This window comes from Diadema antillarum, unplaced genomic scaffold, assembly GCF_040938485.1.
Source record: "Diadema antillarum isolate AM-2024a unplaced genomic scaffold, OU_Dant_1.0 scf00000181, whole genome shotgun sequence".
Lineage (NCBI taxonomy): Eukaryota > Metazoa > Echinodermata > Echinoidea > Diadematoida > Diadematidae > Diadema > Diadema antillarum.
The window spans coordinates 2,579,242-2,651,330 of record NW_027271070.1 but is presented as its reverse complement, the minus strand read 5'-3'; the positions used below and the strand labels follow the sequence as shown (position 1 = coordinate 2,651,330).

General features: G+C 38.6%; 1 long non-coding RNA gene across 1 annotated transcript; it reads left to right on the top strand.

The window, feature by feature from the left end:
• The first annotated feature begins 12,409 nt into the window (after positions 1–12,409).
• Positions 12,410–51,452, top strand: LOC139723122 (uncharacterized). The gene is made up of 3 exons (XR_011710328.1): positions 12,410–12,454; positions 50,304–50,456; positions 51,241–51,452. It is a non-coding gene; the product is annotated as an uncharacterized lncRNA (long non-coding RNA).
• The last annotated feature ends 20,637 nt before the right edge of the window (positions 51,453–72,089 follow it).

Below are 72,089 nucleotides of genomic sequence, written 5' to 3'. Positions count from 1 at the left end.
AGTGGTATGTTGAAGAGAATATCATTTTAGAAACTTCCATAAAGTATTGAAAGTGGAAGGTAACATTTAGTACATTTTTTTTTTGACGGTTAGATTTTGAATTGAATTGTTTTCGGGGCTCACCGTAAATTCCAGTACATTACTAGGCTACCTTTGGAGACCCATGTACTGCATGTGTGTCCATCATGTATATTTTGTGAAGAAAGTTCATCAACACTTACAAACATTTCTATATACATTCTTACCACACACTCTATATGCTATTACATCAGCTCTTGTACTTTTAGATTTGTGTTTATAGGTCACAAATACAGAAGAATGCAACAAAAAGGCTTAAGTGTGGCTGACACACAGAACTACTGAGTAGTTGAGTTTTGTGCATTATTCAAATTTTAGATAACTGTTGACTCCAAATTTCTAAGCAGTGGCCTAAGCAAGTCCCCTGAGGTTCATATTCAATGTTTTGCTGCATTTTGGGAGGTCTGTAAAAGGTATCCCCTACCTTTAAAGTGTAACTCGGTCTTAAAGTGTAACTCGATGCCTAGGCTTCTGAAATGTGTCTCGCGCGTATGGAGCCTCACCTGTGGTTTTGGATACGTTTATGGGCCAGTTTTTTTTTTATATTTGCCATGGTTTTAAACTAGAACAATTAACATTCATTCTGTATGCTTATATTTCAAAATGTCATAAATGAATATCATTATTTTCTTCCTTAAACCTTTGTCATTATGTATGAAATGTGCTTATTTTTTAAGAGGCATTATAGATGAAGAGGTGAACGACAGATGGGGAGATGAGGGAGTAAATGACACTGAAATGGGGATGGAATGACACGTATGTGTTAAAAACATCAAAACTCCATCATATTGAAACCTACATTTAAGAAGTGAAAATTGCCATCCTTTCATAATTTGGTTTTGTACCAAATCTATATGTATACCTTGATGTATGTGAGTATTAGTGTGTTGTTGATGTGTGATTTGCGAGTGTCTTGTATGACTTTATGCAGCATTATGATACTAGTACATGTACAAACCTCTAAAATAGTTTTTAGTAAACCAAATTTTCCTTCTCACAGTGAGTTGTAAAATGTTTTCACACTTAATCATCACAATAAGCATGAACATTTCTGTATGCAGGATATTTTATGGGTTGCATGGTTTCGAGAACAATCATTCGCAATAAACAAGACATTACGTGGAGTAGAAAAATTACCTTCAGTAATTATGCACGTCACGAGCGCAAAGCTGCAGATGCTTTCAGGGTCCGATATGAGCTATTCATTTCATTCATTTATTGCTGTTTCTGTATGGTACAATATAAATCACTTTCGAAAACATACTTATTGATTCATCATTAATTATATGGCTAACTTTGCACATGAGGGATAAGGAAATTATCATGAAAGAAAACAGAGATAAAATAAAAAGAAAAGTGGAAACATGAGGAATGAAGTTTGGATTTCCTGATGAAATTGTGAATTTTATCATATATACACCGATCAGAAAAAATAAAACAAAAAACAGGAAATCACTTTCCTACGCTGCATCATTGGTCACCATATAGGATTTCGAAGTGAAAACCATTGAGGACCTTTCTGATCTTGGATTGTAAACCAACCAGGAAATGTGTTATAGGCAAAAATTGTGAAAATTAAAGCCCATAAGGGCGTCATTGATTGTTTACACACCAGCAAAACCGTTACAGTGTTTTTTCAACAATATGTTAGATGTTGAAATACTCTGGGGATGCTACCTGTCTTGTAAAGTAAACAGTTAAGAATTTTTTCTAGAAGATGTTAAAAATATGAACAATACGCCTCCTCTCCCCCCCCCCCCCCCATCTTCGGCTCCCCTCACCAGTCATATCAAATTTAAAAAATACATTCATACATTCACTTTCTGATATAGCATTGCATAAGCTCTGTTACTTATGGTTCTGAAGAAGATTTGCATGTATTTTGTTCAAACAGTACCTTATGTTGAGGCCTTTCGAACTGGTTCCCCTTCAAACAAAGTGGGATTCTATTACCCAAGGGATGCTTCACATTTGGTGAAAATGTACATGTTATTGTCATAATCAAATTTTTCAAGAAGATGCTGAAAATTTGAAAATTCCACCTCCCCCTACCAGGACATGGATGCTGCCATGATCTAACATGAAACTTCCAACTTAACCTTGTCTTCATGACATGTATTTTGTTCAAATAGTCCCTTATGTTGAGGCCTTTCGAATTGGTTCCCCTTCAAACAAAGTGGGATTCTATTACCCAAGGGATGCTACACATTATTTGTGAAAGTGTACATGTTATTGTAATAATCAAGTATTTCAAGATGATGCTGAAAATTTGAAAATTCCGCCTCCCCCTACCAAGACATGGATGCCGCCATGATCTAACATGAAACTTCCAACTTAACCTTGTCTTCATATTTGCCTAGCTCTATTATTTTTGGTTCTTATACATTATGTCCCAAAAGAAATTACAATCAGATTTTCGCATTGATATCACTGAATGCGATTAAATCGTCTAAATGCTACTTCAGGGTCTTAAAATATAACATCTGAGCTCTATCCTGCAGAAAACCCCATTCAATTTGGTTAAGTGGTCACAGAGAAATGTGGATTGTTGTACAGCATGCCATGAGTCTGATTCATCAAAGTTTAGCATTTTGATGCTCTTGTGTGTGAACACAATAGACAAAACTTGGAGGGAAGAGATTCCTGACATGCTCTACAAAATTCCTCATTTCTCTTTGACCACTGAAGCAAATCGAATGGGGTTTTCTGTAAGATGTGGGGAGTGAGTTATAATTTCGTATCCTGAAATTGTATTTTGATCGATACGCCATCTTTCAAGCTATCATTGCGGAGGGTCCCGTTGTATTTTTTTTTTGACATATACGGTATAATGAAGAACGTATAGAAAAAAAAAAACAAATCCATGATTTCGAAGATAATTATCCGCACATTTGATAATGCAATATATTTTGGTACGAAAATTAATGTACACATTTATTTTTCCCTTGACGTTATGTACATTGTAATATGATATATTCATAGATTTTGCTGAAAATCATATTGATTCATATTGATGTATATATGATAATGTTGAAGGAAATAAATCTTACACACAAAGTAAAAAATACCATATGAAAAATCGTAATTTTTCTTTTCATTGTTGATTTTTTCTCTTGCTCTTGATCTTGTTTTTAATGTATTGAACCTATAACTCATGTATGTCTGCATCCCCTTCTCCTGAAGTAGGCATCTTGTCGTAGTATTGTCCGTGCTCGTGTGTCTATGCGGTGTGCTGCGTTGTGTAGTAATTGTTTTCAATCCTTAGTTCTTTGTGCAAAATAACAATCTTGAATTTTGTTTTCTCTCTCTTCCTTTCTCCAGTTGCCCTTCCTATCTGAAGTAGGCATCTTGTCGTAGTGTCTTGTTTATTTTCTTTTTGAATGTTACACTCTGAGGAGTACACATCAAGCTATTGCATTCTAGTGAACCCTTACGTTCTTCAATACATTGCATACATGCATGTAATTAATAACATGAATAATTAAGTTCCTTTTCCTTTATGTAGTTTATATTCGTTAAAGATTTCATTTATATCACGTTGAAGAACAAATGTATTTGTTTGCGGGCACAAACTCTTGTTGGTCGTAGAGGAGTCTGCGCTAAGACTACTACAAGCACCACTGGCACTGAGCCTCTCTCCCATGGGAGATGGGCACAACCTTGAGTGCGCGACCGCATCCGCAACGCTCTGACCAGGGAGCCTCTCGGTCTCATCTCCCTGCTCTGACACATTTTCAGAAGCCTAGGCATCGAGTTACAATTTAAGACCAGGTTACACTTTAAGACCGTAACAAACGAGGCTACGAGACCAACACAAAGAAGGCCAACGAGACCGACAGGGTGAACAGCGCCACCAATAGACCAATTGTGACTGTGCACCTCAAAACGAACATAAAGTCGCACACACTGATTTTGCGTGAAGAGTGAAAATAAGTGAAATGGGTCAACCTAGCCGAACTTGACTTTTTCATATTTTCTGAAAGAGCGGGACTTCTTGTACATTATGCTAAAATTTGGTATCATAAAACGGGCAGGAAAGTGTGTTTTTTTAGCAGTTTATCTCGAACATTTTTGGTAGAATAGTGTGATTACGTGTGTCTTTAGAATCCCTTTTTCATTTCTGAAAAACCTTGTCCACACTCTTCTCTTTCAACTCTAATAACTTTTGAAAGGATGGTGCTACTGCTTTGAAAGTCGGCATTAATTATAGACAGAATGTGTTAATGAGGCATGCTTAATATCAGTTTAATCTGATAATCTCTTCATTGTTGTTACTCTGGTGGTGTACTTCCTGTTTTTTGTCCCATTCATCGCACAGCCAGCACGGTTTGGTAAAGATTAAGCGCTTGAATAGACACTGTACTTTAGAGCCTCTTTTCTCAGTTCACATTTTTCCTGAGTTTGTGCTTTCTTTCCAATATTTAGATAGGTTAGGAGAGTCCAATTGATTTGAGTTATATATCATTTTAAAGCTTAAAGTCTGTTCTTTCAGAACATGGTCTTAACTAAAAATTCATGTCTGGCGACTTTTTGTTTGTTTTGAGGTGCAGAGTCACAATTAATTGTATAGCGTGTCCATATAATGGCGTAAGGAAGTTATGATATGGAAAAGGAAAGTTGCTATGGTGTTACCCCCTGCAGTTGCCTTCCCTCACCCCGTTGAACTGTTCAAGATCTTTAATTGTGTTTGCTTGCAATGTATGAGTTTTCTTGAAAAAATAAACACGATTTAGTAAAATGTGCATAAGATATTTCCGCATAAACTTCGAAAATGTCCAAACACCCTCATTCCCCATTCAGCAAAACATAAATCGGTTTTCATTTCATTTCATTCATTTATTTATGCACGGCACATACTTCAGCCCGAAGGCTGTTCTTCCGCAGGTCCGTGCGGATAGAAAATACAACATAGATATACATTTTATACAGAAATGAACAAAGAAACCAAACAAACAAAAACAAAACTCATACATAAAAAAACATATAGAAAAAACACAATAACATGTTGATGAAACTGCGGCACACATTTCGACAGAAACAAACATGATCAATCAAAGATAACCATGTACAATTATACAAATACATCGCCGTAGTTTAAAATGAAAGAGACGAAAAAAAAAATGAGAGTTCAGGAGGGAGAGAGAATGAGGGAGACAGACAGAAAGAGAAACAGAGAGAGAGAGAGAGAGAGAGAGAGAGGAAAGATAGGGAGAGAGAAGCCCATACAAAGGGGGGGGGGGAAACTGAAAAAGTTGTCAATTAACAGTTTCGGTCAAGTGCGTTTTTAAAGCTTACAAACGTTGGTTTTTGTTTCAATTCCAATGGTAACTTATTCCAATGCATTGATCCAGAATATGTCAAACTTTTATGTTTGAAACAAGTCTTAATCAACGGTAACACAAAATTTAACGATGAATTCCTTACGTTATAGCTGAAAACTTTAAATTGAAACATATCAAGCAAATATTTCGGACAAAACTTGTGTGCAATTCTATACATAATTTGTAGAGTATGTTAATGTCGCCTCTTATCCAGTTTATTGATGGGTAATGCTGTGTATAATAAGTCAGTTGGGAACCTAGCTTGTACGTTCAGTACTGCACGAAGTGATCTATTTTGAAGAATTTGGAGTCTTTGAATATGAGATTTCTTTATGTTCCTCCACACAACATCACAATAATCTAATTTACTTTGAATAATTGATTTATAAAACAAAAGGGCAATATCATCAGAAATGAAAGACCGAATTCGTTTCAACAAGTACAAATTTTTCACTGTACTTTTACACAAATAATCAATATGTTCATTCCAGTCAAGTAATTGGTCAACATAAACACCAAGATATTTACAACAAGAAACCTGTTTAATGGTTGTGTTGTTAATTACTATATTGATATGTTGCTTTTTAACTCGCTTATGTGAACCAATTATCATAGCTTCACATTTATTGGAATCTAGAACTAAGTGATTACACTTCAGCCATTTAGATACATATTCTAAATCGGTATTAAGTTTGGCTTCAATCTGACTGATTCTCTCTCCAGAAAAATAAATACATGTGTCATCCGCGTACAACGCAACAGATGAATGCTGCAAACAATTGGGTAGGTCGTTATTGTAGATCATAAACAAAAGAGGACCGAGATTGGACCCCTGTGGTACGCCACACCTTACATTCAAAGGCTGGGATCTAACTGCATTTACTTCATTGTACTGAAAGCGACCACTCAAATAATCCCCAAACCATTCACAGGCGAGAGGACCCATACCAATCAAGCGCAGTTTGTCAAGAAGTACAGAGTGATCGACTGTATCAAACGCTTTTCGCAGGTCAATAGTAACCATGCCAACGAGTTTCCCTGTGTCCATAGAACTTAACCAGTCCTCCGTTACTTTTAGGAGGGTGGTCTGAGTGGAGTGTAGAGAACGAAAACCAGACTGGTTTACATTGATAATATCAGCAGCTTTCAAATAAACATGAACTTGATTGTACACAATTTTCTCTAATATCTTAGCGCAAAGAGGTAATATAGATATCGGTCTATAGTTATTCATATCAGTCTCTTTACCACTCTTCAAAACGGGTGTAATTCTGGAACATTTCAGTTTCATTGGCACCTTCCCTGTTCGAACGGACGGATTGAACATTTGGGTCAAAGGAATCGCAATATATTTAGAAATAGGTTTCAACAAGAACAATGGTAAATTATCACTTCCACAAGACTTTTTTATCTGGTAATACGTCTATTACGTCGATTACATCTCTTTCCGAGATCGAGTGAAATTCAAACGTATTGTCACGTGCTCTTATGAACTGTTTTTTGTATGGACTCACCAATTTCAGTAAAGAATGAATTAAAGCAGTCTGCTATTTCTCGTTTGTCACTTATAATTCCATTCTCTTTTTCTATAGACATATTTTCTTTCCGACTTTTGGATGGCATGAGACGTTTCAACGATTTCCAAATTGCACTGGAATTACTAATATTCGATTTTACGGTATTACTAACAAATTCAGTTTTGGCCTTTCTCACTTCCTTTGTGACGAGATTCCTTAGTTTCCGATATTCAAACCAATCACATTCTTGCTTAGATTTTATTGCTTTTTTCTTTTGTACATGTCTTGTGTGAATTAATTCCAGTATATTGACAGTCATCCATGGCGAGTTTTTCTTTTTAACTCTTTGTTTCTTTAATGGTGCATCTTTATCAATGTCTTTCATTAAACTGTCCTCAAACGAGCGAAATGCATCATCAACATTTGTCATAGTTGTGATATCACTCCAAATTATTTAACTCACATCATCGACAAATTCTGTCATATTTACTTTATTAACATTACGCATTTCTCTGTACCTGTGACAATTTCCTTGTAATCCAGGCGATTTATTTCCCCATGTACAGTATATCAAAAAATGATCTCTCAGAGAAATGGGCAAAACACCAGACTGAACAATTTTTTCAGACTTATTGGTGATAACCAAATCTACAATCGAAGAAGTTGTTTGTGTGACTCTGGTCGGACTATCAATAACTTGTGTTAACCCGTTCCATACTGAATTCTGAAACCCCAATAGACTTAATGCACAGGCCACCAGGTTCCCGTATGGAACGGGTTAAGTTATAACTTTCAAACAATTGTAAGAGTCGCTTAGTCTGCCATAAATTCACACCAGACGGCTTCATCATATTACAATTGATGTCACCGAGAATAACAAAATCAGTGTTTAAGTCATCGATATTTTGCAAAAACGATTGAAAATGTTCAAATACTTCATGATTGGCGCTAGGTGGCCTATACCACACAACTACCATCAAGTTCTTTCTATTTGTGAACTTCAATTCAATAGGCAACAACTCCAGACTGTCTTCGACTAAATCTGTACGTATTTCATACATCATATTTGATTTGACATAGGCGGCGACACCACCTCCATAGCGGTCCTTATCCCTGCGTATGATATCATATCCATCAATACTTAATTCGGAATCAGAAATTAAATCATTTATATGTGTTTCAGTCAAAAAAAAAACATCAGCTGAAAGTTTATGTTGAAGTGATCCTTTACACTTAGAAATTCTCTGAACATTTACTTCAAAATCTTCAACGTTGGGTTCACATCTGTCTGTACTTATACACTCATCGGATGGCCCACTTAACTCGGGGTTGAGTGAATATGGATAGAATGGCAATTCTTTGGATAAACAAACATCACATATCCAATCATTTTCTGATTCGAATGTTTTTCTGTCAACTGACGTGCATTTGAGATGGCACCATAATGAACATTTAACACACATCATAGCATTTTGATTATTTTTTACTGCTTTACAGCATATGATACATGGGTATAGTGTTGGCATATTGCTAAATCATCGTTACGTTACTCTATTACCATCATAGCTGAGACGTTCGATGTCGGCCTTTGTCCGGATGACGATTTTCCTCCTGTCAGCACCAGTTCCAGTTGTCAAGGCGTAGATCTTTCCATCTTGCGACCATGTCCAGACGATGGCATCACTGGTCCTCGCAGCGTACATCAAGCTCTGGCGATGGCTGGTAAGATCCTCGTTGATGAAGACAGAATGTCCCTTTCAACTTCGACCTTGCAGCGTAGACCTTTTGTCGCACATTGTAGCTGGCGAACTTGACTATGATGCTTTTCCCCCTCTCTGGCCCTGTCCTGGTGCTGCTTCTCGGGGTGATTCTATGGCTGAGATCAATGTCGGATGCTGCCAGGTGAATGTTCATGTGGTCTCTCACAATGTCGGTGATGAGTGTATCGGTACTTTCGCCCGGCTTTTCCTTGACACCGTAGAATCACAGACAGTTGCGGCGACTATACTGCCCTTGTTCCTCGAGCGCTGAGTTCATGGCGGAGAGTTTTCCTTCCAGCTCCTTCACTTTCTTTTCCAAGCTGTTCACATGAACTTGGTGTTGGTCGGCGTCCATTTTGAGAGCCTCATACACCTGCTGTGTAACTTGTTCAAGAACAGCTTCTTTCACGGCGCACACGAGAGCTTTCAACACATCATCAGAACAAAGAGCTTCCTTTATTTTCACTTCAATGGCGAGATCGAGAGTGGTATTACCCTCGATTGTCCCTGCCTCGGTTTGATGACCAGCGGTCAGTTCCTCGGTCATCGGTGCTTGAATCAGCCCCCTGGTCCGGGCGCGGGTTTTCGGAGCTTCGTGTTCAGCAGATCGCCCGTTGCTCGACATTTTGACCGTCAAATTACACCAAAATCAAGCGACGAAACAGTATCTTTTTGACGTTCAAGTTGTCATATCCTCACGTCTATGTCACAGTAACAAAGCATAACACCAGTATGTGCAAAGGAATGTGTAGATATCGAAAAATATCCACAACTCCAGGAGCAGTTATGATAGACTTCTCCTCTCCTACTAATAACAAAATATATTGTCACGGATGATATACACCTACTTAAAAGAAATAAAATGTGAACGTTCAGATCAACAACCTACAAAAACACCAATCTGTGAAATTAAGTTTGCAAGAAAATAATTCAGAAAATGGTCAATGTCCCAGTGCACGCCTGCTTTACATGATATGGAGGGGGATTGCTATCTGCAAAGGTGTTGAAATAGTATAAATTCAGAGAAAATAATGAAATCGTCTGTAACAAGATAGGATTCGGAAAAAGAAGATGCATCAGTGAAAACAGGTATTTTTTAATGAAAAATGTACCGTTTTGAGGAGAATAATCTTACCAACACAAGCTACAAGGTGAACTGCTGCGATATAAAACGTTTTCATCCGTTGAATCTCACACATTATAGTTACAGAGAAAATTACAAATTGAACAGTAGGCGGGCGGGTATAAGCAGACGGATAAGATATCTAATAAGGCGTACTTTGGCCTAACTAGTTAGATGTATCGATGGTTTTCATTTATCTTCTGCTACGCTCTTTTTTTATCCTATTTGGCGAAGACTCCAATCTTTCTTTTCTTTTTTCCAGGAGACCCCAACATTCTTTTACAAACGATAAAAGGAGAGTTGACAAAAGGATACTGGCAAATTATCCCTCAATTTGAAGGAAAAAAAATAAGTTTATGCCTTCAAGTTAGTCATTTGAAACGCTTCCAGGCAATGTTATGTTAGATGGCACCCCCTGGGAGAGGTTTAGTCCACTGAATTCTTTGGTGTGTATGTTGACAGTATATTTCTCTTGAAAATATCATGTTAATCATTGTTGTATGATCGTATCCTCGAATATGAGTATAATCTATAAGTTGAGGGTTTTCTTTCCCATTCATACTTTACTTAATTTATATCGCAGTCTTAAATTTCCTCATCTGAACGAAATTCTTTTACGAACTATCAAAGGAAAGTTGACAAACGGAAACGAGCAAATTATTTCTGAATTTGCAAAAGATTAAGTTTATGCCTTTTAGTAATTCACTGGAAACCCTTCCAGGCAATGTTATGTTAGATGGCACCCCTTAGGAGTGGTTTTATCCATTGAATACTTTGTTGTTTATGTTGACAGTAAATTATCTTGAAAATATCATGTTAATTATTGTTGTAGGATCATATCCTGCAATATTGGTATATCAATATAAAAGTTGAAGTATTTTTTCTCCACTCACACTTTACTTAATCTTTATCACACTCTTAAGTTTCCTTATCTTGCTTGGGCAAATACTCATCAGCATTTGATTGAAAAATCGCATTTGTTACAAAAATTAGGTTTTGAGAATTAACATACCACTTACAACCATGTGGACACATTAGCGAATAGTTTTCGAATGGTTATGTTTTAAAAGTTAAAAATTTAAATTTGTATCAATTACGACAATTTATGTTTCATTTTAGAAAAAAAAACGAAGCTTAAATAACATATGATGATGTGTTTTTCTTGAAAATGCCAATTATCATAATGTTTCCAACAATTAAGGAAATTTGATTAATTTAATTTACCTTTTATTATTCTGGTAAGTTGGCACAGTCGGTAGTGCGTCTGCCCTACGATCCTAAGTACCCTGGACTTAGCAATGCTGTGTGATAATACGTCTACTCTAGCAAGAGACAAACACTCTGTCCCTCGGATAGGACATAGAATGGAGGTCCTGTGTATGAGAGAGTCACAACTCATACACGTAAAAGATCCCGCTTCATTCATTCATCGCAAAGAGCAGGGTGTTTAACCCGGTGAAGTGGTCCCACCTCACATTCAACTGGACCCCGCAGAAGACCAGCTTAGCGTTGATGAATATTGGCTATCCAGCCATCTTCTCAGTTTTGATTTACACAGGACAAAGCTTTTGTGCCCAACTTGGTGATTTAAAAACCGTAAAAAGTCTTGCTGTATTCAAGAGAAAATTAAGGACAGTTTTGTTTGGTTCTTAAATAACACTTGAAGAAGGCCTACACATTGTTCATCTCATTTGCATAATTATTTTGATGTTTATTACATAGTGTCTGGCAATAGCCCTACTTGCATTGAGGACCCCTGCTACCCATAAAGTAGTCCTTCTTTTCTTCCTTCCTTCATCGTTTTCCCGTCCTTTATTACTCTAACCTCCCTTCCCATTTCTCTTGTTTTTTTTGTCCTTTCTCCTTGTTAACAGTGAGCGCTTTGAGCCTGTATAGTGTTTTTGCCCTTTTGTCTGCATTACAAGTTCTATCTTTGAGTGACCTATACTTTTACAAACTTGTCTTTCACGTGGGCCTCTCTTTTCTAACGACACAATCATTTGGAACATTAGGTCCATATATTGTTGTGATACATTGAACTTTTTTTTCCTTCAACTTATATCAACAAAAATGTGCCTTTGGAAGTACAATCTAATTTGAATCGAGTTGAATTGAATAGATAAAATCTGCCCCAACACAACACAAATAGATACGCAAAATTTTGCAAATAGGCGTGACTGCTATGTATCAAGTGCAGCATCATTGAAAAAAAAATATAAATATTTTTCGTGTCATGATGACAATATTTCAAACACTTTCAAAATGACGTTCATTCGTTTTATTCTGCATACCGTTCGCAAGTTAATGAAGCTGTTTCTAATATTAAGTAGCAAGTCTTGTGAAGTGTGAATATCGAAATTTATTCAGTGTGTTACGTCTTCCATTTAACTATTCATTGTTTCAACTCCAAAGCAGCTGTATGTCATCTTTTGCAAAAATGTTTGCATCATAACCAATTTTTATTTTGCAACAATTTCTATTCATTCCCATCAGCGATCACTGTCCATTCAAGACATGACCTGTGGAAGAACTACATCGCATGAATTGGCGGAGAGTATCTGTTCAAGCCGTGTGTTGAAGAAACTCACGATAAACCACTCACAATTTCACATGGATTTCTTCAAAATCCTCGGCGCAAGTGATTCAAATTGCAATGTAAGACCTTTATGCAATATCTTCATTTGTAAAGGTATTCTATGCAGCTGAAGTTCAAGTGTTATAATTATGATATTTGTAAATAATAATTCTAGGGTCTTGTTTTTGAACATAATTCCATAGTGAATAAAATAACTCAAACTTGTTGCTATATGAGCCCCTGCATTACAAAAGCAAAAAAAAAACAAACAAACAAACAAACAAACAAAAACAATTGTCCAATATAGATTTTTAGTTAAGGGCAGCTGCTAAATATGCTGAAAGAGCAGGCTGTAAGCTTTAAAATGATATATAACTAAATTCAGATTGACTCAACTAACACATCTGAATGTTTTGAAGAAAGCACACACTCTGTAAAGTGTGAACCGAGAAACAGGCTTTGAAGGACAGGGTATATTCAAGCGCTTAATCTTTTAATACCGAACAGTGGTGGCCGTGCGATGAAGGGGTGACAAGAAAAAAAAAAACAGATCGTAAACCACCGGAGCAACAACAATGGGGAGATTATCGGATTAAGCTGAAGTTGAGCATGATCTATTAACACATTCTACCCATGATGCCTACTTTCAGTACCAACTCAATACCATCATCCTTCAAAAGTCATTAGAGGTGAAAATGAAGAGTGTGCAAAGGATTTTAAATCATACCTGATTTCAGGGTATACTCTACAAAAAAAAATAATGTAGAAAAACCGCTGGAAATCACCTTTCCCGTTCATTCTGTGAGAAGGGCAGGGGCGTCGATCCGTTTCACGATTGGGGAGGAAGACTTGAGTTGGAATAACTGTGCGAAGGAGTGTGGGGGTGGGGGTCTGGAAGAGGAGGATCCCCCTCTCACACAAGGAAGATTTTGCAAATTTGAGACCTGAATGGCGCACCTCTTTGGCGAATTGTTTTTTTTTTATCAAAAAGAGTCACAAAAGAGATAATCACAGACAACTGAAAGACGAAACTGTGGTTCGTGTCCAGCGTGAGCGACATCCAATGTGTAGTCCTACTTAGGAAGTTGTCAGGTTGAAATGGAGGGTGTGGGAGGGGGTAGCCACCTTCTCCACAAATACTATTTTGCATTTTTGGGATTAACATAAAACAATCAGATGTACACTGTTGTGAATGTTCGGAAAAATAATCTCCAGAGTGTGAAGAGTCAAAATCAAAGGATAAGAACCCAATGGGGGAAAGTAAATTGAAAGAGGATGGGGAAATTTAGAATTTATTAGAGTTAAAGTCACAGATATGGTGCACAGTTTTTGATGGATTACGTCGGTATGTGTGGATAGTATAGAAGAGGAGATGCAAGAAAACAAGGAACAAGACAATAAGGTAATGGCTATTATTTAGATCATCATCATAAATGATGAATATGATTTCCGAGTGCTGAAGAATAACAAGCAAAGGTGGATGATGTAAGCTCAAACGGAGCCGCTGTATGTTGAAGATCCCGACAACAGTAAATCATTCCATTCCAGACAATTCAAAGCAAAGAATGGTTTGCATGGGAAACGTTAGAGATTCAATACGCAGGTACGTGCATGCGTCACGATCACCAATGAACTCGCTGAAATGACGAAAAAGATTAGGAATTCTTTTATAATGAAATTGCAACTTTACTCGATTTTCTGATGTGGGAGCCTTAGGGAAGTTGATTGGTTTGGAGGGAGACTGGAAGAGTTCATTTGCTGTAGGGTAGTTTTCCCGCTACCACGTAAAATGGGTGCACATCACGAGACCGATACCCAAGAGTCAAACAGCCCACAAGTCATACAGCCCACTAGTTGTACAGCCCACGAGTTGGGCACTAAGCAAAAATGCCCACGATTTCGACATCAAGTGAAAAAAAAAATACCCACGATTTGCACAGCCCATGTAGTGGGGTAGCTTAGTGAAATTATCGTGACACGGCGGACAAAAGCGTGATTTTTTCACCAAAGGTACTTCATGATGTACCTTCTCAAAAAATAGGGTGCTCCAAAAAAATTGATGCTGGGAAGGAGGTCAGAGGTCAAAGGTCAATGACCTTTATTTTTGTGGCGCTCCGACAAAATGAGTCATAAGTCGCACGGGGAGTTTTCCCGTAATGAGCCGAAAATGAAGGAGAAGCACTGCTCGGGTCGAAATTTTTTATGACGGATTTTGATTCCTTGATGTTTTATCTGTTTGTACAGAAAATTTCAGCGTGTAAAAATGGGTACAAGTGTCCCAAATCACAGTTTTTCTTTTTTTCGGTTACATTTTTTTCGCACGCTCGCCTTTGCGTTGCGTTTCGCACCTTTTGTTCTTGCCCGATCGAGACTCCGCCTCCGTTGCTAGGGTGTATGCTAATGAGGCATTGCTCTTGACCCCATTAAAGACAAAACAAAGCATGGTGCGCGCTGCGGCGTCGGCGGCCAAGCGGCGAGGGCTTTAGAATTACGCAATAATAGTGAGGTGACCAAGGCTATCGATTGCATGACCAGCGAGTTTCGTTTGATACATGCACTCCATTTCATGAAGTGGTGACTGATGTGAAGCGCTGAAAAAAAAAAATAATTCCAACGAACGATCACGCAAAATGTATGATACTTTATCTATGAGCTAATACAATGATCACATATCGAACTTGAAACCTCTTTATGCGTGTGTGTACTTTTACAACGGTCATTAATTGGCCTCATTAATTAATTCATTCAAATAATCATAACTTTCTTTCCCTGGTATGTGACTTGCTGTTTAAAGTTCACCTCTGGAGATGTAGTAAGGCCTAAGTTGTCAATCATTCTCGTTTTTATAAAGTCGACAATGCGTGTGATAATTCGCCAAATGTATGTAATGCGTACTATTATTTCCCTGGTTAATAAAACTTATTGCCCTATTTCTTATGATGGTTTGGGCCGTGACGGCATGGAGAGAAATCGGAAGACAAACATTATTAATGCCCAAATAGCTCGTGTTCCCTTAGGGCGGACGTCCACTTGGGCGTGGACAAGCCCCGGAAGGGTTGCGGAAGCAAATTTTGTTATTTCGGCATCCTGTCCGCGACAGACGCGGAATAACTTTGTGAATCAGCTTGTCCTGGGACATTCCTAGGACTGTCCGCGGACTGACTGCGGACATTCCTAGGAATCACTCCGGAAGAGCGCGAAATACCTCGGAATATGTTAATCGTAGCCGGGCAGCGCGGAAACATCTAGGATTACACCAGGAATGAACGCGGACAGTCAGGATGCCTTCCGGACAACACAAGTTAGGCATGCGGACAAACTGCGGACAATACCAGGAAAATGGAAAGGTATAGATTTGGCGCTGACTTTGACTTTTCCTCATTTGACTGCTAGCCGTCATTGATGCTCCTTGTTGTGCTTCGATCCGCAGTAGCGGCTGATATTATATTAATATGATTGGTCAATATTATTTGATGAATGTGACCACCAAAAGTCGAAGAATAGGATTGTCTGCATGTCGGCTGACGACTCATTTTTTTTTTTTTTTGATTTGTCTCATCTGGGAGAACAATTTTTTCTCTGCCTACAGTCACATTGATGATATTCGCAAACTTTTTGAACCATATATATATATATATATATATATATATATAATATACATAAAAATGTAAATGTATATATATATATATATATATATATATATATATATGTATAATCATGTTAATAAGGTAGTCCACGTGTGGGCAAGATAAAAAGATAAGTAACAAAACTGCAACAAAGTTCATGCTGTATTCACCAACGGTTTATTTCTTCACAAGAAGCATGAACTTTGTTGCAGTTTTGTTTCTTATAAATATGTATTTTTTTTTAGACCTGTGCTTTATCCATCGTGTAGTATATACATGTTTTGTCTGATACTTCTGTAGAGCATGCCAAAATGATCCCAATCATTAAATTTGTTTTTCTTTCTCTGATTTTTACCCTTGTGCATCTCTAACCCTCTCTTATTTTGATCACTTTTGAACATTTTCAAGTCCGAGAATTTTTTTTTTCATGCTTAGAGCTTACTCGCCTATTGTCAATGAAGTGTAAAAATGGGGAAATATTTGTAACCTACTTTAATTTACTTTTTTTTTGGGGGGGGGGGTTCAGCTGGGCTGTCAAATTGGACAATCGAGTTTATTTGCAACTAAAACAAAAAGAGAAGAAGAAAAATATTAGGTAATAACAACTTCGAAAATCATTCAGGTAAAGAATATTTCTGAAATGATTTGTGATGCTTATAATGTGTACTTAAAGATATACACTCAGCAAAAAACAAAACAAAAGAAAGACAGAAATTCAACACTTTTTCGAGTTCATGATTTATTGCTTTTTCTCTCATTTCACTTGAATTTTGAAGTGACAGAAAATTCTTCATTTTCCTCTATCATCTTTAGCTTTCATTGTTATTTTGGGCTTTAAAGATATTACATTGTAATGAGACCACAGGTATATCTTTGCAATTGAATTCATGCTTTTTAGTGTGATGAATTTGTCTTTTGTTCTAATATGTTGTACCATTAGAAATCATTTACGTATGAATGACAACTTTTTCATGTTTATATAATACATTAACATTTAGCCAAAAATTCTATGTTTTTTTTTCTGAGTGTCCTTCCACCTACTTTTGTGATTTTTCAGCTATGCTGTCACATGGGACAACCTAGTTTGTTTGCAAATAAAATACGAAAACAACATAAAGGAAAATGTACTATAGTAAGTGATAGGAACCAGGAAAGTCACTCAGATGAAAAATAATTTCTGAAAAGATCAAATCAAAACAAACTTACTAGGAAGTTAGGGGGCTGATTTCACTTCTTTCTGGTTGCTTTTGGCACAGTCTCTACTACCTTCTTCTTTGCCTTCTGGGACCTGAAATTCCTTAGATTTACCTGTTCTTCATCACTAGACGAAAGGTGTGCCTGTGATGGGGATATTTGCATGGGGGCCTCGCCTCCCTTCTTGCTCATTTTGGGTTTTATTGGCATGACGCTCGCGGAAAGTGACGAAATTTTCGTGTCTGGATCACAAAATTTCCGCATCGGTTCCGGACACTTGCATATATAGATCCGCATCGGCTCCGCGCTGTCCTAAAACATTCCTGGTGTCTTCCGCTTTCATTCGGGAAGCTTCCCCACACCGCGGGATTCTTTCCGGAGCGTGTGCGGAAGAAGCGGAAGGGTTCCGGACAAGCGGGATATCCTCAGGACATCGTCAGGACAAGTCGCCGAAGGTGTCAGGAAGTGCATTTCCGCGTCCAAATTTTGGTCTCGATCAAAATTTGGACGCGGAAATTTTTCTCTCTGCCGAAGGTGCGGAAACGCCCGGACATGTTTAGGACAGTGAGCGGACACGTTCAGGAACGTGCGGACAGGTTCCCGAAGGAGTGCGGAATACCAAATTTCGGGGCTTGTCCGCGTCTTGTCCGCGCCCTAGTGGACGCCTGGTCTTAGGAGGATATTTTGACTCTTGTCATATGTGTATTTTTTAGAAGTATACATAGGACCTATTTGAGAAAGGGACAGCAAGCTGTGTCGCTACTCAAAAGTGTGCTTCTTCATTTTGTTTTGCTTTTTATCAGAATTTTTGTAATGATAGCTGTTTGTCGTGTATTGCGTGTAGCTGACATGTGAGAGGTCAAGTCTGCAAAGAATTTGGCTAACAGCTTTGCGAAGTAGCAGCGCTAATTGCCCATTGAATTTCGTATTCTGAGGAATTTCGAATGAAAGAACTTGGACGACACTGTTCACGCTTTGTATCCGAGTAAACCCCGCATCAACGAAGCCTTAAACAATGAAAGGTAAACTTCCTGCTATCAAGGGGTGGATAATCACGCAACCAGTATTCTTTCTTCGCCATTGATAGCAGAATCAGTGACGGAATGGAGCAACAATGTTAGAGGATCGGCATTATGTCTGCTAATTTGTTAAAGAATTTTTCAGTCCCCTTTTGTGTTCAGAACCACGGTCAGGGACGCTAACTTACTCTATCTCCTACAAGCTATCGTTACTATCTTAAAACGTGAATTTTATGAAAGGTTAAAAGTGATCATGGAATCAGTTCTTCTGCGTGACACATGCAGGCTTTTATAAAAGGTTACCAAGCTTGCCTGTATAGAAAGGGCGGGGATACACACTTATCGTAATCATCCGGATTTGAGAGTGATACACTCTACTACTTTTCTTCATTTTTCCCCCGACAAAGACCATGGTAATTCAAAACAAACAAACAAACAAACAAACAAACAGTTGCATTATATCAGAACGTACAGAATTTTTGTTTCATGTATGTATAGGTCATCTCTTGATGTATAGTAGGCATTTGTTGTCGTTTTTACAGCGTTTCCTAATAAATGCCTATAGCGAAAACCCAATACAACTTTTATCAAGGAGGGAAGGGAACTTAAATCTAAATATAACATAATTTACAGAAATCAGACATGTAAATAAGGCAATCATATACATCCGAACGGCCGATTGTAATCTCTTACTTTGATTATCAAACATGATCTTCTGCATTTACGTGCTTTTTTCTAATTTCTTGAACTTTGCCTCATTTACTCTTTTTTTAAAAAAACAATTGCTCGAACATTTAAAAATCGTAACACAGTCTGCTATCCCACAACATAATATTCCATTTGATTTGTCACTTATTGTTGGTCAGGTGACGCCAAATGTTGGAATCTCGAGCGATGATACACGGCATTTTGTTTGTTGGTTTTCGTCTCATTGCTCAAAAGAATTTTGACTACGATTACAGAGGTATCATCTGCAAGACATAACTGATGGTTTACAGAAGAGATCATCAATTCAGTAAGGATTAGTCAAGTCATGAATTCACTTTACTCATCATGTCTAATCGTACTACGACATTGTTTGGGTAACCGCGCCTTTTTATTCTCATAGTTCAAACTGAGTCTTGACATAATCAAAAACAAATAATTCTTTATGTAATTTCTCAAAATACTCAAATGATGGCCTAAGTCAAAACTTTCTACAAAGATTGCATACGGCAATCTTTACTAGCCTAAACAAGTTTTATAGAGCTATCAGTTCCCCATATGACGATGACTTCGATTGCGTTTTGAACTTGTATCGAACTACTTTCAAAACAGCTATATACCTTTATAGTTCGATTGATAAACCAGTCTTTTGAATTCATGACCAACATTCGTAATCGTAACCATACAGTAACATAATAATGCATGTCAATAAAAGTTGGAAAATGTAAATGCTATAATAGTAGCGCAAAATAAATGAGTAACGATTACCTTCATACATTCTAATTCCTAAGTGATGTCGCTACGAAAATGACACATGGTTTGACGACTGCTTCAAGCAAATAAAAGTAAAAAAAGAATGGGATATGCTTCTAATGATAGTACCAAGCCGTACGATGCATTTCACTGTATTTGGTAACGTTTGGTTACGTTTCTGTGCGCTTTACGTACGGAAAATGAAAGGCAGGTTGATGCTATTAACATGTAACACACAACGCATTCAAAATCTTTTTTGAAATACACCGTGTACAATATAATGTTTTAGTATACACTTTTTGAAACTTTGAATTTGCGAGTCCTTTATAAAGTTATAAGCAGGGTTATCATATTATCAAGCAAAAATTAAAGTATCTAGGGATTCGGATTTGCGCAGAAGACTAACAGTGCTATATATGGCGATCGTTCGCAACAGAGACAATCCTCTTGTATGCAATGTAATCTGTTTTCATGAATTGAAAGAGAAACGGAAGGAAGTCAACTTTTTAACTTCATTTAGCTTTCTCACCAATTGAACTTGATTTGACCTGCCATGCATGATATCGCTGTGTGTTCTATTACTTCTATCAAATTATATCGGCGCGCTTGTTGTTTAATGCAGAATATCACAAGTAAGTTTAATTCATTGAAGTTCATAATGTTCGTACATATGGCGTGTTCGTTGTTTTGTATTTTCATTTTTGTAATATATCATGACTGTGTCCATTATCTGATTCTGACCACGAAAATATGGCGACTGTTTAAATGCGGAGCATGTACTGGAAAAATGTAATGTCTCCTGCCAGTATAGACAAACTAATTTCTAGTCTCTCTCCGCTTGAAATGGAAATGAAAAAAACAAACAAAAAACAAAAACGAAGTTCGACTTTCAGTAGATTTCAACCGTTTTGTATAGTGCCTGATTCGTGTAATGGACACAATTCTTTTGCACATAAGCAATCACACAACTTTCGGGAATATGTCTTAATGATTATATCTCGTGGAAGAAAACTCGTCTCCTTGCCTGAAATTTAGCTTCTTCTTGTTCAAGCTTGCGTGAAAGAAATAGTTAAACATCAATCGCAATCATTAAGAGAGGCACATCCTTAAAAATAAGCACAGGAGTACTGAGATCGGGCCTTTTATCACTATTGACAACGCATGACATTGAAATGCTTTTTTTTTCCTTGGGGGAGGGGGGGGGGGGGGGGTAATACAATTGATTATTCTGAAGGATTCGTTAATCACACAATGTAATATGGTTCGCTATTAGCTTAGGTTCGTTAACAAGAAAATTAAGTGCGGTTCCTTTCCGGTTGTTCCTTTACCCGAAAGTAATCAAGCAATCATTTTTTTCTAATAAGGTTTGTGAATACAAAACGAAGTGAAGAAGGCCTAAGTATTAATTCTGAATATTTGTCGGTATTATCATCTATACTCCACTTCTCAAATGCAGAAAGATTGTAACTGCAAATGTGATGTAAAAAACAAATCTGCTTAAACTACAAGTTAATGTTTTTTTTATATGCTATGGTATTACAAAAGTGACAGAGAATAAGAAGTATATTTATGATACAATCACTGTAAACCCAACGTGAAGCTGTCAAGCCTACATCAACCTTTGCTTCAGATACGTATAATATGTCCAGCATTGGCAAGCGTGATAAGCGATAATTACTGGGCACGCAACGCCTATAAAGGAAATGTGCCTAATATGGCGGGAATTCAGAATGTTACGGCTGTATACAGATGCAGCAGAACAGATGCGAAAGCAGTCTTTGATGCTCTGCAACATTACAACCATGTGCGTAATTTGAGGGTTTTTAGTACACGCAAAGAACACGATCTCAAAAAGACGACTATCGTTAATTCATTGACTTTTTCTACCGATGCTGTCTTTTGAACCCCCGCCTACAATAGGTTCTTAGGTTCGATTTAGGTATTGGTACTTGCTAAACGCATCCTCTTTAGTTTCCATTGACAACAACATTGGAGGAGAATGGAAGCGATAACGCCCTCGCTAAAAGACGCTTCTCGTAAGACGCATTGCGTGCCCGCCTATGACAATAGGTTCTCAGGTTCTATTTAGATATTGGTACTTGCTAAACGCATCCTCTTTAGGTTCCATTGACAACAACATGGGAGGAGAATGGAAGCGATGAACGCCCTCGCTAAAAAACGCTTCTCGTAAGACGCATTGCGTGCCTTTTTTTTTCTATTGTTTCCTATTGTTTGTGAATTAAAAACTTGCTGCAAACCACAACGCAGCCGACACACAACGCGTACCGACTCATTCATGCGACGGCAGCGGCACGGACACAAACGCGCCGAAGTTTACATTCGGGCTGCCGTATTGGTCAGAATCGTTAAAGACAGACCTGTCCTGCGATTGGTTAATTATCTCACATACCGAAGCTATCGCCTTATACGGTAGTGCGTGCGATGGAGCGTAAACGCCGTCGCTAAGCAGGACTGTTGTATTGTTTCGTCCCGTGAAAGAAACAGGTTGTGAGCTTGAACATAGCCTGAACTTTGAGAGCGATTTTCTCGGTTATTTAGAAAATGGACTGACATCATAAACGTGGTTAATATTCGTTTTTATGATCTATAGGGATGTCGAAATGAGTTGTATTGCATATCAGTGTAAAGCTTAGAGTCTGTAGAATTCAGATATAGGCATAACTACGATTTCATTTTTTTTGCGACTTTTGACTCATTCCGACGGAGCGCATCACATTTGTGAAATAGGTTTTTTTTTTTGGCTATTTCTCACGTCAGGAATATCCAATCTGGATAAAACTTGGCAGGAAGAATATTGAGAACAAGTGAAATATTTTGATTGAATTTGAAGTGAATTTTCCAAAGGTCAAAGGTCAAAGGTCAATGAACTTTTTTCTAAAAATCATGTTTTTGTTTATTTCTCCAGGTAGGAAGATTCAGTTTTCACAAAATTTGATATGAACGTTATATAGAAGGTACCAAGAGTATAAAGCAGGGGTCAAATATAATTGTTGATTTGTACGTTGCCATGGCAACCCAAAACTAGGATTTTTAGTTGAAGTTAGTTACAGGAGGCTATTTTTCAGTTTGGAAGAGATTCCATTTGAATAGGTACAACTGATCGACGGGATGTATAGAGGTTTGAAATACTTTTGATTAGCGTTAAGTGGTACGTTGCCATGGCAACTACATATATAGATTTTGGTTAAACTTAAAGGAGACTTTAGAACGTCCATGAATTTGAAGAGATTTCCATCAGGGTTGGTATAATTGATCAACAAAAAGTCGCCAGACAAAGATTTTTCACCTTCATAGCATGTGGGTTGAGTGAATGCAGCAACAATAGTCTAACACATCAGTGAGAGTTTTGAGGAAAATTGGACAATCCGTTCTAAAGTTATGAATATTTGAAGTTTCTGCTCAGTCGAGGCTGGATGAGAAGACTACTGTACCTTGTAACGTCACATGTGCACGACGATATAAAGGATGAATAAAGAAAATTCAACATGTTTTCACTTACAAAAGGATACTCGACTTCTCTTTCAGAAGGCAGGGGGAATAATTATTACCCTTAACATACGTCAGTAGCAAGTCAAAGAAATGTGAACTTTACTCAAAAAGTGTGGTTTTGTGAAATTCTCTTTTTATTTTCCTTACAATGTGCGCATGTGACATCATACACTGTGGTAGTCTTTTCATCCAGCCGCGACTGTGCAGACATTTTAAAAAATCATAACTTTTGAACGTACTGTATGATTTTTTTTCCAAGCTTTCTGTGATGTGTCCTACTAATATTGTTGTATGTATTCACTCAATCCACGTGCGCATGAAGGTGGACTTATCCTTGAAGGACAGCTTCTGAAAGAGCAGACTCTAAGTTATAAAATGATGTATCACTCAATTCAAATGGATTCCCCTAACCTATCTGAATAATAATACCGGTACTGGAAAGAAAGTACACACTCTGGATAAGTATGAACTGAGAAAAGAGGCTGCACTGTCTATTTTTGCGTTTAATCTTTATCAAGCTGTCTCATGTCATTATGTTCGTCTTTTCTTCCCCCCTCAAATTTTCATTTGAGTTTGTCAGCATCAATTTTTGATGATAAGAACGATGCCACAAGACATTGTTTCGTAAAAATGCTTCAACTGCTCCTTCAGGTCCAAAATCTACATCAATATGTATAATTTTCCTGATCTCCTCAACATTTGTCCAAAAATAAGGCATACACCTTTTATGCATTGAGTCCTCCTTTTTGTGGACAATTAAAGGCAAAAAAAAAACAGAATTAGTGCTTGAAAATGATATTATTCTTAAGTGTGAGTTACGGATCTAGAAAGAACCTCTGTTTAAAAAAAAATGAATCTGTATTTATACATCAATGTTCAGTATTGTTAATAACACAAAATGTGAACAATATTTTCATAATAAAATGTTTCCAGACTAAACCGTCCGAAATTTATACATTAATGAGAAAAATATTGATATCTCCTTATGTGTTTGCTTTGATTGCAAAAACTGGGAGGATGTCTTGTGATAAAACAGGGGGGGGGGGCATTTCATGAAGCAGTTTGGTCAAATATTTTTCTGACAAACTGTTACAAGCTACAGAAATCCTTGCATCTGATTGACAGAGAGCAAATTTGTCTGGCAACTTGTCGGACAAAATGCTTCATGAAATGCCCCCAGACCTACACATATTATGCATGAAATGTGATATCCTGAATTTTTTTTTTCAAGTCACTCTCCCAAAAGTATACATAGGACCTTTAAGTTTTTCTTGTGTTTGTTCCTGGCAGAGTACTAGTACACAAACTCTCCAATCCATGGTGACCTAACGGGAATTAAGGAAATTAAAATGAATATACTGAAAACCAAAACTACGGATACCGATAACTTACTTCATTCTTCTCTCCCCATCCCATCCCACCCCTTCTTTTTGGTTTCTTGATATACTAGTAGATCTAGCTGACTTTGATAATTGTCATTATGTAACATCATCTTCAATTGACAAGGCGATAAAACTTAACAATCATATGCTGCTGGACTATTAGGGGTTAGTTGAACTATTGATGTTTTTAATGTACCATACTTTTTCCTCCTATCAATCACATGTATTTTGGGTGGAATGTACTTTGACATAAAGCATCATAGAATCAACCACCTTTGGGGTCGGGAATTTTGTCATATTATACATGTATTGTGATTCAGATTCTGCTCTATGCCGATTTTGTTTTATTTTTATCAACTTTGTAAACTTCCTCATAGACTTTGTTCACAAGTCAACTACATCCCACCCCCTTTGGATAATGTGAACCAATAAAACATTGCTTTTACTTTTGAATAACATGTCTATACATAGCTATCAGACCAAAAACATTCAAACCGCTTTAAGTCTTTATGAGTGAAATTACAAATATAAATATATATTTAAAAATATTCAAATTGTCTAAATTCATCTTCATCTGTGAAAACAAACTTTTACCCTTTTTGAACATTTGAATAACCCCCATAAGAAATAAGAAACATATAGAGAGGGGAAGTGCGGACTATAAAAATTGCTTGCGGGAACCGGGTAATCCCTGCGCTAATATGGAATTCACACAATCTTGGAGGAAACGGGTTAAATTTGTTTGGAATTATGTAGGGCAATACCCAAAACCTTCAGTTCTCAATGGAATATGCAGCTCTTCTACTGGTAAACTAGTGGTACTAGGAGAAAAAATGAGCTGTGACATACGTCCTACACCTGATTCAGTCATTGCCCAAGATTTAAAGTATCTGAGCCAGAGTCACACTTCACTCTTCGCCATTTCTCTACAGGAGGTAAACAGTACTAAACAAATCCTTTACCAGAAATAATATAAAATCATTTAATGAAAAGGTGCTTAAGAAAACTGGACTGTTCCAACACACCTCCCTCAGGTCTGCAACACAGACTAAACCACCTGTTACTATAGGAAAACCAGTAAAAACGGTGTATTATTGTAAACATGCACATAATATGTCGTATTGAGGGTGTGAATTTTAAGACTAGCAACCATGTACATTGCATTGCATTGTACAGAAACCTGGCGAATGCCCTGTGTATAGTCTTTGAATTCAGACATTATTGTTATGTACAAATTAAGGGTATTTTCTCATTTTTTCTGTTGGCGGATTTCTTGGAGCACCCCCTAACTTTAATCCTCATATATATACAAGTGTCTGAGGAAAAAATGACACTTTTGTCCGGCGTGTCACGATTATCAGTATATTTGTCACTAAGCCACCCCACTAATGAGTTCGACACTACGCACAAAAATGTCACGATCCGACACTACGCAAACAAATTCAACAATCCCGGCACTACTCTTAAAAGGCTCACGAGACCGACACTAGGCAAAGAAGGCCCAAGTCCACCTTTAGACCAATTAATTGTGTTGGTTGTCCATATAATGGACAAGGAAAGACATGAGAGATGGAAAAGGAGAGTTGCTAGGATATTACCCCGTCAGTTGCCCTCCCTCACCCCTGAACTATTCAGGATCTTTAATTGCATTTGCATGTGTATTTGTGAAAAATAAACAAATTTCAGATAAAGTGTGCATGATATCCTTCTTCATTAATCTCAAAAATGTCAAATCAGCCTTGTTTTCATTTACACAAAACATTAAACGGTATACACCTATACTAAGAAAACGAAATAACAAAGGAGTGGACATTTAGATCAACCAACTAGAAAAAAATATCCAGCTGTAAAATACATTGACAGGAAAATATTCCACAAAATGGTAAATGTTGCAGCACAAACCGCTTTACATCGCATTTTGTTTGAATTGATTGTGAATTTTTGGGAGGGGGCTGCAAAAAAAAAATACACTTGTTTCGCACCAAACGTTTGCACCAGATCGCTGATTTTCAAGTCTTAAAATAAAAAAAAAAATCATCTTCGTTTGGGAAGAGAAATGCCCCTTATGTACACCCTCGTGTGCACGTTTTTTTTTTCTTTTTGATTGCTCAACAGACAGCGTTCATAATATTCAGCCATTTACATCATCAAAATGCAAAAGTTTTCACTGTGAGAAGGAAACGGCCCCCTCCCACACCCTAAACCCTCGTTCGCTCCGCTTGCTTGGCTCGGTCGCGTTCATGACAACACTGTAAGAACTAATACAAGAAGTTTAAATCTAAATGATACCATTCTATAGGCAAATTGTTCATTAACAATCTACATCAAAAATACTGCTACCATAAACAAGGGGGACTGTCTCAAGTCGATAAAACAGGCAAAAACTTGCATCATATTGCACCATGCCCTGCTCGGTCGCGTTCATGACATCTCAGTGTAAGAATTGATATAGGAATTTTATTTAAATGATACCATTCTATAGGCAAATTGTTTATTAACAATTTACATCCAAATGTACTGCTACCTTAAACAAGTGAGACTGCTACAAGCCGATAAAACACGCAAAAACCTGCATCAAATTGCAACATTTACAACATTAAAATGAAAAAAAAAACACGTTCTCATCGTGGGAACCCACTCCCATCTCTCCCTCGCTCACTCCGCTCGCTCTTGCTTGGTTGCGTTCATGATTTTCAGTGTAAATATCAAAACATGAAGTTTATTTTGATAATACTATTTTATAGGTAAATTGTTCAATGATAATCGACATCAAAATATACTGCTATAAAGCCCTGGTCACAACTAGCCGTGCGTGCTTTTCGTCCGTACGTTTTTGGCGGAGGCCACGGCATTCACGTTTTTTTTTTTTTTTTTTTTTTTTTTTCTGAAAACGTGGGGAGGGAGTGACTAGAGCTAGTCCATGGGTCAGGCCAGATATTGGTACCATCTGAGGTCGCAATACCTTTTTGGTGTCATTTTGTTTGTCGGGCATAGATATGCTTATCAAACTATGATAGCATTTCCAAATGAGTAGCTTAGTCATAGTAAATGAATTTTAAACCAATTTGGCCTCGTTGTTATATCCTTGTACCTCTGAATCGAGACCAACCGCTATACAAATAAGAGCACTGTCTTCTGTATGTTCACAGGTGTTCTGTTGTAAACGCGGTGCGCTTAGTCTTTATTCAAGGCAGCTAAGGGAAATCCAAGGGTTATGACGTCCACAGCGCTTAGTCTAATATTCAAGACGGCGAAGGAGATATCCAAAGCTTATAATACAGTGTATATCCCTTTATCTAAAAACAACAACAACAACAAAGCAATTTCTCGTGAATTTTAGCGTATTTTTCAATTATTTATCATTTTCCGGTGAAAACGCTACGTTGAAAACGCTAATACCACGCCAATGTCGCTTTATTCCCATCCAACAATAAAAGATTATGCAAAAACAATGTATCGGTACACTACAATACATTATAAATAATAATGTTGTAAATGAACAGAGTGATTCTTTTTTTTTTTTTTTAACTGATGTATTTGTTGAGAGGGTGGTATAAAAACAGTATAGATAATTCCTTTTATTAGGAACTTTAGATATGATAACGGTACATTGTTATAGATAAAGACTAGGCGCACCGCGTGACAGCTGTGGACATCATAGCCCTTTGGATATTCCCTTCGCTGCCTTGAATAAAGACTATTAAGCGCACCGCGTTTACAACAGAACACCTGTGGGACAAACAGAAGGCAGTGCTCGTATTTGTATAGCGGTTAGTTTCGATTCAGAAGTATAGGGACATAAAAACGAGACCAAATTGATTAAAAATTCATTTATTACGACTAAGCTACTCATTTGGAAATGCTTTCATAGCTTGATAAGCGTATCTATGTATGACAAACAAAATGACACCAAAAAGGTTTTGCCACCTCGGGTGATACTAACAACCCATTTTCGGCTCTTGGCCAATGGACTAAGCAGGGAGGAAGTACGTCTACGCACGACACTCGCACGGTTGCGCAGGGTGTAAGTACGTGGCCCGCACGCCACGCCTGGCCGTGAGGGGTTACGTGCATCGTACATTGTGCACGTGGTAAGTGAGTTGTACGTGCTTACAACGTACAGGGCTCTCTGGAAGAGCAGGACCTGCTGGTCTTGATGAGACTACCCTGTGGAAATAAAACTGAAATAAATAAATACAATCTCCGTGCGATTGCCACGTTATCTTGCGGAGACTGTAATTACACGTGCTACTCACGAACAGTATCACTACTCTCTCGCATGTTGTAAGTGCGTGCAAGTGCGATGTTTTTTTTTTTCCGTCAGATGTTGGGGGTAGGCTTATATGACCATACGTCTTCTCCGTACGTGTACATGGCATTTTAACCTTCTGTGTACCATATTTATTTCATGTCCAGTGGTTTATATGTGAAATGTGTGAATATATGACTCACTGACAGAGAAAGGGTTAATACATTTGGGCCCTATGTTCATAAAAAGTCGATATGATAGCAACTCTTGCTGGAATTGCAATTGTCATAGTAACGACAAGAATCCAGCTTCCTGATTGGCTGTTGCCATATTGGAAGTTGTCATTCCAGCAAGAGTAGCCATCCAAACTTATCTTATGAAATGGGGCCCAGGTACACGTATAAACCTATTATCGTGTACACAATGATATTGTAAAACATTATTTTGGTTTAAATAGCCTAACACATTGGCACTGGAGATGAGCTGAGAATATACGTTTGTTATTTCAGATGCATTATGATTGTTATGAAGTCCGCCATCTTTACACGCAGTTTCAGAGTTAGGCAGTGGTTCATTTCAGCCATCCAGCATAATCATTTTGAGCAAGATTAATAGCATATTGCTGGAACGATGAATGTAGGCCTATGTTGTTGTTGTTTTTTTCATTTTCTCTGAGTCTGAAGGCGTCACGTTTGCAATTTATTCAAGGTAATACTGCCATCATAGTAATTTCTTCCTTGCTTAATTTCAAAATGTACACATTCTATTTTAGCTTAACTGAAATTGTACTGAATTTATCCCTGCTCTACAAAAACAATGATGACCAATGCCTTTTAACCAAGCTTGTGCAACTCTTGAATGTAACAATTTTTCAGAACTCCAAAAAGCTGGTCACTTCATGCATTGACCACTCAAAATTCAGGATTTCTCTTCTTCAAGCAGTTTTTGACTGTCTCTTATGTTCTGCAAAATATAATATAAGGTTTATTATAACATATTTTTAATAACCATAATCGTTACTCATCGCCTGCCGGGCAGAAAGGTGGATTTTGGTTCGTGATGACAATTCGACAGAGTTTTGAAAGCTTTTTCATGTAATATAACAATCATCTTTCTGTGTATGCGATTTTTTTTTTTCAAGGCAACAATCCTTTTAGGTAATTTCTGCCCCCTAGGTGAAGGAGAACAGTACGAATACCTAATTGCCAACATTTTGGAGAGGAAAATTAATGACACTCGTCCGTCGGCTGGGCTTGCGTGCCTTGCAGAAATCAGTGCGCACAACTTGCGTTGTAAGCGCGGAGCAGGTGCTTATTCAGTACGATCTGCGTGCCCTGTTGAAGAGTTGAACTCACGAAGTGCCGAATAAGCACGGACTACGCACTTATCACGTGCTCAACACGCAAATGCTACGTGCGCTGTCCGTCGAGCAAGTGACGGCAGGAAGACGCATGGAGTCAGTGCGTTGTACGCACGTTTACTGTAGAGGGCACGTACGCTGCCCGTACTTAGGGTAAATCCGTAGCCCGAACGCAGTGAAAGTTCCTCGTGACATAAACGTGCTACGGCGTGTCTGCGTGCTTCAAAATCCGTACTGAGGCGGTACTTACTACGTACGGATCCCAAAGTTTTGTTCACGTTTTTGCAAGTAGACAGCATGCACTTGCAAGTACGGCGAGTTGTGACCACGGCTCTTCCGTCTTTCGTAAGATGGCCGTAAGTCTGACGAAAGAATAAAGCTACGGTCACAAAGCTTTGTGCGAACGATGCGAATGTTAAGGCCGTGTCACACCGTCCAGCCTTGCGTGCGACTTCCGAAGAACATTTTTGCTATCCGGAGGTCCCCGCAGATGACCCACACATGACAGTACCTAGCATGTATCTCAAAAGTAGTTACCCGGTGGTGCGCACGCTGGCTCTATTTACCTGCTGCCAAAAAAGGTTCTGTCACACCAGCTAAGCGGGCTTATTGCGTATGGGGATTTTTCAGCACGCAGAATAATTTCTGCGGCCGGACAAGGTTTAGGGCGAGTTTGACGTGGGTATTACATGATAAACGCGTGATACCTAAGTCCTTCTTGCGTGTATTCCGTTGAACTGCATGTTAGGCGCGTGGGTGTCACGTGATAGCTTCGTGATAGCTTCTTTTATGTCAGTTACGGGCGACATACGGGCTCTGCGAAGTACCTGCGCTACAACTGCGTGTTCTCTGCGTACTAGTCGCCTGCGAGGTGAGAGCTAGCCTGAACAATAGGCTGGTTCGAGTGGATGGGCAAACAATCATTTGTCAACTAGCTTTCAAGAAGTGAAGATGCCCCGTAGACGGAAAGTGCACAAGGGCAGAGAACGTCCAGTGGATGGACAGCCACAAAGCCCGGAAGATTCAAAGCAAATGCATCAAATTGCTGTTGAAGTCCATTCGGCGGATGAAGTCCTGTCCGAAAGGGACCAGGTAGTCTTCGACGCCACAGAGGACAGAGGACAAAGAAGAGAATGAGCCCACAAATGGCACGCACTCCCTTCACATAGGCATAGATCAGCGGGCAACTTACCTACTTCAAGTGGGTCAAATGCCTGTGAATTGCGGCGGCTACGGCCCTCCTACCGGTGTTTTGCGTGGAACTCTTCGGGCAATCCTCGCGACTCATCCGGAAATAATTTTGGTCATGCTCAAAACTTTGCTGCGGGAAAATTGGACTAGCGTGCGCACCTTCGGGCAACTAAGGACGAGATAAGTGCTAGGTACTGTCAAGTTCGGGCCAACTGCGGAGAGCTCCGGGTAGCAAATTTGTTTCCCCGCAAGTCAAGCCGCAAAACTTCCCCAGATACGGTATGACAAGGCCTTGAGCATGCTCAAAACTTGTTCCGGAAGAGTCACGGGAGTTGCCCGTAGAGGTACGCGCAGAACACAAGTAGGAAACCCTTACCGGTAGCACCTCACATGCAACTCCAAAGCAGGTACTTCGCAATCCCCGTAAGTCGCTCGTAACAGAAAATGGATCGGTTTCAAAGCTCTCACGCGAGTCATACGGAACGCACGCAAGTAGAAGCTAAGTAGCACGCGTCTAGTAAGTAAGAAACTAGTGCGAGAATTGCAAACATTCTTGTCCGCCCGCGGAAAATCTTCTACGTGCTTTAAACTACCTCCTCGCCACAAGCCCGTGTAGCTTGCCCGGACAGGTGTGACACCGCCTTTACTGTTCGTACGAATTCTGGAATTCGTACAGATTCGTAGATCGGACACAGATTCTTACGGTCTTCTTACGAATTTCGTACGAACGCTGTTTAATTCGCAAGAACAACTTTAATACCTTTAAGGGCCGTTCACACTGGAGCGGTTTTGCGGCAGCGGCAGTGGCAGCGGTGTGCCGCAAAAATCCCTCGCGTGTTGTTCATGTACAACCGTTCACACTGGAGCGGTATCGGCGACTTTTCAGAGCGGCATCGGCGACTTTTCAGAGCGGCAACCGCAAGCGGTTTTCTCGAATCGCTCCGCTGAGGCGAGGTTGCTGTTTACCAATCATAATAGAGCATAATTTGTGACGTTATAATGTAGGTGGTAAACTTTAGCTTGAAAAGAGTCTCGCGAAGGTACAACACGTCGATCGTAGAGCTGATTGAAGAGGTCTGGAAAAGACAACGTTTGTACAATAAACGTGATTATGCTCACAAAAACACTAGTGAGGAAAATACCGAGTTAGAGACCGTTGGTGATAAAATCGGGCTAACGTGAAGTGGTAAGTTACTCGTTTGGTTATCTCGAGATTTTGCATAAATTTGTTTCGACGCATGACAGCAGTCGCTCTCTGTCAGAGACTACATTGCAGATTGTAATTTTCCACGTATTTTGCCATAGACGCAGACTCGCCAGCGAAAGAAAGCAGTCAATCAATATCACAGTCCCATATACGCCTATCTATGTCTGATTTGCTATGGTATTCTGCCAACATGATACTGAAGACTTGAAGTCTAGAGTAGATCTAGAACTACTAGGTCCATTGATAGGAGCACTCCTACTGTCCTACTAGTCCCACACCTACTAATGTATGGGGTCCATAGATGGGAAGGGCTTCCCATAAATGGACCACATATCTCTGTACGGTCGACTGTATACCGGTCTAGATCTAGACCTTCTATTCATATTAAAAGAAAAGTTACCATGGTCAACCTATCTATAATGATAAGGCTTTAGTAGACTAGACATTCTACCGTTACTGGTTAGATATATTTGGTATCATACAATATTTCTTTCAATTATTTCTGATAAAATGAAAATGATGCAGGGAAAATTTTGGAATTGAAGTAATTCATAAGTAAAGATTTGGCATAAATATTCTCAGGGCTTAGGCCCCGTAATAGCGGTAGGGGAATGATAAATGACAAATACATTCAAATAATAATAATAACAGCAACAACAACAGCTACTGTAAGGTGAGGCCTGATTATGTGATAGTACTGTTAACATTAGACGTAGATCTGGACTCTAGTCTAGAGTTTCTAGGCCCTAATAGGTATTATGTTCTAGGTATTGACTGTGCCTCTATAGATAGGTCTAGACGTAGGTGTTTTTGTATTGCCATACTGCCACCGCACAGTGGTATAAATGCATGTACACACGACCACGACTATGTCCGTTGGCATGACAATGATCGACTAAATTTACTTAAAATTACTCGCGCTCAGTCATGCATCATCAGACAGGCAGGGAAGTAGGACTGATTTATCTTGTGAGAAAGCAAATTAAATCCCCTCATACAGAGTCTGATCAAGTAACAGGTAATGTTTTAAAATCACTTTAACTGTAACTGTAGCTGGTAAGCATGTGCATTATCTTGTCTTGCCTTTCCAAAGATGCCAAAATTTCCTACAATCAATAGACTTGGAGAGTTCCTTCTTAAGGGGAAAAAATGCCTAGTGATGCAGTGGTTGGTCAGTTGCTGACCCTTGACATAATGTATATCAAGGGTTGAAGCAGCCACTACTTCTTCTGGAAGGCTGTGCCAGTCCTTTGTGTTCTTCAGTAGGAAAGATTAACCTCTGTATTGTGTTCTGCAGGTAATTCAGTGCATTAAATCATGTTGGTAGCAATACCTAATGTGTATTTTCATTAATATTTTCATTGAGATAAGCACTGGCATATTAGTGGCACTTACATTATACTGCAAAATGAGCAATTTAAGAGCAAAAATCAGATACCAAAAGTTCAGGCAATTTATTCCTGGAGATGGCGATTGCTATGGGAGTGAAGGACTAAGGTCCGTTTTAAAAGAGACCTGTATATACTACATTTTCTTTGTGCTGAGTAAAAATTCTCCCTAATCATGTAAGGAAATAACGTTATAATGCATTGTATAACACATCACTTTTATAACACATCACTTGTATAAATATTATTTACCCTCAGGTAAACATTGATTGAATCTGCTGCCCTCCTATTCAGCGGATGCGGAAAGACCATGCAAAGGAGGGTGCATCCCTGACCAGGCTTTGACATGCGAGCTCACTCATTGACTGGAAAGCTGTGAGTTTCAGCTTTTTTCTAACTGAAAGTGCATTGTTCAAAAGATTGACATTCTAGGTACATGTATTCCATAACCATTGTTCAGAACTTGACATTACTCCTGTGGGAGGAAAAAAAACCCAACCCTTTATTTGGGAAGTGATGGTACATGTACTGTACCTGATAATTCCAATTACAACACAGGTACATATTTTGTGTGTCACCTAGAACTAAAGGGTGGGATTTCACGGAGCACGCGAACGATTTGCGAAGGACGCGAATGACAAAATCCAACATTCGGAAAATCATTATTTTAGTGTATATTATAGTGTGCCATAGATGCCTAGGTCAAGTAATTGGCCCATGCCAATATAATCAGTTTCGGAGGACATGAAAAATGCAAGTCATATGTAACTTTGAATGTAAAGTTGCCTGTCACTTTATTTATTATTTTTTTTTTGGGGGGGGGGGGAGGGGAGTGGTCCCAAAAGATCTGACTTTAGACAAAGTTACACTTCTTTGCAAAAATAGTTCTAGTTTTTAATTAAACTAAACATGAAAAAAAATAGCACCATGACTAAGGCCAGAGGTGTAAATTGTTTTGTTGTGATCTGTAGCTTTCTAACAGGCCTGTACTACCTCCCCTCCCCCTTCTGAAACAATTTTGCCCCCTGTTTCCAGATATCATGTTTGACTCACTCGTGTATGTACATAGAAGATTTTCAGCCTTAAAGCATGACCTTTTAATCTTGGTCACTCTTGCTCCTAGTTTGCTGGAGTTGCTAATGAATATATGATACAAAATTACTGGATATATCATGTGTTTAAAAGCGTAACATAATGCTCATCAATATGTCTTCAAAATGTTTACACTGTTTTCATAATAATGCTTGCTTTTTTCGTTCTTCCAAGTAGGACTGTTTAAACTGCTCATTTGTGGTGGACACAGAACATACGCAGTCAGAGCACTTCATCCTTCTTATTGGAGAAAGCAAATTAAACCCTCTTCTGGTACATGTATCTGCAGTTGTGGAGCACAGGACACAGTCTTGTCAAGGCATTGTGGCTGCAGCTGATCTTGCCTTCAAGTTGATCTTCGTTCTAAATCTCAACTACTGGCCAAATTGCATGGCAGTGAGACCATTTTTTAGAGGGACTCCTGTACAAACAAGGAGGATTTGTAACTTTGGCATCCATCCCTTAGTTTCTAAATTTGCCAAGTCAACCATAATGTAACCATCTATTCGTCTGCACCCTCCCCATATCAAGTCTGAATAAATAAAACAGCAGTTGTTTGAGAAGTATTTACAATGTTATAGGGAAATAGGCACTGACCTTTGATTGTGGTCTCCTCATATAACAGTGACCATGTTCTTTCACAAGTCATTTGCCATTCGGATATTGTTGCATTTTGACTATACACCTGTACCAAGTATGAATGATAAGGTACATCTATATTGATACTGTTAGTGATCAGTGCTTCTTTGAAACATGTATTCACTTTTCAAGGAGTTAGTTTCACTTAAATGATTATGTAGACAAGCACCTATGAATTGATAAGCTGCTAATTCCATTATTACACACCACACCCTCACATAGTGTGTACAAGTTGACAAGGGATGTATAGAGCACCAAACCGTGACATTGCCATAGAAACTAGTTCTAACTGACCTCACCTGGCCCAAATATCTGTCAACACTATTGTTAACCATGCTTGCACCTGTTTCCAACCCAAGTTACAACAAATCTTTTGATTTTTTTAGCAGTCGATCTAGAATTTGGCATATGTCGCAGGTAAATGTGTAATTAATGTGCTGCCATGGTTATGAAACAAATTCTATGGAAAACTCGAAATCTGATTGCATATACAGGCCCACAACACAAGACTTCCTTGCATTGGCAGTAGCAACTAACACACTGTTCAAACATGTGATAAAATTCCACCTTTTTACTGTGCACACTTACCTACATAGTACCTGATACATGTGTGTATTTCACAATGGAATATGGATGCAATATTGTACTATGCTGCAGGGCAATGAGTAAAATAATTGACAGTAGAGCAAGCACTTTAGAGTGTACCTGGTGAATGTCACTACAATTTTTGAAAGCTGCAAGTTTACCTTGAAACCCAAATCTATAAATATTGATATGGCATCGAATATATGTAGGGTGTATTACATTACATGTATTGTATAATTTTGAGCACTCAGTTTGTACTGTGCTTGCATTAAGTTAGTACACAATGTCAGATAACTCATATCAGATCATGGCATTAAATGCATAATACGTTGCTATTCTGTTTGTTACATGATTTTGTTAATCTGACTAGATGTTAAATTGAACCATGTAAGCACTGAGGTGACCATTTTTGTTGTACATATATTCCTTTGCTTATCCTGATTTTCTTGTGTTTGTCTTTGTAACAACAGTATGTGTCCAAATCATTGTAAATCTCAAGTCTCATCCACCTCCAAGTATCCACTCTTTCCTGCTCACTTTATTTCATGAACTCTGTACTGCTCTCTTCTCTCAATCCTATTCTCTCCTTCATTATTCCTGTTCTACAAAAGTGCATGTGGGCCCTAATACTTTTTGAGGTTTGAAAGATGAAATGTAAACAACTGATTTGTCTTATGTTGTGATGTATGCATTTCTGCCAGGAATTTGCACTGAATTGAATTATTTTTCAGTTGTAAGAGATGAGAATATCTATGTTTATAGAAATTAGGTCCAAGATGCAAATTACATTGGTGTTAATTATCATACTTTCATCATTCACAAAATCTATTACCATTACTATATTGTTTTGACATCTCATGCGTATCCATTTAGATTTACATAGTTGCTCATACAGTGTCAGACCATTGTGAATTTTCCTTTTACTTGTCAATGTGCTAGCTGTGTTGAAAAACAGAATAATATTACTTCCCTTCGCAAATGTGAACAGTATGCATATACACTGTATTTTATTTCAGCAACAGGCTGCCATATTAGATCACATCAAATGAGAACGTATATATTCTAACAGTTGTGTGTATGCCTTGGAAATCCACTGTCTGTTAAAATTCTTTCCAGATTTCTGAGAGCCGTCATTTGGTGGTTTAGTACAGATGTGTGAATTTGAAATCCAAACTGTGATTATGAAAGACTGTTTGTTTGTGTGTGTGTGTTTAATGTTTTTTTTTGTTTTTTGTCTAAGGGGACGCAAAACCGCCGTGAATTTCTCCCCCATGCATAACACTAACATTTTGGAGAGTGAAAAATGCTTTCCTGGTTTTCCCATAGCTAGGAGTATGTGGGCGACTTTATTATGGTCCAGTTGTGAACCACATTATACTCTGCACACGTAGGTCTAAAGTACGTTTGAGTAGGAGTGTGAATGGTAGGCATATTACCTAATTCTTATCCGTGGCAGAATATCCTATTGACGGTGACTTCCCCTCACCTTTCCAGAAAGAGTATGAAGTGGGACAGATATCAAATCACACATTTACATTTCATCTGTAGAGTTTATCGGTAAAGATTGGAATGACAAGTAAAGAAGTATGTTGCTGTTTATTGTTGTTGCTTGTTTTGTTTTGTTTTGTTTTTTGGGAGGGGGGTGTTGGTAAAGAGCTCATCTTTCATACAGTTGGCTACTTCGCCGACACCAGGAAAAAAAAAGTAGTAGAAACAGTGTATTCACATCAGCACGAAGTAAGATAAGACATTTCTAGTATTACTTTAGATGCTGAGTAATTAAAAAAAGATAAAAAACAACAACAAAAAAACAAACACACACACATACAAGGTCACCTTCGCAGTTTACATTTGAGATATTGTGGCGTTGGATGCGCACCTTTTATGTATGTGCATTTCACTATACGTGTAAAACAGTCGTCCGACACAATTTCTCAGGGATGCCAAGTTCAAAAAATTGTTATGAGTGAGATTTTCGTGACTCGGCATCTCGGCGAGCGAATGTGCGCGCAAGCGAGGGTGTGGGAGGGGTCCCCTCCCCCGTGGCCTCCTACGGTAGGGAGCTTTTTCATTTTTTACCTCTTAACGTATCGATCAGGTGCATACTTATGTGACTATTTTTTACTTATTTTCGAAGACAAAAGGAAGATATATCTTCAATTGTAACTATCAGTTTAATCCTTTGAGTTATGCTCCTTATTAATGGCCCAAATTGCAAACTTTGCCCGATGCGTGAGCAAAATGGGTGCCATGCGTGAGATCGTGAGACAACCCCTAAATGCTTGAGTCTCACTCAGAATGCGGGACACTTGGCAGCTCTGATTTCTGCGTGCATATCAGTAACAAAAGGAATATTTTGCAGTTTCCTTGAACAGTCTGTGTTGATTTTTTTTTTAAAGCAAAAAGTTGAAAAGCTGAGATTCCGGTACTGATTGTCCAATAGTCTTCTTGCATGAAACGAATCCTTGATATCTTTGATTGTAAGTTTCATTTTGGAAAAGTGATTTTGTTAAGTCTCAGACCCAGGGGAATGTATTCACGATATACATGTGCATATTATGTAATTGATTACTAGTTAACTGCAGGTGTCCAAGGGGACAATTTAATTTGCATATTACGCGCGGCAAACCGCTCTAGTGTAAATAGCGTGCCGCTGCGCCAGAGAGTAGTGGCAAACCGTTGCCGCTGCCGCTGCCGCGAAACCGCTCCAATGTGAACGGCCCTTTATAGAAACGAGATGATTTTCAGTTATATAATGGTCGTAGAATTCGTACGTTTTTCGTAAGAATGCCTTGAGTTATTCTTTCGTCAGACTTACGGGCATCCTACGATTTCTTTTTGTCGTAAATTGGGCGTACCTGCAACTCACGTCCCTCTCAAGTCATTCGTAAGATGATTTCACCATTTTTTGTTTATATTTTGTCGGGTTGTTAAAAAGACGCTGTCGAAGTTGAAAGTTTTATACTTCAAGATGGGAGTAGTGCCAAGAAGAATATAACTGCAAGTGCATCTAGAAATAGAGGAGGAGGAGATTTTTTTCTCCAACCCTCCTCTTCTCGCTCCTTCCCCTCATTTCCCTCCTTTCTTTTCTTCAACTTCCCCTTTTCCCTCTGATTTGCCTTCCCTTTTGGTCCCATATTTAGCAGAGATGCTTTCTGGTCGAACGCCTAGAACAGAGTGAGGATTTGAACTTCGCGCTTTATACCCCCTAAAACTTAACAGTTGTACAAATTATGTATCTACTCCTTACGAGTCCCTTACGAACGCCTTACAAACTCGAAGAGTTGTTCGTAAGTACGCCGTACGAATATCTGTCCGTAAGGCGTTCTTACGAAAGACGTAAGAGCCCTCTTTAAACGACTAAAGCCCCAGTCACATAATGCTCTGCGTCCGACGTTACGTCCAAAAAAAGTCATTTTTTCTGCGGACTGCCGCGGATCCCTTGCCGTCACCAGAAAAATATTACATAACATACGCGAAGAAATGCGGGCGATGCGGACAGATACGACCAGATGTGGATACTTGCGTCCACTTGCGGATGATCTTACGAATTGATACGTAAGTTGATCTTTCGACTTGCGTAAACATCCGAATACTTCCCAACATTTGCGGAGAGTTACGAATATTTGCGGAGAGTTACGAATATTTGCGGATAGTTACGGATAGTTACAAAGTGCAATGACTAATTATTGACAACGTGGTTTTCCCCTGTGATCCCTGTTCAGTCAGTGAATTCTGCTAGTCATGGCACCAAAGTTTCCCGTCAAGAAGCAAGGTAGTAGGGCTAGGGGGCGGCTGAAGTGGACAATGAGGAAACAGTCGTCCAAAGATGAGTCAGGGATGGAGGAGGAAACACCAACAACTGATGGAGGACCAAGCAAAGTATGCAGGCACGGTGGGCGGAAACTCACATGTCACGGTAAGCTCCACGTGCTTTTAACCCCATAAAGCCCAAGGGGATACATTGTGCCCCCCCCCCCCCCACGAGATTTTCATTGGCCACTCCTTCGCCCTTTATCCGATTTCAACCAAATTTGGTGACTTTTCATAAAATCTTATTGCAAACATTTGATATATAATTTAGCTATATTTGATGTTGCTGGTTGCCATGGCAACCATAAACTGACAACCATGTCAGTCAGATTTTGCATCTTTTTTTTCTGTTCCCATTTTATTTAACAGCATTACAGTGGATAAAATGGGTGCTTCTTGGCTGAAATTTGTTGAAGGAGCAAAATTTGAAGTAATGATGGTCCCGGAAAGTATTTCTTATTATTTCTTGTGTTTTTATGTGACAAAGGCATACAACAATAGATGTAATAGAGAAAATTGAAAGCGATAATACTTTCGAAAGATTGCCCTTCTATTTTGTGTTATTTTTATTTCCTTACCCAAGTTATGCCTCTAATATCATTATTTTATCATATTATCAATTTGCAATGTTGAAATTCCACTATTATGCAAATATGAAATGTCATAATAATACATCAGGTCACCTCAGGTGTCATAATGTATTATTATGTTGACATGAATAGCGCCTCCATGTGGTGACCTTGAGAAATTTCAGCCATAACAAATAATAGGATTCCACTTGGTTATAATCTGTGACAAATGTGAAAATGATTGGTCTACAATAAGACATATAAAATGGGGATAAAGAAATTATGTTTCTTACATTTTTCCTATGTATTCCTTTATATTTTATTGGGCTTAGTAGGGTTAATGTAGCTTTATACTGCAAGATTTCTTCGTGATTTTTACTTCAATTTTAAATTTCATGCCCAGTTTCGTTCACTTTTTTTTCATATTCATCTCACTAATCTTGTTTATTCTCTTCATTTCACAGACGAGACAAATGACCAAGCGATCATGAAGGCCCAAAGGTTGACCAAAGATGAGGCCAACGAGGCAGAGAGCGTATCACACGAGGCCCACGATGAGGCGTACGAGGAGACGCACGAGGAGACACATGAGGAGGCCCACGAGGAGGCCCACGAGGAGGCCTACGAGGAGACGCACGAGGAGACACACGAGGCACACGAGGAGGCGAGCGAGGAGGCCATGAAGTTGGCGCAAGAAGCGGCCCACGAGGAAGTGAGTAATATGGCAAGAGAGGAGGCTCAGCAGATGATCGTAGAAAATGAGGCGCAGAACGTGACCCAGGAGGAGGCTGATAAGAAGGAGTTCCCTGTACAAATTCAGAGAAGGAAGAAACCGAAAGAGCCATCCTGCCATCTCAGTAATGAACAACTAGATGATCTCCAGGACTGGCTCACCAGGAAGCCAGAACTCTATGATCTCAAGGTATAATCTCTTCCATTTCTTTCATGCTGCCATTGTAGAATAGACTGTTTACATACGTGTTAGTAGAACAAATGAAGAGTTTGTTCACAAAAAAGTCAATTTTTGAAGATTTTGAAGTACGGTGTCTGTCATAAAGTTCAAAGTAATACCTTTTAAATGATATATTGTTCACTATTATAAAGGTGCATTTTTGAAGTTATAGTCAAAAGAAGCAAAACTTTTCTTATTATTCTCTGTATTTTTCTTGACCTTTAATCGCAAATATCTCCATTTGGCAAGTATGGACTTATCGGTTTTTGCAAACAAACTCTTCAAATATCTATTCATTTATTTGTTTGTTTGTTTGTTTGTTTGTTTGTTTTGACAGAAATTCAGAAACAGAAATAAATCCAATGAAGTGCCTTTTGTTTCTCCTTTATTTTCAGCACCCCGATCACATGAGACCCCCGATCCAGACGCCAGATGGTGATGGCGAAGAAAAAGAAGAAGAGGAGGAGGAAGCAGAGGAGGAGGAGGAGGAAGAAGGAGAAGGACAGGAGGCCCATTCATCGAAAGCATCTGTCACCCTGTAGGTTCTAGTATACTTTGTTTTTTCTCTCGTTCTTTCCTTCCTTCATTTCTTACTCGTGTTATCTTCGGCTTGACGCAGCTGTGTCACATTCGTGTGTGCATTCTAGTGGCCACATACCTTGACGGATTTTTTTTTTTATTATTCATGTTTTTATGGAGGTTTATTTTGGTAATATCTCCACACCTATAACTTTGGGTGATGCTCCTCCCAATGTTCTGTCTTTAATAGGGTGAAATGTTATATTTTTGTGGGTAGTTTGTGTGCGTTCTAGAGTCACATTTGTTATCGGATTTTGTTCAAATTCGGTATGGGGTTTACTTTGATAATCTACAATAATTTAGATTTTGGATGTGCTGACCCCGGTGTTCCTTCTTTCATAGGGTCAAAGTTCATGTTGTTGGTAAGATTTTTTGTGATAAAACTGACCTACACATATGCATCAAATGTGATATCTCGAACATTGTTAAATCACTGCTCCCAATGGTACACAGTACCTTTAACCATTTTGCTTGCTTATCATTTGTCATCGTTTGTATTTTTGCAGTGCTCCAATCAAAAAGAAGACGCAAAAGAAGACGAAAAAGAGCAAGAAGGATGAAGAGCAGTCGGAAATATTGCGGGAGATGAAAGCGACTATGCAGCAAGGTTCTACAATAAATTCAGGCGATGCTGGATGTTGGAAGGGGTCAACACGGTCAAAGCTCTCCGAGATCAAGAGAGAAGAGCTCATTTGGACAGTATCTTTATTTCGTATTGCCTACCATCCACGACTCTCTGTGGCTTGACTGCCGGTTTGAAATCAATAAGGTCCTGGACAAGTACCAGCGTAAATCCAGAGATTTAGAACGCGTCCAAGCAACCATACCTCAACACACAGCTCGGACACAGCAGAGTACCTCCCTGGGCCAACAGGTTGTAGCACATCAGCTTCAGCAGGCGTTCGAGAAATCTTGTACGCCTGTTAGTATACATTACACTGTCCTCTTTTAATGAATTACGGACACTCGCACACACAAACGCACACACAAATACAGACACACACAAACACACAAAGACACATTATGCAAACATATTATGTGACTGACACTGACTTGCCTGACACCATTACTCACGTGATTATGAAGCCTTTTTCACAACATATATATGTTTATATGTTAGTGCTGTCATTATGTGTTTTTTCCTTTTCTGTCTATTTATGGGCTTCCATTTCTATTTCTATGTTGTCAATGTTTCTAAACATTTGTTCTATCTCTATTTTTTTCTTTTGTGCTGTTACAATTATTTTCGCTGTTGTTGCTTCAGACATTTTCAGTTGCTGTTCTGATGCCGATTGTTACCAATATTTTCACTGATTCTTTCTGTCCCGAGGGGCCCACACTCTACAAGTTTCGTCTGTTCAGTGGGTCCCTCCGTTTTTTCGCCTTGTGTACGTTGATATTCCACTTTAACTCAATTTACTTCAGGCATTGTAATGTGTCTTTACTGTAAGTATACAAGTACTGTTTTACTCTGTTAAACTCACTTTGTTTGTTTGTTTTTATACGATTTCTTTCACTGAAGAAAGAGTGATGTATGTTATGTTATTTTTTATTGTCGAAAAACGGAATAAACTTGAACATTTAATTTTCTTTTTTTTTTCCCAGTCTCCGATGCGTATGGGCTTAGCACAGTGGCAGTACGAGTATCAGCGGCCAGAGCAGACATACTTATTTCCGGAGGGCCAGACTACTTTCACCCCGCAACAGATGGCACTGTTTGATCAACCCAGGGCCACAGCTCCAGCTGCTCTGGGAGTTCCACCAGTGCACACCAGGATGGTGCGGGTTGTCAAACCCCCACTTGTACAGACCATCATTGGACCATCAGCAGCTGCAACAAGCACAGTCACCACGCCTGCCACATTTGTTATCCCTCAAGTGCCCACGAGTTCTCCAGAGGTCTCCAGATGCCATTCAGCATCCACTACTTTCACAGGCTCGGAGGATTTCTTAGCATTCAATAGTGCCCTCGGCAGCGGATCTGGACACGTCGCAGCAGGGCGGAGATGCGCAAGTCAGGTCTGTCGCCTCAGACAGTTCATTCAGCAATCTTCTAGGGGGTGGCATGAACATCAGTGCCACCGAATTACAGGACATTGGCAACAACGTAAAATCTGGTGTGTAGAAGCAAGGATAACGAGAGTGTTTAATAAGGATCAAGGAAAATACCGATCAGATTTTTTTTTAAGGATCTACTGTATGAATGGTCAGGCTCTTTCATGATAGTATCCAAGTATGTCATATATAAGACTTCTAGACGAGGAGCAAGAATAAAGCAGATCAAAGCTTAGTTGACGTTGAGCATTTAAAATGAATGCTTTCACATTCTTTTGCAGGTGTTTGGTGCTACTTTCTTTTCTGGTACATTTTCTTAGTCAAATTTGTAAGGTAAGGGTAGGGGCTAGCAATAGGATCATTTGGGCAAGGATACAGGACAAAGATTTGGGGTATAATTAGGATATAGGATTAGGGTAATGATAATCTTAACTCTAATCCTGGTCCCATAACCTCAGCCCTTCAGAAGAAATTTAGCTTCAAACAATACCTTTCTTTTGTCAAGTTTTACGAAGAAGGAGTATCTTATAATGGTATAAGTAATGTTTTTTTTTTTTTTTTTTTCATGCCGGAGAGTCGGCGGTTACATATGTGCAAAAGATCATTTCATTCGCTGGGACAGAACATTATATCCAACTAGGTGACATGCATAGAATATTGCAAATATTGATCCCCTCCTCGAAAAAAGTGGGGTTTCATGATAAACGGATTGGATTTTTGTCCCTCAAACCCAAAAATATTTTTTGAAAAAAAATGAAAGAAATATGTGTTATAAACAGCAAACTTATCACATATTGAACTGTCTTATATTGTAAACTGGAAAACCTGTACATGTATTTATGTCACGTACAAGACTTTCCGTATTCCTTCGATTTGTTTTACAGCAATAAAAGAAAGTGAAAATTTGAATTTGGAAGTTTGATTTTTATTTGTGCGACTCAAATGTGAATATACATCATTAAGGCGCAGAATACATGACATAATTATACCACAAACAAAATACAATATAGATCGATAAGTTAAACAATAGAGTAAGACAATAATGATTTACAGACATGGAATACACAAACTACGTTTTCGGTAAGAATGTTCATGATTTACTGGGTTGTGTTAAGGAGACTGTTATACATGTAGTTCAGTAATACTTAATGAATTTCCAGATTTAACAGAAACCAAAAACAGTTGGACTTTAAGAACACCACCATCCCCCAACGAGATACAATGATTATAAGAAATTTAAAACGCATTCCATGGAGTTTGAAGTTTTTAGGACTTTAGAGAAATACTAAATTCGTTCTCATTTCATATATCGCTGTCCCACACCCTCCCCAATCAGAAAAGTAAATAAAACGCTGTCACCCTACCCCTACAAAAAATATTGACGTCTTTTGAGTGACATACGTTCAAAGAGTGCAGAAGAAATATCAAGTTCAGCGCAAAGAGTCAACCGGTGTCGTCTGTAGGTGCAACCTAAAGTGACCAATGTGGGAGAAACTTCATAACTCCACCATGCGGTTCTGCCACCCCACAGCTCCGACTGTGTTGTAGTATTCCTTCAGGTACATGCGCTGCATCTTGGCAACACGGGTAGTGTGGTTTCCCACGAGTCTCTGTTCCATGTCTTGCATGTTGGTGTCCTGTCGCCACTCCCCTGGGATGATGTTGCGCTGAGCGTCCTCACGGTCAAACAACTGGTTCTGTTCCCCGGGAATGCGCTGCCTCAAGATGTTCTGCAAAATAACGCATGCCATCACAATATTAGTGACTGTTTCCGGCCTCTGGAGCATCTGTGTCAGCATGCAGCGGAAACGGCTCGCCAATATGCCAAAAGCATTTTCAACCACGCTGGACAATCTGTAATTGAAAATCCTTTCTTCATGACTGAGCTCTCTAGCACAGAACGGCTTCATGAGGGTGGTCTTCAGAGCAAAGGCACTGTCTGCAATGATGAAGCAAGGGACCGGCCTGTCAGTTCCTGGCAGGGGTTGTGGTTTTGGTAGACCAAGGTTTTCATCAACAGCTTCCTTGAGGGTGGACCGGTTCCAAATCTGGGCATCGGAGGCGGCACCAGGGGCACCAATGTCCACCCATCGGAACCTGGATAATTCGAAAATAAAGTGGACATAACATCCAATATTCAATTTCAAAATTTTCAAATCAAGCTGGTATCATTTTTATGGGACAAAGCTTTATGGAAAAATCCTCATTTGTAATATGTATTTATATGTAATGAAAGTGATAATATGGGGGATTGTTTTATAAGATTTAATGACAAGTTGTTGCTAGTTTTGATAATCAAAGCAAAAATGACACGGTGAATCACTACGAGTCTTTGATTTCATTAGATTAATCGGTTAAAATAACTTTTTGTGCAACAAAGACATATATTAGCAATGCTAATTAACATTTTGTTAATCACATACTATTAGTTTATAATAAAAAAATAGAAGATGCTCGTATGTTCAAGCACAACGCTCCAATTTCATTCTCATGTCTATGAACATTGCTATAATTATCAAAGTAACAGCAGCTTTAAAATTAGAACTTTCTCCACTAATCTGGTCAATCTGTATACATGCACATATTAAAGCAACATACAATGCATTATGATATCTCTACCACTAAGTAGATTCGTAACAATGGTGTTAGGATGATGTCATGGTGTTAACGGGTAATAATCTATAGCCCACCTGTAGTCAGCGTCGACTAAAGCCAGTAAAGCTACAGAGAAAAATCCCTTATAGTTGAAATATTCTGAGCCGCTGTTTGGGGGGCACCTGATGCGGATGTGCTTGCCATCAAGAGCACCGATGGTGTTGTGGAAATTCCACCGGGCACCGAAGCGGTTGGCTATCTCCTCCCACTCCTCTGGGGTTGTGAGGTTCGAGATGGTTTCATCACCATACTCTTCACATATGGCTGTACACACTTCTCGAACAATGATAGAGATACTGTTGTGCGGAACGTAGAACATGTACATGAGAGAATGGTAGGAGTCCCCAGTGGCTACATAGCGCAAGGTGATGGCAAGCTTGAGTCCAACCTCTAAGGACTTCCGCCACCAGGTGTCATACTTGCGCAGACGCGGAGTGAGACGGTCCCGCATCTCAGCGAAGAGTTCTGGACTCAGGCGAAGAAAGTTCTTAAAGGACACGACATCCTCAAGCCTCAACATATCCAGCAATTGACTGTAGGCACCATGCTCCGGTCGTAGAGTGAGCCAATTCCAAACCCACACTGTGCGAGGTTTCCGATGGTTGGTGACGTCCAGGTACCGTGCCACCAGGTAGGCCGTCCTCAATTCAACGTCTTCAAGGGTCTGCAGTGCCAAGTAGATCTTCGCCAATTCACGTCTGTCCATGGCGATAGTCAGAAGGGAGCACGTGGAATATTGAGGGAGCCTGTTGAATGTATAGTGGCCCATCAAGCTAGTTGAAAGGCAGGGCACTTGGTGTTGGGAGTGAAAAATGGAAAACGTCATAGGACGCAATTGTCCGTAGCATCCGTAAATGCCCGTAAATGCCCGTAAATGTCCGTAAGCGGACGTACGTGTGGTGATGCGTTAACTTGCGGTCAATTTTGGATACTTGCGGAGGACGTAAGCGAACGCAAACGGACGGGAGGTAAATTTGTTTGCGGATGGTCTGCGTCCTAGCTACGTATAGTTACGTTCAGTTACGGATAGATACGTTTGGTTACGGTTACTTGCGTAAGTCTGCATCCGTGGAGTTCCTCTGCAAAATTTTGAACATTTCAAAATTTCGCAGGCTTGGCGCCGTCATTTTGCGATTCTTTACGGATGAGTTACGGACAATTACGTCTACATACGTCCCTGCGGATGCCTGCGTCCACGCTGCGTCCCTCTGCGTCCACTCATTCGTATCTATCCGCGGCGGACGTAATCCATCGTAAAGCACTGTGTGACTGGGGCATTAAGGCGTTCTTACAATCATCGTAAGAATTCAAGGCTTCTTGAATTGTCTCTCGACCCTACAAAATCTTGCGTTGTTCTTACAATGTTCGTACCACGTTCATACGGTCGTCTTACGAAGAGAGGATTTCGTACGAAGTTTTAAAAAAAAAATCTTGGACAAGACCATCGACCAGGCTACGAATTTACGAACGGTCTAAGAACGGTCTACGAACTCTTGATTCTTACAGCCTTAAGAAGATCTTACGAAATTGTCTAAAAAATCGTTCGTACGGCGTTCGTAGCAGTTCGTAAAGGCATTTGTGACCGAGCCTTTACCCAAAGCATTCTTATGAAAAACGTACGAATTCTACGGTCATTGTATCAATGAAAATCATTTTGTTTCTCTAAAAGGTTTTTAGTTGTTCTTGCGAATTAAAGAGAGTTCGTACGAAATTAGTAAGAAGGCCGTAAGAATCTGTGCCCCATCTACGAATCTCTACGAACTCCAGAATTCGTATGAACAGTGACATTCGTACCAAGCTTTGTGACCGTAGCTTTAGGCTACCTGATTGAGCGCGCGGGAATTTGAACACTTCGTCGAGGCGGCCATATCGGATTTCAAAATGGCGGCCATTCGATGTTTGTCAGACACATCAAATTAAAAAAAAAAACGCTCTTGTGTACCAAATCTTGGTGCTACAGGTTATTCAGAACTGAAGATAGGGCTCTTTAAAGGACAAGTTCACCTTCATAGACATGTGGGCTGAGTGAATGCAGCAATATAGTAGAACACATCAGTGAGATTTTGAGCAAAATCGGACAATCCGTTCAAAAGTTATGAATTTTTGAAGTTTCTGCTCTGTCACGGCTGGATGAAAAGACTACTAAAGCTTGTGATGTCACATGAGTACAACGATATAAAGAAAGAATAAAGAAAATTCAACATATTTCCATTTTTCTCGCATAACAAAAGAACACTCTACTTCTCTCTTTCAGAAGGCAGGGGGAATAATACTACCCTCAACATACATCAGTAGCAAGTCGAAGAAATGTGCACTTTATTCAAAAAGTAAAGTTTTGTGAAATTCTCTTTTTATTTTCCTTATATAGTGACATCATACACTGTAGTAGTCTTCTCTTCCAGCAGTGACTGCGCAGATAATTGAAATATTTGCAACTTTTGAACGGATTGTCCAATTTTCCTCAAACTTTCACTGATGTGTTCTACTAATATTGCTGCATTCTCTCAATCCTTATGTATATGTGACTCTGCACCTCAAAACAAACAAAATGTCGCCAGACATGAATTTTTAGTTAAGACCATATTCTGAAAGAGCAGATTTTAAGCTTTAAAATGACGTATAACTCAAATCAAATGGACTCCCCTAACCTATCTAAATATTGGAAAGAATGCACAAACTCAGGAAAAGTGTCAACTGAGAAAAGAGGCTCTGAAGTACAGTGTCTATTCAAGCGCTTAATCTTTACCAAACCTTGCTGGCTGTGCGATGAATGGGACAAAAAACAGGAAGTAAACCACCAGAGTAACAACAATTAAGAAAGTATCAGATTAAACTGAAATTAAGCATGCCTCATTAACACAGTCTGTCCATAATTGATAACCATAACTTTCAAAGCAGTAGCACTATCCTTTCAAAAGTTATTAGAGTTGGAAGTGAAGAGTGTGGACAAGGTTTTTCAAAAATGAAAAAGGGATTCTAAAAACACACCTAATCACACTATTCTACCAACAATGTTCGAGATAAACTGCTAAAAGAACACACTTTCCTGCCCGTTTTATGATACCAAATTTTAGCATGATGTAAAAGAAGACCCGCTCTTTCAGAAAATATCAAGTTCGGCTGGGTTGACCCATTTCACTTATTTTCAGTCCTCACGCAAAATCAGCGTGTGCGACTTTATGTTCGTTTTGAGGTGCACGGTCACATATGAAGGTGGACTTTTTCTTTAAATCTATTTTATGATGGTCAGATCTCTTGGACCCGGCATTTTTTTTTTTTTTAATCAGCGCCCCAAAATACCCTTATATGCAAATTTACATACTTTCCGCCGGATGTGAGCATCCCGACCAATTTTTGTTACATATCTGCCCAAATAGTTCGTTTATATGTTTATTCCTTTTTATAGATTCAGAATCTGAAGCTGTCAATTGAAGATGCTCAGTGGCAATCCTCAATGGAAGGAGACGTGACCAAATGGATTTCAAGTATGCCACGTCTTACAAGCTTTCGGGTGAAATGCTGCTACTTTGAGCTCCAGGGTGGAAAGACCGCTACCATGGTACCAAACTGTCAGATATCTGTTGCTTTTGTTTCGATAAAAGTTACATCTGGTATTGATATCATAATGTTATGTGTATCATTATGTGGTCATTTCGGCAAAAGGAAAAAGTACGGACAACCCAAAACTAAACCACTTTCAATAAGGCTGTTTTTCCTATTACTTTTTTTTTATTTCACATAATATTATAATATGTATGTTCTTTGTAGTAAGGGATGGTCGGAGCTAACATAATGATCATAGAAACCTTTAAAATTATTTGTAATTACATAATAATAGGGATTTAAAAAGAGCAATCACCAATAACATTGTTGGATTGACTTGAGAGTGTTTCGCTACTAGTTCTAAAATCATTTCTACGGAAACCTATCATTTGATACACGTTGGCTACATTAAGTCTGTACATAGGGTAAAATTTCAGAAAATTCACGTTAGTGGGCTTTGGGCTTTGTTCTTGCTTATTGTCATAAATTTTGGATAATATTCCACTATTTAGATTGTTGTCAAACCTCTACCGGTATGCCTTTCAGGTAAGGTTTACTCAACGTACGATTACGAACCCCCCCCCCCCCCCCAAGTAAATAAATAAATAACAAATTAATAAAAAATAAAAAACACTTTTTCTCTCTCTCTCCCTCTCTGTCTTTCCAAAGAAAAAGAAAATAATTATGGACGAAAGAACGACGATAGCTTTAATCTCATATGTTATATTTGTATTCTGTTATTCAATGTGATATTGTTTTCTTAATGTCATGTTTTACTTCATTTCTCTGCGTTTCTACAGACTGACGATCTGAAGTTGCATTTTCAAAGCAGTGACAGAGATTTTAAATACCACTCCTCTATGGGAGGAGAATTGGCCCGATGGGTGTGTACATTGCCAAGTCTTTCGAGCTTTACTCTGACATGCGACTTCTGGCCTGAAAATTTCTTCTCAACAGCCGTTGGCTCAGCATCATCATGTGAGGTAACATCATCAGGAAGAAGAGCCTGTACATAATTTATATTTTCTACATGTGATGCCTTTTCGGTGTCCGGGATTTTTTTTCCCATTTATTGGGAAAACCTCTGATAGTAGAATGAGAATTCTTGAAATCATAATAATCTCTGGGAAAACATATGTCAGACCAAAAATGAAACCGAATAGAAAAATGAAAAAAAAATGACTGTAAAAGGGGTATTAGGGTGAGAATGACGTCATCATGTGAGGTGACATCAGGAAGAAGAGCCTATACATAATTTATATTTTCTACATGTGATGCCCTTTCGGTGTGCGGGATTTTTTCCCCAATTATTGGGAAAACCTCTGATAGTAGAATGAGAATTCTTGAAATCATAATAATCTCTAGGATAACGTAGGTCTGACTAAAAATGAAACCGAACAGAAAAGTGAAAAAATGCCTGTAAAAGGGGTATTAGGGTGAGAATGACGTCATCATGTGAGGTGATATCATCAGGAAGAAGAGCCTATACATAATATATATTTTCTACATGTAATGCCTTTTCGGTGTCCGGGATTTTTCCCCCAAAGTATTGGGAAAACTTCTGATAGAAGAAATAGCATTCCTGAAATTATAGTAATCCCTGGGATAAAATAGGTCAGACCAAAAATGAAACCGAACAGAAAAGTGACCACCCCTCAAAAAAAAAAAAAAAAATGATTGTAAAAGGGGTATTAGGTTGAGAATGATGTGGTGTTGACGATGGCAGAGTTATCTTATTCGATGTTTTTCGTATAGTGCATGCTCTTTGTCCTCCTCTATTCTTTCTAAAGTTTTAGATTTTATATTCTATTGAGAAATTCTGTAGTCATCCGTTTTGAATTTCGAACGAAAAAATTTTAACCCATAAATAACGAAAATACAGGAATAAGGAGAGCATTGTAGAAGTTTGTCGACACATACACGCACCATGGAGCTACATAGCCCATGCCAAAACCAAAACAATCTCCTCCTCTCGCGGGTGCCCCCCCCCCCCCCTGTGGCGGTGACTGATGCTTAGATTAGGCCAGGGTCAAGAAACAGGTGTTTTATATCTTTGGTTTTTAAGTCCTTGATTGCCAAGATATACACTGGCATTGTCTACAGGGGTGTAGCTTCTTCAAACGAGAGATGTGCCTCATAATTGCACTGTCAAAGAGAAGGACGGGAGACAGCAGACGATAGAGAACGGGAATCAAGGAAAATTTTATTCGAAATGCCGAACTTTAACGAGCTGACTCATTAAACACTGGGTTCTGATCTTTCGTATTTTGCAGTTAAATTCAAACTCCTTTCTTGTATTCTTTCACTAATGACTGGTCACATACTTCAACACAAATTTGACGAAAAGACATGTTAGAATAGTTGGGAAAAGAGCGTGGAAAAATTGACAACCGCACTGTAGTGCTTTGAACCATTACAATAATCGATATGAACGTCATGATATCTTCACAACATGGCTATCTTTTTCTTTTGTAATGCATAGACACCTTGGAAGATGATTATTATATTTGGATTTATTGATTTTCTCTTTTTTTGTAGAAATGAGTTAGCATATCTGTGACAAGAAAAAAGCGTGAAGACATTTTTCAACATGTTTTTCAATCTTCGGTTATTACAATCTCGATTGTGAAGACTGTATTGTGACGAATATTTATTTTGTCTTCACAAAAAGATCCTGAATTCGTGATGACAGTATATCTAATCTGTATTTTCCCTCAGTGTGTCACTTTATTATCATTTTTTGCTAGATTCAGAATCTGAACTTGTCAATTGAAGATTCCCAGTGTCATTCCTCAATGGAAGGAGACTAGACCAAATGGATTTCCACTATGCCACTTCTTTCAAGCTTTCGGGTGAAATGCTGCTACTTTGAGTTCCAGGGTGGAAAGACCGATAGTATGGTACCAACCTGTCAGATATCTGTAGCTTTCGTTTCTATATAAGTTACCTCTGGTATTAGTATCATAAATATAATGTGTATGGTCATTTCGGCAAATGGAAAACGTATGGACAACCCAAAACTGCACCGCTTTCAATATGCTTCTTTTTACTATTATTTTTTTTATTTCGCATATCAATATATATGTTCTTTGTAGGTGGCGGTCGGAGCTCACCGAAGCATTTGTAATAACATTATAATAGGGGTTGAAAACACCAATCATTAATAACATTGTTGGATTGACTTGAGAGTGACAGAGATATGCTGTTTTCCTAGACGTTATAAAAACATTTCTACGTAAACCTATTATTTGTTACAAGTTGTCTACATTAAGTCTGTACGCAGGGAAAGATTTCAGAAAATTCACACTAAAGGGCGTTTCGTTATGTTCTTGCTTATCACCATACAATTTGGATAATATTCCACTATTTAGATTTCTGTCAAACCTCTGCCAGCATGCCTTTCAGGTAAGGGTTACTCAACGTACGACTACACCCCCCCCCCCACCCCCCCCCAAAAAAAAAAGGCAAAAGCAAAAAAAACAACAAACGGAAAACAAAAACAAAAAATATGAAATGAAAACTTTTTCTCTCTCCCTCTCTCTCTCTAAAAAAAAGTATGGACGAAAGAATGACGATAGCAATCATCTCATATGTTGAATTTGTATTATTCTGTTATTCTCTGTGATATAATTTTTTAATGCCATGTTTTATTTCCTTTCTCTGCGTTTCTACAGACTGACGATCTAAAATTGCATTTTCAAAGCAGTGACAGAGATTTTAAATACCACTCCTCAATGGGAGGAGAATTGGCCCGATGGGTGTGTACATTGCCAAGTCTATCTAGCTTTACTCTGACATGCGACTTCTGGCCTGAAAAGTTCTTCTCAACAGCCGTTGACTCAGCATCATCATGTGAGGTAACATCATCAGAAAGAAGAGCCTATACATAATTTATATTTTCTACGTGTGATGTATTTTCGGTGTCCGGGATGTTTTCCCATTATTAATATTGGGAAAGCCTCTGATAGTAGAACAATCATACTTGAAATCATGATAATCCCTGGGAAAACATAGGTCAGACCAAAAATGAAACCGAACAGAAAATTGGGGAAAAATGACTATTAAAGGGGTATTAGGGTGAGAATGACGTCATCATGTGACGTGACATCATCAGGAAGAAGAGCCTATACATAATTTATATTTTCTACAAGTGATGCCTTTTTGGTGTCCGGGATTTTTTCCCCATTTGTTGGGAAAACCTCTGATAGAAGAATTAGCATTCTTGAAATCATGATAATCCCTTGGATAACATAGGTCAGACAAAAAATGAAACCGAACAGAAAAGTGAAAAAAAAATGACTGTTAAAAGGGTATTAGGGTGAGAATGACGTCGTCATGTGAGGTGACATCATCAGGAAGAAGAGCCTATACATAATTTATATTTTCTACATGTGATGCCTTTTCGGTGTCCGGGATTTTTTTCCCATTTATTGGGAAAACCTCTGATAGTAAAATGAGAGTTCTTGAAATCATGATAATCCCTGGGATAACATAGGTCAGACCAAAAATGAAACCGAACAGAAAAGTGAAAAAAGTGACTGTTAAAGGGGTATTAGGGTGTGAATGACGTCATCATGTGAGGTGACATCATCAGGAAGAAGAGCCTATACATAATTTATTTTTCTACATGTGATGCCTTTTTGGTCTCCGGGATTTTTTCCCATTTATTGGGAAAACCTCTGTTAGAAGAATTAGCATTCTTGAAATCATGATGATCCCTGGGATAACATAGGTCAAACCAATAAATGAAACCGAACAGAAAAGTGAAAAAAAAAATATCTGTAAAAGGGGTATTAGGGTGAGAATGACGTGGTGTTGACGATGGACGTATATTCTCAAATGTTTACCAGAAATTATACAGTCCATGATTATCCAACTCGTCAACGTTACGCATGTCGTCTTCCACGTACCCGAACAATTTTCGCGAAAAAAAAAACCATTATGTTCACTGGGCCCAAATATTGGAACGAACTCCCGACGGAACTTGTAAGTTGTACCACTTTAACCTCATTCGAACGAAAACTGAAGCAATATCTTCTTAGCAGCTACGGCATGCATAGTGTATAGTTCTTGTTGCTCTTTCTGTTACCCCTTGTCTATCCCTTATTAGCAGTCCGGCGAGATCCTAACCATGAACACTATTTTTGATCAGTCTGCCTATTGCGCTCTTCATGCACCTATTGTTCCACTCGGTTATCGAAATTCTCGCGCGTGACAGCTGTCGGTTACTATGGCAGAGACTCCAACTCTCCCGTTTTCGACGGGAGATCTCCCGCCGAAAGCCCATATTTGCAAAATCTCCCGTTCTCCCGTTTGAGATTTGATTTCTCCCGCCCTGGCTCTGTGTCTCCCGGTGGAAAGGATTTCTTACTTATTGCTATCGTATGTTGAAAAAATAAGCCTTAGATAGCACCAGAGAACACCTAGAACCCTAGGAACTTCGCGCTTCGCACACATCAAGTTGGAGTCTCCCGTTTGCTAGGGGTTTCGGGAGGGAGAATCTCCAGATCAGAAGGTGCTTGGGGTTGGAGTCTCTGCTATGGTCACACGGAATGCTTGGTTTTACGACCCATACTGAATGTTACTCCTGAGCTTTATTTCCCTAGTACACGGTATTGTTTACATTCACGACAAATCTCATTATCATTCCACCTTCTACTTATGTATTTATGTCATACAGTAACGCCATTTTCTATACTCTGCAACACACCCCTTGAATATCTGCAACCCCAGTTGTTGTTCTACCAATATCCTAGTAGTAGGTTATACTGCTGCAACATGTGACCTTTCTGTATTTTTATTTAGTGACATATATTTGATTTGGATTTTTTTGTTTTGTTTGTTTTAATCGGTTTCCTCACTCCAGTTATAGTTTGTCTTAAAAACATCCGCATTTTAAACTTCCCCTAATCTCATTACTCACGGGACCTGCGGCTGTACAAGCTAATGCTTTTACGCAGGCCCCATCATATTTTTTTTTCGCATCATGACCACAGTTTAATTCGCATGCATACAGACCTTGTGTTTATACCAAATCAAACTTCTGTACATTCCGATGAAGTCTCATCTAAATTATGTTTTGTATAATTTTCGTATTTATATACTTTATTGTGATATATGTGAGAAATATGAAAATAAATTGAAATAAAAATGAAATGAAATGGTAGAGTTATCTTATTCGATGTTGTGCGGATACTGCATGCTCTTTGTCCTCCTCGTACTTAACGATACCATCTATGTTAATGTTCTATCTATCCAATTGTTTCTGAAATTATATGTAAAAGTTTGCTGTGTTCCTTACCCTAACTCTCACAAGAAGAATATTGCACTGTCAAAGAGACGGACGGGAGACAGCAGCAGACGATAGAGAACGGGAATCGAGAAAAATGTTATTCGAAATGCCGAACTTAACGAGCTGACTCATCAACCACTGGGTTCTGATCTCTCGTATTTTGCAGTTAAATTCAAACTACTTTCCTGTATTCTTTCACTAGTGACTGGTCACATACTTTAACACAAGTTTGACGAATAGATATGTTAGAATACTTGGGAAAAGAGCGTGGCAAAATCAATGAACCACACTATAGTGATTTGAAACATTACAATAGTCGATATGAACCTCATGATTTCTTCAGAACATGGCTATCGTTTTCTTTTGTAATGCATAGACACCCTGGAAGCTAGTTATTATATTTGGATTTATTGATTTTTTTTTAGAAATGAGTTAGCATATCTGTGACAAGAAAAAAGCGTGGAGATATATTTCAGCATTAATTTCAATCTTCGGTTATTACATCTCGATTGTGAAGACTGTATCGTGACGAATATTTATTTTCTTTCACAAAAAAAAGATCGTGAATTCGTGATGGCAGTATCTAATCTGTATTTTCCCTCAATATGTCACTTATTATTATTATTTTTCTTTAATAGATTCAGACCTGAACTTGTCATTGAAGATTCTCAGTGTCATTCCTCAATGGAAGGAGACTTGATCAAATGGATTTCCAGTATGCACTTCTTTCAAGCTTCAGGGTGAAATGCTGCTACTTTGAGTTCCAGGGTGGAAAGACTGACTCTGTGGTACCAAGCAGTGAGGTATCTGTTGCTTTTGTTTCTATAATTGATGTGACCGTGCACCGACGAACATAAAGTCGCACACACTGATTTTGCGTGAGGACTGAAAATAAGTGAAATGGGTTAACCTAGCCGAACTTGACTTTTCTGGGCGTCACCAGGGGGGGTGCGTTGGGTGCGAACGCACCCCCCTTCAGATCCTTAAAAAAAAAAAAAAAAAAAAAAATCAGTCTGCGAGCGACCTCAATGCCGGACGCTAAATAATTACTCTTTTCTATTTTTTTTTCATATTTTGCACCAGGGAAACACACACAACACACACACACACACAAAAAAAAAATCAATTCGCACCCCTGGTTCTGGCAGCACTGATTTTATACATATCTATTAGTATTCTACAGTGTTTACTATTTATCGACCGTACTGTACATCCCTACGATACCGAGCACTTATACCCCCCCCCCCTCCATAATTCCCAGAGACGAGAAGATTTTCTTATCTTTTATTTTGGACCGAAAACAAAAAGTTACCCCCATAAAATTTTGGAGGGGCAAGCATATTTTAATTTTGCCCCCCCCCCATAATTAATAATTCCCGAAATGAGAAATTTTCTTGCTTTTGAAATAAAACAAAAATGTTGCCTCCATAAAAATATTGGAAGGCAAGCGCACCATTTGCCCCACCCCACATGATCATAATTCCCGCGATGAAAAGATTGTCTTGCTTTTTTGTTAGAATTCAAGAAATCTGTCCAATTATTTCACCCAAAAGCAGTGGCGTAACTACGGGGGTGGGGGGGGGGTGCGTGCGCCCCCTCATAATCCGCTGGTAAAAAAAAAAAGACTTACGAAATAGAATTCAAGTGTTAGTAAACTGCTTTTGAATGAAATGGTGATCAAGAAATAAGATATTTTTCTATGATTTCTTTTAACCATAATTCAGATAGTTATATAGTGTGAAACATTGTTACAAAAAGCCCGGACCCGACAAAAGATTGTGATTCAGCGAGATTCCTGGTTGGCATTCTGCATATAAGCAGGATGTGCGCAGTGTACTCAGTACAATCCGAACGAAGAGTCGCTACAATGGTTCGCAATGTGATGTAGAATGTACAGCACCTATGTACCTACGCTTCGTTGTATCAAAGCTAGATCATTGCTTTTGCAGTGTTGCTTTACATATTAGTCTATGTAAAAATGTCTTGCATTGCCAATAAAAAGACTTGACCTGGGCTAATTCCTAACTTTTCCATGTACATATAATACACACACACAAACAAACACGCACAATTAGTTTAGGGGATGCTCTAAAGTGCAGATTTTGGACATCCTTTCCCCGCTTGGTCACTTCGACGCCACCTCGCTGGTCATACCTCCCCCAGTCATGAACATAAACCCACACCCTTGACTACCAGTGGCGGATCCAGGGGGAGGGGCGCACCGCGGGCGCGCCGGGCGCACCGGGCGTCCGCCCCCCCCCCCCCCCTTTAATTTCCAAAGCGAAAAAAAAATAATATAGCTTCAAACGGCAGTTTTTGGACAGTAAAATGTCAACATTTTCAAGCTCGCTCGCTCCTCTCGCTCGCATTTAGTCGTAATGCCATTCTCCTGAAGTTGCTGCCAGTAATTGCCGGCAGTTGCGCCTGGTGCGCCCCCCCCCCTTAATTTCCAAAGCGAAAAATTATAGCTACAAACGGCAATTTGGGGACTGTAAAAATGTCAAAATTTTCAAGCTCCCTCGCTCCGTTCGCTCGCATTTAATCGTTATGCCATTCTTCTGATGTTGCTAGATACCAGTAATTGCCTGCAGTTGCGCCCGGTGCGCCCCCTTAATTTCCAAAGCGAAAAAATATGGCTAAGAACGGCAGTTTTTGGACTGTAAAATGTAAAATTTTCAAGCTCGCTCTCTTCGCTCGCTCGCATTTAATCGTTATGCAATTCACCTGATGTTGCTGCCAGTAATTGCCAGCAGTTCCGCCCGGGGCCCTTACCCCTTAATTTCCAAAGCGAAAAAATATGGCTAAGAAAAGAACGGCGGTTTTTGGACTGTAAAATGTAAAATTTTCAAGCTCGTTCGTTCTGCTCGCTCGAATGTAATCATTATGCTCTCCTGATATTACTGCCAGTATTTGCCAGCAGTTGCGCCCGATGGGCCCCCTTAAATATAGAAATATACCTACAAACGGCAGTTTGTTTTTTACTGTAAAATGTCAAATTTTCAAGCTCGCTCGCTCGCATTTAATTGTTACCCAATTCTCCTGATGTTGCTGCCAGTAATTGCCGGCAGTTGCGCCCGGTGAACCCCCCCCCCCCACCTCCTTTATTTCCAATGCGAAAAAATATGCCTCCAAATGGCAGTTTTGGGACTGTAAAATGTCAAAATTTTCAAGCTCGCTCTCTTCGCTCGCTCGCATTTAATTGTTATGCCACTCACCAGATGTTGCTGCCAGTAAATGCCAGCAGTTGCGCCTGGTGCGCCCCTTGATTTCCAAAGCAAAAAAATACGGCTACAAACGGCAGTTTTGGGACTGTAAAATGTGAAATTTTTTTAGCTCGCTCGCTCGCTCGCTCGCTCGTATTTAGTTGTTATGCAGTTCTCCTGATGTTGCTGCCAGTAATTACCGGCAGTTGCGCCCGTTGCACCCCCACCCCTCCTTTATTTCCAAAGCGAAAAAATATGGCTCCAAATGGCAGTTTTGGGACTGTAAAATGTCAAAATTTCCAAGCTCGCTCTCTTTGCTCGCTCGCATTTAATCATTATGCCATTCACCTAATATTGCTGCCAGTAATTGCCAGCAGTTGCGCTCGGTGCGACCCCCCTTAATTTACAAAGCAAAAAATTATGGCTACAAACGGCAGTTTTTGGACTGTAAAATGTCAAATTTTTCAAGCTCGCTCGCTCGCTCGCTCGTATGTAGTCGTTATGCCATTCTGATGTTGCTGCCAGTAATTACCGGCAGTTGCGCCCGTTACGCCCCACCCCTCCTTTATTTCCAAAGCGAAAAAATATGGCTCCAAATGGCAGTTTTGGGACTGTAAAATGTCAAAATTTCCAAGCTCGCTCTCTTTGCTCGCTCGCATTTAATTATCATGCCATTCACCTGATATTGCTGCCAGTAATTGCCAGCAGTTGCGCTCGGTGCGCCCCCCTTAATTTACAAAGCAAAAAAATATGGCTACAAACGGGAGTTTTTTGGACTGTCAAATGTCAAAATTTCCAAGCTCGCTCGCTCCGCTCGCTCGTATGTAGTCGTTATGCCATTCCCTGATATCGCTGCCAGTAATTTGTCGTTTCACACCGTCATTCCATAATTCATTTATAAGGGATGCAACCCTCTCCGGCACTTCCACACCCTCCCCCCCCCCCCCCCCTCCCGATGAAATCCTAGCTACCGGCGCGCCGTTGCCCTTTCCCCGCTTGGTTTCCCTCAAAAAACAGTAAAAGTCTAGGGATTGAGAGCTTCCTATATTCCAAATGTCTGTCCAAAAAAATCTCGTAAACATTTAGTGTCAAAACGCACCCCCCTTGAAAAAAAACTGGTGACGCCCCTGCTTTTTCATATCTTCTGAAAGAGCGGGTCTTCTTTTACATTATGCTAAAATTTGGTATCATAAAACGGGCAGGAAAGTGTGTTTTTTTAGCAGTTTATCTCGAACATTTTTGGTAGAATAGTGTGATTAGGTGTGTCTTTAGAATCCCTTTTTCATTTCTGAAAAACCTTGTCCACACTCTTCACTTTCAACTCTAATAACTTTTGAAAGGATAGTGTTACTGCTTTGAAGATTGGCATTAATTATAGACAGAATGTGTTAATGAGGCATGCTTAATTTCAATTTAATCTAATAATCCCTTCATTGTTGTTACTCTGGTAGTTAACTTCCTGGTTTTTTTTTGTCCCATTCATCGCACAGCCAGCACGGTTTTAATAGTAAAGATTAAGCGCTTGAATAGACACTACACTTCAGAGCCTCTCTTCTCAGTTCACACTTTTCCTGAGTTTGTGCTTTCTTTCCAATATTTAGATAGGTTAGGAGAGTCCATTTGTTCCAATCCTTGTGGGATTCATGTAAGAGTACATCGTATATCTACTGTTGTGTGAAAATTATTTGCTTCAGAACGGTCTCATATTCAAGTAATGTGCAGATTAATGCCCCGTCACCGACCAGGCACGCTAGCCTGGAAACATTAAACTGCGCATTACTTGAATATGAGACCATTCTGAAGCAAATAATTTTCACACAACAATAGATATATTATGTACTCTTAAAAGAATCCCACAAGGATTGGAACAATCATCCCCCAACATTCCCACTGATTCCCACTGATCAGTTACTAGCCATCCCCTTTAACGAGATTTTGAGAATAATCATGCAGTATTATTGTTGTACAATGTATTTATATTTTCACAGACTTTGTTCGTACCTTCTGCTCTTGCTGATTGGAGAGTAAATAACTATCTAAACTAATTTGAATTCTCTGACAATGCGTTTTAAGTAGCCTTAATTCAAAATATGACTAAGAGACTAAGAAAATTAACAGTCACAAAATTTATAAACTACAAACGGCAGAGAGTTGAAGAGAGTGATTGGTTTATCTCATATGCCGATGGATGGAAGGCGCGTTCTATTTTGTTTCATTTGCATTGCATCCATATGTTGAAATAAAACTTCTTTGTTATTCCTTATTTACATGATATTGTTGTTTCTGATGACATGTTTTGCTTTATTTTTCTGTGTTTCTACAGATTTGGAATCTGACGTTGCGTTTTCAGAGCAGTGACAAGGATTCTGAATATCACTTCTCAATGGGAGGAGACTTGGCCCGATGGATGTGTACATTGCCACGCCTTCGGACATTCAGTCTAACATGCGATTTCTGGCCTGAAAAGTTCTTCTCAACAGCCGCTGACTCAGCACCATCATGTCAGGTATAATCAACAAGAAGTATGCATAATTTATATTTTCCATGCCTATGATCCTTGTTTCATTCATTTTTTTTTCTCGCTACTCTTAAGACTTTCTATCACATTATGTAAAATCAGAATATTATTTGTACGGTCATTCAAGATAGACCTCATGTAAAAGCAAACAGAAAAGCAAAAAAAAATATTCATTAGTTAAATGCTTGTTAGAGTTGGAATAATGTGCGGGAAGAGTGAACATCGCATGTATGCAGTGTTTTCGATGACAGGGTTACTTCATGGTATTTTGACAATACAATTAATATACTTTATACCCATCGTCCTCCATTGACTTAATCTTTCTTTTTATGTAAACGTTCTTGCTCTTGCTGTATACACTGGTATGGATAATATGTCAGAGTTTGCCGACTACCGTAATTCGTCTTAACTCTCAAGAAAAGAAGATGAAACTGTCAAACAGAAGGAAGGGAGACGACAGACGGGGAAAGACGAATAACAAGCGACAATAATCTTGAGAAATGCACAAATTAGATTACAGACTCAATTGACTGGGTTCTGGTCACTCGTAGTCTGCTTTTTTTTTTACACAAATTATGTGTATTCATAAATAAGCGATTGGTCATTTACTTCATCAGAATGTTAACGAATATTCACCGTTTACAAAAAGCACAGAAAAGAATGTGGCTACATTAATCCCCGGACTGTAGTGCCTCGAACGATTCAATAATTCGTCTATTTTTGTCATTGCAAAGTGTACTGAATGCCTGAGAATAAAGCACGCTCGATAGGTATTGAATTGAATCATGACTTGTGCCATTAGACTTGTTGGTGATAGTAATTCATTGACAAATAATCCTCAGCTTACTGCAATCAAACACTGTTATGGTTCTCCTCAAACCATGAGCACAACGCTCTTTGCGTAGAACATTTGTAAATCCCCCACGGTTATTCAAATATTTTGATTTGATTTGATTTATTTCTGCTTAATTCCGTTACATGAAATATGATTTTGTACACGACATTTATGACAAACAATTTATCGACACATAGTTTTCACAATGTAACAACACTATCGGAACTTCACTATTGAAAGCATTACAGGCCTTGACGATCACGGAATCCTTTGAAGATTTAAAATCACACGAGCTGCGGAAAAAAAAGAAGGCCCGCTTGGTTTTTATCCCATATGTATCCAAAAATAGTGACAGCAATTCGTACTACATGATCCCGAGAAAACTTGTTTTTGTTTGTTATTATTATCGTATGTGAAAACAGTATCTGGGCCCTGTTTCATAGAGCTGTTCGTAAAGTTACGAAAAACTTACGAGCGACTGGTGGTATCTTCTGATGTGCTATACCTATCAGAATTTACATAATTCAGCACAAGAACTGATCACCAGTCGCTCGCTAGTCGGTCGTATCTTAACGAACAACTTTATGAAACAACCCCAGGAATTATGGTTCATGTCGATGAGATTCGACAAACCTTTCATTAATGACATTGTGGATTTATGATCTGGGCGCAATTAAAAAGGTTTGAACATTGGGATCATGAAATTTGGTTAAATGAGCAATATTTACCTTCATTAATGCTTAACGAGATTTTGAGAATAATCATGCAGTATTATTGTTGTACAATGTATTTATATTTTCACAGACTTTGTTCGTACCTTCTGCTCTTGTTGATTGGCATATGATGGAGAGTAATTAGCTATCTAACCTAATTTGAATTCTCTGACAATGCGGCTTTTAAGTAGCCTTAATTCAGAATATGACTACGAGACTAACAAAATTAACAGTCATAAAATTTATAAACTACAAACGGCAGAGAGTTGAAGAGAGTGATTGTTTTATCTCATATGTCGATGGATGGAAGGCGCGTTCTATTTTGTTTCATTTGTATTGCATCCATATGTTGAAATAAAACGTCTTTGTATTTCCTTATTTACATGATATTGTTGTTTCTGATGACATGTTTTGCTTTATTTTTCTGTGTTTCTACAGATTCGCTATCTGACGTTGCATTTTCAGAGCAGTGACAAAGATTGTAAATATCACTCCTCGATGGGAGGAGACATGGCCCGATGGGTGTGTACATTGCCAAACCTTTGGACATTCAATCTGACATGCGATTTCTGGCCTGAAAAGTTCTTCTCAACAGCCGCTGACTCAGCATCATCCTGTCAGGTATAATCCACAAGAAGTATGCATAATTTACATTTTCCATGCCTATGATCCGTATTTGATTCATTTTTTTTTCTCGCTACTCTTAAGACTTTCTATCACATTATGTAAAATCTGAATATTATTTGTACGGTCATTCAAGATAGACCTCAAGTAAAAGCAAACAGAAAAGCAAAAACTTTCGATAGGTAAAATACGATGACAGGGTTATATCATGGTGTGTTCATGATTATTATGCTTCGTACCCACCGTCTTCCACTGACTTTACCTTCCTTTTTATGTTTTTTTTTTCTCGCACAAATAATGTGTATTCTTAAATTAATGATTGATCATATACTTCATCAGAATGTTAACAAATTCACTGTTAACTATAAGCACAGAAAAGAATATGGCTACATTAATCACTGGACTGGAGTGCCTCGAACGGTTCAATAATTCGTCTATTTTTGTCATTGGAAAGAGTACTGATTGCCTGAAAACAAAGCACGTTCGATAGGTATTGAATTAACTTGTTAATGATAGTACTGCATTGAAAATTAATCCTCAGCCTACTGCAATCAAACACTGTTGTTGACCCCTCTGAAAACCAGCCTTTTACTGACGAGAGTGTTCCACCCCATGAGTGGAAAATCGAAAATAAAAATTGAATTGAAAATTGAATTGTTATGGGTCCCCCCCCCCCCCTCATGAGCACAACGCTTTTTGCAGAGAACATCTAGAGATAATACCCCACGCTTATTCAAATATTTTCACAATGTAACAACACTTTCAAGACTTCACTATTAAGAGCTTTACAGATATTGATGATCTCGGAATTCTTTGAAGATTTAAAATCACACGAGCTGTAAGAAAGAGAAGGTCCGCTTGGTTTTTATCCAATATGCATCCAAAAAAAGTAACAGCAATCTTGTACTACATGATCCCGAGATAACTTGTTGTTGTTTGTTATCATTATCGTTCGTGAAAACAATACCTGGGACTTGTTTCATAAAGCCGTTCGTAAAGTTACGAACAACTTACGAGACTGGTGATCAGTTCTGATGTGCTATACTTATCAAATATTTTCTTATTTTCAACACAAGAACTGATCACCAGTCGCTCGTAGAAATGAGTTAGAAATGAGTTAGAAATGAGTTAGCATATCTGTGACAAGAAAAAAGCGTGGAGATATATTTCAGCATTAATTTCAATCTTCGGTTATTACATCTCGATTGTGAAGACTGTATCGTGACGAATATTTATTTTCTTTCACAAAAAAAGATCGTGAATTCGTGATAGCAGTATCTAATCTGTATTTTCCCTCAATATGTCACTTTATTATTATTATTTTTCTTTAATAGATTCAGAACCTGAACTTGTCAATTGAAGATTCTCAGTGTCATTCCTCAATGGAAGGAGACTTGATCAAATGGATTTCCAGTATGCCACTTCTTTCAAGCTTCAGGGTGAAATGCTGCTACTTTGAGTTCCAGGGTGGAAAGACTGACTCTGTGGTACCAAGCAGTGAGGTATCTGTTGCTTTTGTTTCTATAATGATGTGACCGTGCACCGACGAACATAAAGTCGCACACACTGATTTTGCGTGAGGACTGAAAATAAGTAAAATGGGTTAACCTAGCCGAACTTGACTTTTTCATATCTTCTGAAAGAGCGGGTCTTCTTTTACATTATGCTAAAATTTGGTATCATAAAACGGGCAGGAAAGTGTGTTTTTTCAGCAGTTTATCTCGAACATTTTTGGTAGAATAGTGTGATTAGGTGTGTCTTTAGAATCCCTTTTTCATTTCTGAAAAACCTTGTCCACACTCTTCACTTTCAACTCTAATAACTTTTGAAAGGATAGTGTTACTGCTTTGAAGATTGGCATTAATTATAGACAGAATGTGTTAATGAGGCATGCTTGATTTCAATTTAATCTAATAATCCCTTCATTGTTGTTACTCTGGTAGTTAACTTCCTGTTTTTTTTGTCCCATTCATCGCACAGCCAGCACGGTTTTAATAGTAAAGATTAAGCGCTTGAATAGACACTACACTTCAGAGCCTCTCTTCTCAGTTCACACTTTTCCTGAGTTTGTGCTTTCTTTCCAATATTTAGATAGGTTAGGAGAGTCCATTTGTTCCAATCCTTGTGGGATTCATGTAAGAGTACATCGTATATCTACTGTTGTGTGAAAATTATTTGCTTCAGAACGGTCTCATATTCAAGTAATGTGCAGATTAATGCCCCGTCACCGACCAGGCACGCTAGCCTGGAAACATTAAACTGCGCATTACTTGAATATGAGACCATTCTGAAGCAAATAATTTTCACACAACAATAGATATATTATGTACTCTTAAAAGAATCCCACAAGGATTGGAACAATCATCCCCCAACATTCCCACTGATTCCCACTGATCAGTTACTAGCCATCCCCTTTAACGAGATTTTGAAAATAATCATGCAGTATTATTGTTGTACAATGTATTTATATTTTCACAGACTTTGTTCGTACCTTCTGCTCTTGCTGATTGGAGAGTAAATAACTATCTAAACTAATTTGAATTCTCTGACAATGCGTTTTAAGTAGCCTTAATTCAAAATATGACTAAGAGACTAAGAAAATTAACAGTCACAAAATTTATAAACTACAAACGGCAGAGAGTTGAAGAGAGTGATTGGTTTATCTCATATGCCGATGGATGGAAGGCGCGTTCTATTTTGTTTCATTTGCATTGCATCCATATGTTGAAATAAAACTTCTTTGTTATTCCTTATTTACATGATATTGTTGTTTCTGATGACATGTTTTGCTTTATTTTTCTGTGTTTCTACAGATTTGGAATCTGACGTTGCGTTCTCAGAGCAGTGACAAGGATTCTGAATATCACTTCTCAATGGGAGGAGACTTGGCCCGATGGATGTGTACATTGCCACGCCTTCGGACATTCAGTCTAACATGCGATTTCTGGCCTGAAAAGTTCTTCTCAACAGCCGCTGACTCAGCACCATCATGTCAGGTATAATCAACAAGAAGTATGCATAATTTATATTTTCCATGCCTATGATCCTTGTTTCATTCATTTTTTTTCTCGCTACTCTTAAGACTTTCTATCACATTATGTAAAATCAGAATATTATTTGTACGGTCATTCAAGATAGACCTCATGTAAAAGCAAACAGAAAAGCAAAAAAAAAATATTCATTAGTTAAATGCTTGTTAGAGTTGGAATAATGTGCGGGAAGAGTGAACATCGCATGTATGCAGTGTTTTCGATGACAGGGTTACTTCATGGTATTTTGACAATACAATTAATATACTTTATACCCATCGTCCTCCATTGACTTAATCTTTCTTTTTATGTAAACGTTCTTGCTCTTGCTGTATACACTGGTATGGATAATATGTCAGAGTTTGCCGACTACCGTAATTCGTCTTAACTCTCAAGAAAAGAAGATGAAACTGTCAAACAGAAGGAAGGGAGACGACAGACGGGGAAAGACGAATAACAAGCGACAATAATCTTGAGAAATGCACAAATTAGATTACAGACTCAATTGACTGGGTTCTGGTCACTCGTAGTCTGCTTTTTTTTTTACACAAATTATGTGTATTCATAAATAAGCGATTGGTCATTTACTTCATCAGAATGTTAACGAATATTCACCGTTTACAAAAAGCACAGAAAAGAATGTGGCTACATTTATCCCCGGACTGTGGTGCCTCGAACGATTCAATAATTCGTCTATTTTTGTCATTGCAAAGTGTACTGAATGCCTGAGAATAAAGCACGCTCGATAGGTATTGAATTGAATCATGACTTGTGCCATTAGACTTGTTGGTGATAGTAATTCATTGACAAATAATCCTCAGCTTACTGCAATCAAACGCTGTTATGGTTCTCCTCAAACCATGAGCACAACGCTCTTTGCGTAGAAAATTTGTAAATCCCCCACGGTTATTCAAATATTTTGATTTGATTTGATTTATTTCTACTTAATTCCGTTACATGAAATATGATTTTGTACACGACATTTATGACAAACAATTTATCGACACATAGTTTTCACAATGTAACAACACTATCAGAACTTCACTATTGAAAGCATTACAGGCCTTGACGATCACGGAATCTTTTGAAGATTTAAAATCACACGAGCTGCGGAAAAAAAAGAAGGCCCGCTTGGTTTTTATCCCATATGTATCAAAAAATAGTGACAGCAATTCGTACTACATGATCCCGAGAAAACTTGTTTTTGTTTGTTATTATTATCGTATGTGAAAACAGTATCTGGGCCCTGTTTCATAGAGCTGTTCGTAAAGTTACGAAAAACTTACGAGCGACTGGTGGTATCTTCTGATGTGCTATACCTATCAGAATTTACATAATTCAGCACAAGAACTGATCACCAGTCGCTCGCTAGTCGGTCGTATCTTAACGAACAACTTTATGAAACAACCCCAGGAATTATGGTTCATGTCGATGAGATTCGACAAACCTTTCATTAATGACATTGTGGATTTATGATCTGGGCGCAATTAAAAAGGTTTGAACATTGGGATCATGAAATTTGGTTAAATGAGCAATATTTACCTTCATTAATGCTTAACGAGATTTTGAGAATAATCATGCAGTATTATTGTTGTACAATGTATTTATATTTTCACAGACTTTGTTCGTACCTTCTGCTCTTGTTGATTGGCATATGATGGAGAGTAATTAGCTATCTAACCTAATTTGAATTCTCTGACAATGCGGCTTTTAAGTAGCCTTAATTCAGAATATGACTACGAGACTAACAAAATTAACAGTCATAAAATTTATAAACTACAAACGGCAGAGAGTTGAAGAGAGTGATTGTTTTATCTCATATGTCGATGGATGGAAGGCGCGTTCTATTTTGTTTCATTTGTATTGCATCCATATGTTGAAATAAAACGTCTTTGTATTTCCTTATTTACATGATATTGTTGTTTCTGATGACATGTTTTGCTTTATTTTTCTGTGTTTCTACAGATTCGCTATCTGACGTTGCATTTTCAGAGCAGTGACAAAGATTGTAAATATCACTCCTCGATGGGAGGAGACATGGCCCGATGGGTGTGTACATTGCCAAACCTTTGGACATTCAATCTGACATGCGATTTCTGGCCTGAAAAGTTCTTCTCAACAGCCGCTGACTCAGCATCATCCTGTCAGGTATAATCCACAAGAAGTATGCATAATTTACATTTTCCATGCCTATGATCCGTATTTGATTCATTTTTTTTTTCTCGCTACTCTTAAGACTTTCTATCACATTATGTAAAATCTGAATATTATTTGTACGGTCATTCAAGATAGACCTCAAGTAAAAGCAAACAGAAAAGCAAAAACTTTCGATAGGTAAATGCTTGTTAGAGTTTGAATAATGAAGCGGAAGAGTGAGCATCGCATATATGCAGTGTTTACGATGACAGGGTTATATCATGGTGTGTTCATGATTATTATGCTTCGTACCCACCGTCTTCCACTGACTTTACCTTCCTTTTTATGTTTTTTTTTTCTCACACAAATAATGTGTATTCTTAAATTAATGATTGATCATATACTTCATCAGAATGTTAACAAATTCACTGTTAACTATAAGCACAGAAAAGAATATGGCTACATTAATCACTGGACTGGAGTGCCTCGAACGGTTCAATAATTCGTCTATTTTTGTCATTGGAAAGAGTACTGATTGCCTGAAAACAAAGCACGTTCGATAGGTATTGAATTAACTTGTTAATGATAGTACTGCATTGAAAATTAATCCTCAGCCTACTGCAATCAAACACTGTTGTTGACCCCTCTGAAAACCAGCCTTTTACTGACGAGAGTGTTCCACCCCATGAGTGGAAAATCGAAAATAAAAATTGAATTGAAAATTGAATTGTTATGGGTCCCCCCCCCCCCCCCATGAGCACAACGCTTTTTGCAGAGAACATCTAGAGATAATACCCCACGCTTATTCAAATATTTTCACAATGTAACAACACTTTCAAGACTTCACTATTAAGAGCTTTACAGATATTGATGATCTCGGAATTCTTTGAAGATTTAAAATCACACGAGCTGTAAGAAAGAGAAGGTCCGCTTGGTTTTTATCCAATATGCATCCAAAAAAAGTAACAGCAATCTTGTACTACATGATCCCGAGATAACTTGTTGTTGTTTGTTATCATTATCGTTCGTGAAAACAATACCTGGGACTTGTTTCATAAAGCCGTTCGTAAAGTTACGAACAACTTACGAGACTGGTGATCAGTTCTGATGTGCTATACTTATCAAATATTTTCTTATTTTCAACACAAGAACTGATCACCAGTCGCTCGTAAGTCGTTCGTAACTTTACGAATAGCTTTATGAAACAACCCCAGGAATCTTGTTTCAGGATGTGGAGAAAACATATTTTGTTATGCAGTAACACACACACACACACACACACACACACACACATATATATATATATATATATATATATATATATATATATATACATGCCTATTCTTTTACATCATTTCGGTTTTTTTTAGAGGGTTCGGACCTGTTATGCTCATAGATCAATTTCGAATTCATCTGCTTATGTGTACAATGGCGTTCGACAAACCTATCATTAATGACGTTGTAGTTTTATGATCTGGGCGTAATCATAAAGGTTTTAAAACTGGGATCATGAACGTTGGTTAAATGAACAATATTTACCTTCATTATCATCCTTTACAAAATTGAAGAAATAATCTTAATAATTTTATTTCTACATGTCTATTCACCATTTCCAGAACGTTGCAGAATGCGTGCGCTCTTTCCAGTATTTAGATAGGTTAGGGGAGTCTATTTGAATGGAGTTATACATCCTTTTAAAGTTTAGAGTCTACTCTTTCAGAATCTGCCCTTACTGAAAATCACTGTCTGGCGACTTTTTGTTGGTTTTGTGGTGCAGGGTCTTTATAAGCTTTATGTTTCATATTGAAAAACATGTCTGTCACAGCAAACCACCTCCCTCTGTTTTCAGAGCGACGAGAATCTGCCATTGCCTCGGTCATGAAACATGACTAATACTAACACCCATCTCGCGAATGAGTTGGCTGCACGAAATCTGTACGTAGGGAGCGTATAAGACATCCCCACAGACTTTCTTCGTACCTTCTGCCTTTGTTCATTTGCATAATTATCGACAATCTTTACTATGTGAAATTATTTCAATTTTCTACAAATACGGCATTTAGGGAGCGTTAATTTAAAGTATGACGACGAACCTAAGAAAGATGAACTCTCACAAAACTTAAGAACTACAGACCTGTACGAACGGCAGAGAGTTGAAGGGTGTGATTGCTTTATCTCATATGCCGATGGCTTTAATTTCGGGAATATATTTGAGGCACGTTCTATTTTCTTCATTTGTATTATTCCCAAATGTTTAAATAAAACTACTTTGTTATCAATTACTTACATGATATTTGTT